The following is a 72,089-nucleotide window of genomic DNA, read 5'->3' as shown; positions in this document are numbered from 1 at the left end:
AATAAAACCTCTAGGGGACCGGATGCAAGTCTGATTGAAATAAGTTGATTCCAAAGGCCCACACTTGCAGCTTTCTTTTCCTTCTTCTTAGAGACTGTGAAGGTGAAGGGGGGGAAATGTTCTTCAAACGCTGTTGCTGAATATGTCAGCATTTGAGCGTCAGCACAGCGGTTCTCATTTGGAGAAGGAAATAATTGGCTGCACTGTGCAACGGCATAGATGTCAGTCTTCCTCGGTGCAGCCCTGGATGTGATAACGCCTATGAAACGTGCATCTCCCTTCAGATGTTGGGGTATATGCATTAAGTGTCTCTTAATGAAAAAACCACAAACCAAGAAGGACGTCTCACAACAACTCAACTTCTTTTCTGCTACATCGATGCCTGTCCTTGTTTGTGTGTGCGTGAGCCTTGTAATGATTGCTCATTGTTGTGATTTGCAGCGCTGCCATTAACATTTCTATCATGTTAATTATCCATGAGTTAATGCCTCTGAGAGGACTTCAAAAGACAATGCCAGGAGTGTGGCAGCGATGGCAAATGACAGGTTGCAGTATTTTGATCCCAGTTGGTGAATCAGCCTTTGCAGAGTTTTCCTCCCTCGCTGCCTCTGAAGTTGTTTGACGCCTCCACCGTGGAAAAGAAGGAGCTCGGCTGATGATATTTTTTTAATAAAAGCCAGCGAATAAGCGTATATGTGTGAGGGGATGTGTACATAGTGCATAAGCTCCGAGTTCTTTCTTTGCTTCATTCAGGATCCTTTTTTTCCTACTATATCACATTGAAAATGAATTTAACCAGCCTTCTTCTTCCTGGTGTCAGACTTTAATATCCACCTATACATTAATATTGCAAATTACAACAACCAGAGGTATTGAAGCATACACCAGGATGTAGCCCCACAGGCTTCACTAAGCGCAGAACTTATTATTTTCCAACATAGTTCCCGTTGGTCCTCGATGACACCTCCTCACCTGAATGTGCCCAGTGGCTTTTCCACATCCTGTCACATTGTCACATATGGAAAGTACCCACAGCAGTGCCAGGACAGGAAGACACTAATAAGGTGACAAAATACAGAGCCAAGCATTTTCTAGGGGGAAAATGCTGCCACCGTGATTTCATGTGGGAAAAAAAAAAAAAATCCTGAATCTTAACTGTCTCCTCAGAATTTTTCAACAGTTATTGGCACAGAAATTGTTTCTCAAGGCTTTTTAAAAAGAGGACAAAAAGAGTCCTCGGTGTGATGTGTTACCATTTGCAGCTAATGCATGATGATTGACAAAAATGCTGGCAAGGTAATAATCGCCTTCTCTTGACCGATGGCTTTGTCAGTAGTTTATTTCAGAGAGGAGATCCTCCGCTCTACAGAAAAACAAAGTGGTGAGGCTCATTAATATACATGTAAACACATATCCATTGCAAATGAAGATGAAATTCACATGTTTGAATGATTTCGACGTGTCTAAAATCAGCTATAAAGTCTTAACTCTCCCGGCTAATGTTAACCGTGAAGTTATAAATGGAAATTTTTAATTGCTGCATCTTGATCGTTGGTGTCAATTAAGAATCCCCCAGGGGAGACTGAGCTGATTTCAAACATGTTCATCAGAACAAAACTGATAGAAGCAGCAGATCCCTCATCCTGTCACCAACCGCTCCGTTGTGCTAATGAACCTGTTTTCACTCTCGGCGTCGCATCCACGTGAGAATTGTTTCTAAAATTGCACCCTCTCATCAGTACTTCATGGGCGTCAACACACAGCTGTCAGGTCGATTCACTTTCTTGGCATGGCAGGAAGAAAAAAAAATACAAACTCTGGCCGTAAATGTTTGATTTAGAGGAATCCAACACCAACACATGTGCTATACATAGGAAGCCTTTAGGGAGAACTTCTCTAAAGGCTTCTGTAAAATCTGAAACACCTGCACACCTACTGCATCATCCATTAGATAGAAGCTGTACGCGGGACTCAGACAGCCTATTCTCAATTGGATGAGATCATTACTTTTGCTTGAGCCCTTATCACTACATAGACTTAACTCTTATCTCATGAGGGACTTCCATCTGCAGCCCTGTGCATTGATTCCCTCTCCCGGTGCCTCCTCCGCTTTTCACATCCCTGCTCCCGATGATGCCCCATCATCCTTCACTTCCTCGCCGCAGTCATTCTCCTCATCTCCGTCATACATCCTCAGCCCCCCACAGTAGAAACCCAACTCTTTCCTGATTCTCAGCTTCGTTTTCCTTCATTTCCATCCTCTGTTCTCCTCCTCTCACCCTGCATTTACTCTGTCCATTTGTTCTCTTCTCCATCATCACTGCCTCTCCCTCCCCTCTGCTTCCTTTCTAACCCATCTGCTATTTTCTCCTGTCCTCTCTGCCTTACTAAACAGAGACCCACATTATCCCCCTCCTGCTTCTATCAGGGGTAGCTAGCCTGTCAGCCCCAAGCCTTAGTTAATCACTCAGGCAGCCAGGCAGTCGGGCAACTCGCTGCAAGCTCCCTGGACACTAATAGCAAGACAAGCAGAGAACCAGAGCAGGGAGGGAGGATGGGGTGGACTCATTAGGAATACAGGTATTTAAGGAAATGGTCCATTTCAAATCAAAAGATAATTTGTCTCCTGCTCAAGTGAAGGACAGGAGTTCTATTAGGTTAGCAACAAATGTGAAGTGGCTGGGTTTTGCTTTTGGCTGTTGACATTATCAATTTGAGGCTTGATAAATACTTCTTGGGTTTGGATGGCATATTTTATCCCCAACAGAGAGGTGGGGTTTGCTACCAGAAGGTGTTTTTTATGCTGACTCCATGTTGCAGCCACGCCGATGGGGCAGGACTCAATAAAGTTGAAATATGACCTCCATTTGCAAAATGACATTACTTCAGATATATAAAAAAAAAGGTTTCTGTCAGGCCTCTAAGGTGATCAATGCCTTTCAACAAATCCCTCATTGCCCATTATGTGTTTTCATGGCCAAATCAATACCGGTGCAAATAAAAAATTCATACCTAACAGGCAAATGAAACTAAGAGGTGAATGACAATACTTTTTATCCAGTTCGACATGGTCGACATGACAACTTCTGGCCCGACTTTTATTGGATTCTTTCTTTATGCTCAACGGGTGAGGACGGTAACTTGGATCTGGGATGTGCCTGAAAGTGTTAAGTGAGATTATGCACCTTATGAAAGAAGAAAGGTTCCTCTTACAAATAAAAAGTTAAATTCATGGGCTATAAAAGGCACCCTTGTTCAGTTTACTACACTCGAGGGTTTCGCTGCTACACTGTTACCTTGGCCGCGTACAGACCCACATCCTCGAATGAATAAACAGCCTCATTTATTTGAATGGAGTCAGTGTATTGACACAGTGCTGCGTCAATACAAAGGCCATCGGCAAAAAAAAAAACAAGTTGACTAGACAACTTTCGGCTACATTGACATTTTCAAATGCACAGAATACTGGGAAATACTGTGCAGCAGGGAGGCAATATTTAAACTGGTTGTTGAGACGATACGATTTTAGATATGATGCGATAATTCAGATTAAATACAAGGAAAATAGAGATGAAAAAATGTTATCATCATAAAATATATAAATCACTGTTTCCAATCTGAGGGCTGATGGCCACTAGTTTATCGTGGATGAGTTAAGATAAGTGCTTAAACAGAATAATACATAATACAAATATCTGCAGTGTGTCCAAACTCTGACTCAACACCAAGTTAAACTTCAGACAATGAAGACAAAGCCGTAGTAAGGTTGAAAATATTAAATTTACATGCAAAGGTATCATTGCAGATACCCTAGCTTCTAGCATTGCTGTTAGCTTGTACACAATTGTAAATAAACCGTTGATGAAATAAAATAAAATATTTTAAAATGTAATTCATATAAAAGAACAGATTTAATAAAAACATGTTACAATGACATTTAAAAGGAAGAGGAAATAAAAAAGAAATGAAAATATAGTGGCCACAGTAAGTGGACAATCCAACTAGCGACTAGCTTTAGCGAAATACGGACAAGTCAGCTTATCAAGCCCTAGTTTACACTTCTACCTGATGAGATCGCTGCATGCATGAACTATTATACTTATAATTATGTGTAATTTATGTTTTCCACAGAATTAAGAAGTAGCCATCACTTGCACATGAGCAAACTGTTTTCAAACCAGTGTACGTTCTCTTCCCGATCACCCTGGTCATTCTCCATGAGGCCAGGGAGACGGGATGTGTCTCAGAGCAGCTTTTATATCAGACATATTTATTCAATGGCCATATAACATAACAGCCAAGCCTTTTTATCCCGCTCAGCTTTTTAGTTATCATACTAATATCTTTTCCTTTTGTTCATCTAGGTGGAGGTTTCTCGAATTTGAGAAGCTGAGAGACAGAATATTGAGGCAGGAGAGTGGATTCTGCTTTGTCACTGGGGTGTGTCATTGTCAGTTAATGGTTTTGAAGATTACCAAAGAAGTGCTTTTATAGAATTTTTTTTCTTTTCCTCAATGCCGCACATTTGAAATATGATATACTGTCAGTTTCAAATGGATAATCAAAATACTTTCGCAGAGGGAGGAAGTGAAAGGTGAAGATGTGCAGGCAGAGAGCAGCAGGAGGCGGGAGAGAGACTTTCGGCACAGGGACGACAGGCAGCACAGAATCATGACACAGAACAAGACCTGAATTTAACAGAGACTTTCCACTAGTCCTGTCGCAAAGAGGTGTGTTTTTGTCTGGTCCATTTTTCCTGTTTTGCGGAAGGTGTGGTTGGTTATTCGGCTCCGCATGCCACCACACAACCCTTCTGTTCTGTTGTGAAACCTATATTACATGTTGTTCTTCATTTCCAATGTTTTTATTATTGAGTAAAATCATAGTACACATGCTCTACACGCGTTTGTGTGATGCAGTGGTGTGTTTAAAGCTGTCGCCACATTCAAATCTGTCCCAAATATATTAAATCAAAAAAACAAATACACGTTCAGAGAAACCCTCTGGAGCGACTCTGATGTCTTAATCCTACTTGAGTAAAGGAGCTCGAAACATGAAATAGATCATCATTAAAGAATCAGAGCCACAACTAGGTCAAAATAAAAAAAACTCACAAAGAGCATTGAGCAACTTTTCCAACATACAGGCTCAGCTACAGCTGTCACTGACAAAGATGGATTAGGTGACCTCATGGAAAAACATCAGGGGGAAGAAAGGGATGATTTCAATATGAGCAATAGCTGCCTGGTCCTTTAGGTGAGGCAGAGGGTAACGGACAAAGTAGAGACTAAGTAGTAGAAGGACGATACCTGCTTTCATTGCACCAGTGTGATTAACTCCTACCCCGCTGGATTAGCTACTGGCTTGACTGATTTTTAAATAAAAGTGATAATTAAAATAAAAATCTTTTGGATATTGAGTTTGGGTTGTTTGACAGTTTTTGTGCATGGTTTAAGAAACTACAGCAAAATGTTGTTATCCCGTGGTTTTTAATCTGTTCCTGCTATTCCTCAGTAATATATTAAAATTGCTCATCACATTGCTAATGACTGACAGTAGCTTCTGTTACCAGCCTTGTCTTATCATTGTCCTGAGCTTTAACAAAGATAAATCCTCCACCAGCCTCTCACTCTTCTTAAATTTGTCCCTCATGTTGTGACCTACAAATATCTCTGCTTCATAAATCTTATGAATAAAATAATTTTCTTACAGGACGTAATCTAATCGGGGTTTTTCTTCATTGTTTAACTTTGTTAATTCAACAATTTTAGTTGGCATTTTTATTTATACCATTGCTTTTACTGAAAAAGCAGCAAGGCTTTGCATCAGTATGCTTTACTGCAGTGACAGAGTCTTTGTTGTCGTTGATACACGAGCTCTGCCGGCTGCTGTGTGGAAGAAGAAAACATTTATACAGTGCTGGGGAGAATGAAGTTGCCAAACCAAAGTTGGAGTGCGGCCGTTATTTAAGAATACATCACTAACCCTGAGTGAGGATGAAGCACGGATAAAGACTCGCTGAATAAAATCAAAGATTCTTCTCGATAAACCTCATTATTGTGAGCTGGTGCGGGATGTTAAACTGGGGCCTCGTTATTGTCTCCTATGCTGTCTTAAAGTCTTGTCTATTATCAATTAACACACACAGAGTAGACAGGGTTGATGTGCAAAAAGAAGCACAAGTGCAGTAGCTGGTGCAGAGGAAGTGGACCTGTCACCATGTTGACATTCCTGCTATTAGAGGAACATTCTCAGGTGCAGTGGCTGGCAGTCTCCAGTGTTTACAGAGGAGCATCATTAGCCTGGCGTCTCACAGCCTTAAAATGTCATATATCCACAGTAATGAACTGTGAGAGCGCGCGCTATTCCCAAACTTCCTCACTGCAGCGCCCACATTAATCCAAATGTTCAAACTCTGCCACTCGAGTCCCTCCACTCATTAACAGTGGCAGATATCAAGATAGGAATAATGAGGAAGTGCCCGCAAGTCAGGACATATATTAAAGGAACAGAAAGAGTAGGAGAGAGGGAGAGAGGGGAAGAAGAGAGGGAGAGAATAATTCCTGTCATAAATGGGAAAATACCCCCGAGGAACGGCCTGGGCTTGGATGACAAACAGCATGCATTCGTATTGTTTGGAGACGGTGACAGCCTCCTCTGCTAGTGCCGAAAACATAATCATAAGAAAGCCTGACTCGCACAGTTCAACAGATTGTACAATAAAGTCTGTGTTTATAAGTGTTCATGAAGGATGTTTGTAACATTCAGCCACAGACGCTCACCGTGTCCCAGCACGAACTCCCCAAAAATTGACTTTAATGTGTTCAAACAAGGTGAACATATCTGTATTATATTAGCTGAAAGGTTTTATAAGGTAATATATATATATATTCAACATGGTGACGTCCACTGGGCTGAAGCAGGAAGTAGCGAGCCGATTGCGAAATTCACAGAAAGCAGCTGATCACCCAAGATGGCAACTTGGGGCTCGGTATGTTCTGGAGTTTTACAGCCATCCATCAGCTCTCGTTCATCTTCCTCTTTCTGTCTTGTCTTTGTCTTGATAATCCTACGACTGCTCAGATAATTCATTTTAATCCTCATTACACATTAACTTTCACTTACATGCTGTATGCATCTCTGTGTTTGCAGCAAACCTAATGTACCTTAATAACATTCTTCACTTTGACAAATGTTGTTATTTGTCATCGCTGATTTTTTTTTTTTTTTGGTTATAAATTGCATTGTTTCACCGCTGTTATTTTACCACGGGATATTTCTACTATAACACTGGGAAGTTTGGGAGGAGAAATCAGAGCTAGGTTATTAAAAATGTGCAGCTTGCATATCAATAATTTGGGCTTATTTCCTCACTGACTATAAATCTGCTTTATAATAAAATCCCACACAATCACTATACGGCCAGTTCCACAGCAGCTATACGAAGGCATTTAACTACTTTACATCATGAATAATCATCTCAGAATTTCTTGGCATCATCTGCTGCACAGACCGATTCTTATTGCACATCCATCCATCAACGGATGAGATTATATCAATATGAAATACTGCCAAAGCATTGCTGTGCATGTATTGACTGAATATTGTTTTCCATTTTGGAACATCAAAGTATATTGCAACTCATTACACTTCCACACCACTGTCAAGATAATATGCCAAGCTGTGCCCATTTTGATAAATATGAAAGTCAAATGGCCACGGTCCATCTGTGTCTCCGAGACTTATCACAAGTCCACCTTGTGCAACAACAGACTGTCTCCTTTCAGAGGATTTTCAAATCCTAGAGTGACCAAGCGTAACTGTATGAGCCATAGACGGAATATAAAGATGGACGTGTGTCTCAACTTTCTTATATTGTACCAAAATGGAGGCAAACTATCCAGGACAAGAGTTTTTATAGACATTTTAGCTAATCTCTATGAAGTGACCCAATGCATGTAGGTCAATGTGTTCCAAGACATGTACTGTTAACATGGAGGAGATTTATGAATGATGGATTTCCTTCACTTGTAGGGAGCTGTCATGTCGTCCATGTTTATATTCAGCATCTGATACCAACTCTGTTCAGCAGCAGTGGGGTGTTCTATCTTATTTCAGCCTTTTGCAAGTTCAACTCAGGAAATTCTTACATTTAGGTTCAGGAAGTTGAGATAACCACATTTCCAGCTCAATTTAACCTTCAGACACCGATCAGACATTTAAAGAAAATGCAAAAGGCCAATAACAAATTGATGCCATGCTTTACGAACCAGCTCACATCGTTCTGCAGGTTCAACCAAGCTCAATTTTCACCTCTTACATCTTTTGAACAAAGTTGACTGCCTTACCCCGACCTACAATTGAACTGTCTGTACAGACGTTAGCTGTAAGCTAGCTAAAGTACACACAGACTCTCTATCCTGATCTCAGAACTCACCGTTAACTCTGCCTCTTTCTGTTTTTTCTTTCCTCCGGTGCTCTAACCCTCTTTTATCCTCCTGACTTTTACATTTATGAAGCGGATTCAAAAAGCCCTGGGATGCGTACAGATTTTTTTGAGCTTAAAATTTTCTGAACTCGTACAGATGTGTGGTTTGTGTCAACTGACTTTGCTCTGGGTGAATTCACCTCTTTTTATTCACTTCATGTTTCTGCCCGTCCTCTATAGCTCCTGCGTTCCCTTCGACACATATCCAGCTACTTGAATGAATAAATTCAAAACTGATTTCCAACGAAACCACAGTAAAATTAAACTTGTTGGGAAAAATCTCCCAATGCATGATAATGTCATATTCTTGAATCCGTGCTCGGACACGTCTTCTATTACTTAAATGACAAATGACTCCGCCTTGTTTACAGGTAGTGAAGTCAGCTATGACTCAGCAGGACCTTGGCAAATGAATGTGCCTCAGTGAGATCTTTAATTCAGTGCATGAGTTGGCTGGAGTTTGCATGGGAGCACTTTCTAAAGGTGATTTATTTGGCAGTAGTTAGAGGATGATGAACATGTTTGAAGTACGACTTTAAACCTGAAAGCTAAAGTAGATTTGGCTCCATTAAAATTTAACGAATTGTTTTGGACATTTTACAAGGAGACGTACGACACTGTTTCAGTTTTTATTTCCTCTAATGTTCTGTATAGTGCAGCAACAATTCGTAATTTGTCCTTTGGTGTAATGTGACGTCACGTGACATCCCAACATTTGCATATTGAAATAGCAAAAAAAACAAGCTCATGGTTGAGATTTTAGTTAAAATAAATAAATAATTATCTCCATATAACAAGTCAGACCACAATCAGTGGTTTTCCATTAAAGCTGTAAGTCCTCTGTGGATGTCATCACAGAAGACTTTCTGTCACATCACATACAGAGACAACGATACGACAGGAGTATGGACACACAAAGTATATTTGGGATTCTTTTCATGCATTCAAAGTGATTGTGAATGACAGAACTACTTATGCAGACCATTTTCACAACCAATCTAAACTCCAATCAGTTTATCTCCCAGCTGTTCCTCACTCTGACAACTTGTTCCTCTTATCTCATCGACACTCAATCTCCCGTGTCTCATGTGGCTGTAGGAGAAAAAAGACTTACACTAATTTACATCCAGGACGGCGCTCATCAGTGAGCTTGTTTTGATCACCGCAGTGGTTTATTGTGATTTGCAGGAGAAATACATCACGGAAAAGAGGCTCCTTGTAAAAGAAAATGTGCTGCCGGCAGATTCATTTGCTTTACAGACATTTTATGAGATTCTGATATATACTAATATTTACTCGAGCCCTTGTTGCCCAGACACTACGTGAGTCAGGGGACATTTAGATTTCTGTGTTCTTTAAGGCTGCACTCAATTATTGAACACATATATCATACTAACTTTACCAATGAGTGAGCTGGAACTGCTCATCGTCTGATGTCAGGTGGTAATGATGATCACTGGCGGCTTGTTCTCCAGGTTTGCATCTGTCTTTGTAATACTCAGTGTAAAGAACTGCACGCAGACGTAGTTTGACCCAAATAAAGATGCTAGCTTCAGCTCAGTTCTCTACAGATTGAAAAAATCCTGCAGTTTACAGAACTCGAGCACAGGGAGGTTATTGTAGCTTTGAGCTCATCGTTGTGTTGCGGCTCCGTGATGCTGTGTTGCAGGTTGTCGGCTACATCAGCTGGTTCCACAATAAACAACACTGCAATAATGTTCTGTTCCTGTTGTTTCCGCTTCATGTCATGAAACGTCGCAGTAGAAGCCTGAAGTAGTTTTGCAAACTCACCAGCGTATTCAGATGTCACTGCAGGTTTCTGTTCTTGAGGAGCAGGAAAATGCAGCGTTCAGAATGCACTTACTGCAGCATGCATGACTTGCAGAGACAGCAATTCCTCCCTGTACCCAACTCAGCAGTAACACTATATACACAAGAATGGCTTGTTGGTTGTCGCTTGTCATCTGTTGTTTCATCGCAGACTGGAAGAAGGAAAATTAAAGTTGCTTTCAAAAAATGGTTTTGTTTACATCTTGAATTATACTACAGGTAGTATTCTTACATTATTCATTGTTCAGTGTATATTGACAGTGAGTGTTTATGTGGTTTTTATCTTGTGTGATGAGCAGCTTTTAGGAAAGTCAGTGTTCGGCCATGTTACTCTCCCTTAGCATCCCATTAGCATCCCATTAGCATCCCATTAGCAGCACTCAGATTGAAGGAAACATGGTTTTCCAAATGTCATCACCAAAACAACAGTAAATGGCAGAGATGGTGAGAGAGACGGAGAGAGTCGGGATGCTGAGAGGAAACAGGAAATGACAGTTTTGCGAGAAAGCCACTTACTGAATGTGACTAACAGAGCAGACGTAGCTCCTGCCACTTTCCTCTGCTCTAATTTTCTGTGAACTTTTTTGAGAAGCAACATTAAGCTGAAGCACTTTAAGCTGTTGACCACCCTCCAGCATGCTTGTACTGCAGCCTGAAATACTTTCCTCATTACACTACACCACAGCTCCGTTAGCCTCTTGACGCTGACCTGTAGCGTGGCATTAGCTGTGATTGCCCCACACGCAGAGCAGTAGTGGGCAGGTGCGGGAAAAAGACCCCGATTACAGGCAGGCTGGTGCGGGCCGGGCCTCCGGTGGGGCTGGACCACGACTCTGTGGCAGACACTGCATCAAAAATTGAGGTTGGCAACCTCCATGCACGTCTGGGTGATTTTTCAAATAAGCATCTATTGGCCCCAGAGGTAACCGAGGCGCTGCTGCTATCACAAGCAAATGGAATAGAGATGGACACGTTTTTTTTGTTTTTTTTTCCTGGCGTGCATAAGGAGGTCGGGCAAGAGGGCAAATTGTGATGTGCAGGAACAAAAAGAGACATTATTATTTCCTAAAGAAATGAGGTGAGCATATATTTGATACAGGAGTCTGGGTCTCATTTCCTTTGTGTGTTCTTTTAAGAATAAGAAAAAAAGCAAGTTCAGAGCAGTGAATAATAATAAGAACTGCAGCTGCTGCACGGTGTGTTCTGCTTCCATTGAAGGAGCTTTTGAAAGCTCATAGCAGAAATATCTCACCTCAGAGTTTCTCTTTTAAAAGTTTGATACATTACATTTTAGAAAAAAGTGTGTTATCAGTTTTTCCCCCCCCCCCCCAAAACCCAAAGCAGATATAGTAACACACGGGTCTGCATTGAAAGATAATTGACAGCTATCTGTGGCTCCATCAACACCTTTTGCATCAGTGCAGCTTTAAAAGCAACCGACAGGAACCGCAGGGATGTTTGCAATAGGTAATAACTAAAGTTATTTCCAAGTCTAAAAGTTAAATTGAGGAGTTCTAATCTTTCTCCTCCATTATCTCAAATATTTCATCCACTTCGGGGCTACACTCAAATCTGATGATTTGAGGAAAAAAGGCTCGACTTGGATCCAGTTTGTACGTCACGCCTGAGCAGAACTTGGCAGAGTTGATTGAGGGATACATTTGCATTTGGCCGACCAAATCACAATTTTTATAGACCCCTTTCGCAATTACATATTCTCCGTGTTAATGCTTCTTTCAGATGGAATTAGCTCTTTATGTGCTCCGATGCTTGTAGTCCATTAATTTAGTTTTATTGCCGCTAAATTAGATTCACTTACCCCCTCTGGCAAGGAAGCATAATGTGCATAAAAATAACTTATCCCCCTAAACATGTGTTCTCCCAAAAAAAAATAAAAAATACAGCTCGAGTGCACTGCAGGTAGCCCACATACATGTGAATAACCTTCAAACCTCCTTCCTGCCCCAGATGTTTATTTTGATATGAACTGATTTACTCCTCTTTTCACTCAGGTTCCTCTGGAAGTCACATGGGCGGCGGCTCCGTCAGCCTGCTTCAGGTTTCTGAGGGAATGTTTTCTCTGAGGATCTGGCATTGAGACGACGATGATGATGATAATATGGTCACCTTCACCCACCACATTCTCTGCAGACGGTGCTCTTTCACTTTCCTCCCTCAACATTACTTTTTAGTGCCGCTATTAAGGCATTATGAGTTTGCACGAGAGTTTTCCCTCTGCCGGAGAGAGAGAGAGAGGGAGAGGGGCTGCGACTCCCGGGGTCACTTTGGGAATTGTGTCTGATTGCAGCCTGTGTGGTGAAGTATGAAGTACGTTATCAAGGAGCCGTGCAGACTGCTCCGGAGGGGGCCGGAGCCAGGGCCGAGCCGCGGAGGAAACAACACAACGCTGAACAATAAAAAGCAAAGCAGCAAATGCTGATAGTGGAAATATTTTGACTCTCAAATAACTGAATGTCTGTCTCTGGAGGAGGGAAATGGTTCTGCTCTGAGTGTCGAAACCCATCGTATACGGAGCTGTTTAAGTTCTGATAAGATGTAGACACAAACACTCTCTTCTAGAAATACAGCATTTTAAAAACAGACAACGGTTCGATTCCCTGCGGCTGCTTGTACGAATAACGAATCATTTCAGTTGATGAATTCCGCTCTGTATCTCCAAATATTAAATCCTGCGTTTAACACATCGTCTCTTCATGACTGTGCATTAATTGACCATTTTTAAAAGGTAGAATTTAATACTCTGACTGAAAATACCGGCAAACATCAGAACAGGATGAGTCACCGCAGCTTAAAAGAAAGAAGAGTTTCTCATTAGATGCAGCCAAAGATTCATTAGCCTCTCAGCGCTGAGCTCTGCTGGGACATCAGCTGTGATTGCTCTGTGATGTGGAACACGAAAAAAAAAAAAACCCATATGAGAATTTCATGAGATCTTGGACTCAGGTTATTTTGAAATTGTAGAATTTTTCACTATTTTCCTTTTGAATGGTGTTTGTAATAATATTGTCAGTATTTCTTTATGTGCAGACCTTGTGTGTGTGTGTGTGTGTGTGTGTGTGTGTGGCATTTCTGTTTCTTGTAATGGACTTGCATCACAAAGCAATGAAACAGAAATGTTATAACCTTGCACTCTTTGTAATAAAAACCAGAACGGTCTATTGTTGAGACTCAGAGCTGCATTTCTCAGCTTCTGCTGGGAATTATTGTCATTTCAATTTGAATTCCAGGAGGACAGAAACACCACACAGTGTCCCAAACAGCAAAAATCTTAAAATTGAAAAGTCTTTGTGACACAAAACACATTTTCCTTTATAACAACCAGGTCTAATGCCTTTGCTTCATTCGGGCTCAATGTTCCCATTAAGCTGTGCTCAAATACCGACAGTCCCGTTTTAAATTCTGTCACATACCTCATCTTGCACTTTTGACCACTTTATTTTTACCTCTGCCAAGGAAGCTATTTTCGCCCTTGTCGGATGTTTTGTTTATCAGCGGGATTACGCTCGAACTACTCAACAGATTTCCTTGAAACTTGATGGAAGGATGGGACAAGGGCCAAGAAAGAAAAACATTAGGTTTTGGCACAGATCAGGAAAAAGGTGCGCACCCAGGATTTTATTTATTTATTTTCTAATCACATTCTTTGACATTGTGAGATGTGATAGGAATCTTTTGACATTTCCACCATATTCCCAGGGTATAATTCATCGATCTTGATTAGAAAAAAAAAAATCTGGCACATCTAGGGGACAGATATCTATGTGTGAAATTTGGTGCGGCTAGATTGAATTTAAGGGGACTGTCGGACCTTGGCGGTGAAATGAACCCGACCAAGTGCCATTCTAGTTTGGCTTTGTTTTGATGGATGGGTTATGATGGCTGCCTGAGCATGAAGAAATTCAATTCACGACTACCTCCCTGCTCCCACTTGGACGTGTGGTTTAATGAAAATATCCCTTATTTGGTGGGAATCCAAAACAAAAGCCTCGGCTCGCTCCGACTTCACGAGTCACAGAGTAGAACATTCCACGCAGATGTTGCCTTTGATTGCTGTGATGCATGGGTAATTTCAAACCAAATCACTATGCACAGAAATAATGACAAAGGAATAACACCAGACACTGCAGTGCATGATGGGGCTTGCGCTTTGTTCCATTAAATGTTGGAGGGGGCACACTCCCTGCTGGTCGGGTGTAATTACAGCATTAGTATGTTGCAGAGATTCGGCCCAGATATGACAGAAGAATCTGGTGAAACATTGCAGCGTGTCTGATTCGATTTAACCCCCAAAATGTCTGTTTTCCACAAAAACAGGAGCAAGTTTAACAGAGCAGTGTTTTCATTTCATGCATCTGCAGCTCATTCTGACATTATTGAGATAAAAAGTTCACTTTTATTCACCAAAAACTACGTAACATCACATTCATTAGATTTTAAGGTGAAACATAAGTCAAATGGAATTCTGTGCAGATTTATTTATTTTTTTAATTGTTCTTTTATGCCGACGCAAAGTCAGCTACCGGCTGAGAAGTCTTTGAAGTCCAACTTGTAATTTCAACTTGATCTGCCCTTTTATTCCACTGTTCTACTAGAAAGCAGCCATTTGCATTTCTCTGACATTCCTGGCAGATAGCATCACTGCTGACTGAATATGTGATGGGGAATACTCCGGGCGATTTGAGTCCCTGAATCCGCATCTCCGCGCGGTCCCGCTTTCATCATACACAATGGATGAACATCAGAGAGGAGAGAGAATAGCTACACGCTGTGCAGGACTGCACGTATAGCACAAATCACTGGGAGGGTGATGCTTTTTATTTCATGGCTCTGAATGAGACATAAACTCCTGCAAATTACAACAGTGAGAGAAGCGTGTGCGATAACGGGCTTTGATGCTGTGTCGTCCTCACTGCGGCTAACAGCCATCAATCAGCAAGAATCCAGAACACATCCAAGGCCCAGGCGTTATCTTCCCGATGCTTCAAAGCAACATATGCATGAACAATACGTCTTAGAATAAAATCAGTCAAACCAGACGCACGTAAAAATGCTGGAGGTGCATTAGTGCTCATTGGATTCCTGTTTCCACAATATAGAGGTCACATAGAGGTTTGATGTCCAGACGAAAAATTAAATTAAATTTAACGATGCAGATAAAACCAATATTAAAAATGTAAAATACCAGCTGCCATCTTTTTTCTACAAAAACATTTTCGCTCTCAGTTCTGAGCTCTCAAAGAAAATCACTGCAAGGTTTCACTCTTCTGGGTAATGCTCTTTCAGAAAGGTCTCGTTCAGAGATGTGAGTCTGCAGATGAGTGGAGTATTTCCAAATGATATTCACCACCCAGTGAATTTAACATTTTTCATAAATGAAAAAGCAGCTGTCTAAACTGTCGCAATCCACTTAAACTCTCTGATTCAACGCTTTTCTCATTAACATTTTAAATTTTATTTTGACTCGGTTAAGATGTCAGAACTACTAACTCAATATATAACATTAAAAAAAAAAAAAAAACCAGATCGTCTTATGTAGACGTAAAACTTACTGGCTTGATTTGTTAAAAAGAATTTGATGTGTTCAGAAATCCTGTCTCCTAAAACTTATATTTGTCCGAATAGTAAAATAATTGCTGCTGATTTAAACAGTCATGTGTCTTCAGTGTCACACTCATGAAACAAACAGCGTCTATAGACCACACATAAAAATGTATTTTATTTAGTGTATTAACAAACTGTATTATACATTTTATAGACAGTGTTTTTATAACTTTTGTTTCACAAACGACAGCATTATAAAAATAAAAGCACATGTAACATATACTGTTATGATAACGGTGTCGTGTTTTCTCTGCAAATCTGGAATAGTACAGCATCTATTTGTTCACGTTGTTTATTTCAGTTATTTCTTACAAAATGTTTACTAGAGTTTAAAAAAAGTTGTGAGTTTGTTGTTGAATGAAAAGCTAGAAACAATGAAGGTGTCCGTCATGTGCCGGCTTAAAAGAGAGGTCCCATGATGCACCTGGAAAATAAATGTGACAAAAAAACAAAAAAAAAATCAATCAGTCAAAAAGAGAAAATAAACATGCTGGTGTCGAGATGGTCGTGATTACATTGCTCGGATAATACGTCATCTGCAAAAAGCTATTGTGTTGTTTATGAGAGTGATTCAGATTTGTGCAATATACAAACGTCAGCGCGTTGGCAACATATCAATGATGGCAGAGCTTTAAATTTATACTGTCAACTGTCAAAGTTATTGTTTCATCAGGAGAGGGGAAAAAAAGAAGCTACGAGGCAAGTTTGGTGAAATCCTCCTTAATTCTACGATGTTGTACAAATTTATACCAAAAGCTGACATGAGAATCTCAAATGCACTCTTGAGATTCATGACAACAACAAAAATGTCACCCAGATGTCCCGTGTACGGCTCCAGAATTGCTCTTAGCCATCATCAGGCGTGTGTGATAACTGCTCTGCCATCTGTGCAGCTGGCCCCCTGCCCACTTATTAGCTACATAATTTGGTTGTTTCGTATTCCATGGAGTTGGGCTGCTTGGCAGCGAATGTCTGCAGTGCCGCCTGGATCCTGGCAACGTCCGTCGTGGACAGTTTGAGCCGGTGCCGGAGCAGACAGGAGAAGAGGTCCAGAGGCTGAGCTCCTGGTGGGGAAAGCCTGTTGACCCGATCCCGGATCTCCAGCAGCTGCAGCAGGGCCGAGTCCTGCGATCCCTGAGTATACGGGTAGTCCAGCTGTAAAATCAAGTCCTGGATCGCCGCCGGGTCAAAGTGCATACTGTAGCCATACACCTGGATGCTGTTGATCTTCATGTAGCCCAGATTCCGCCCTGGTTCCAGGTACTCCAAGGGTTCGTAATACACTGTCCCGTTTCCGCTCGGCGAGGGGCCCCTGATCCGGCTCCGTAGGTAAAAGTGGACAGTCTCAAAAAATGTTTTCCACTTGTTGCCCAAACTCAAAGTCCAATTGTAACAGTCATAGTCTAATTTAGTCCTCTCCCAGTCTGGGTAGTTGTTCTGGTCAATGGGCATGATCCAACTTTCCGAGTGGCTCCCCCCAAACGGGTTGATATAGACGGACAGCAAGGGGTCCAGAGTGCTGTTCTTGGTAAGGCAGATCTGTAGAGACATCCCCAAGAGCATGTGGACATGGTTTGACTTGTATTTATTACTTTTCAGCGTCAGCAGCATCCGCTTCCTCCATGACGGGTCGAACCAGTTGTTCAGCCTGACGTCGTTGCTGACGAAGATCCCGTGGATGCCGATGCGGTTGTCACGTTTCTGCAGCAGGTAGCGCAGCTCCAGGTCCTTCAGGTCCGTCTCGAAGCCGATGTAGTGGTCGGTGGAGTCGGGCACCTCGTTGCGGCACGCGCCCTGGCTCAGCATGTAACCCTGGTTGCAGGTGGCGCAGCGCGAGCGGTTCTCGTAGGAGCAGGACGCGCAGGAGGTGCCCTCGCCCACCGTGCAGGGGATCACACCCTGGCAGGGCGGGTGCTCGTAGGGACACGAGCAGCTGCGCGTCTCCTCCAGGTAGGAGCCGATGTGGTTGTTCTCGCTGCAGTACATGATGGAGAGGATGTAGTTCAGCCAGTAGGTGAAGGGCCTGCAACAGAGAGAATGTAGAATTTACTCTCACTATAAATACATTCAGAAGATTATCTCAAAAACATACATGTGGAAACTAAAGAGGATGTTTTAAGGCTGTGTTTGTGAGATTCAAGATCCGCGTGGACGGGAATAAAGAAAAAAAACACTGAAATTGGGTTCTGCTGCACCGTGGCGACTCGGGGGAAGTGAAAAAAAAAAAAAAGAAGTCACAACTCATTCGCTCCTAAAGTCAGAAAAGACTCATAAAACAGTCAAAGTTGAGCTCAGTTTAATCCTGAAGTTAAGAATGATGGCAGAGAGACACGTCTCAGTTCCCTCATCTGATCAGAGGAGAGCTGCAGTGCACACGTGGTGCTGCGGTTCCACCAGCGACCAAAACCAGACCAACAACAGAGTGTGTGTGTGTGTGTGTGTGTGTGTGTGTGTGTGTGTGTACTCGTGGGTCATGATTCAAAAAAGTCAACATATAAACAATCCCTGAACATTTCAATCAAATCCTTCAGCCTGAAAAACCAAGAACTTTCTCCGTCAGATGATTTAAAGTGTCTCATGACGACGTAACAGCAAAATAATTTAAGTGTGATTCTTATCCTCTCGTTAACATAACGATTAATTTAAACCACAAGCACAGAAACAAACATAAATCTTAACATTTTAAATAACTCTACTCATTTCTGTGTCGTTTTTAAAAAACATTACAATCTGCGTTTCTGATACACGATTCAACATTTGGAGTTCGTGACTGGGACTGTGAAAGCATAAACATTCTTTATTTATTCTGAGAAACGAGGAGTAAATCATAATTCCTGTTTGTGCAGAAAGGAGCAGATGGACTGGATGACAGGAATATAATGTCATAAATCAGCCTTTCACCTTCTTTGTTTCACATCTGTCACATCTCTGAATCCATTCCCTGGCAGAGTTAGCGGTGTTGCTATTACGGCCGTGTGCTATGGTGCATGTTGTTTAGTTTACATTCTGTCTAAAGGAGAAAGGAAAAACAGTTGTTCGACTAAATAACAGCTGCATAATATGTGCAGCATAGAGGGTTTTAACGTGAATAATGAAAATCTGATCAACATCATTTAAAGTCAGGTTTCTTTCCACTTCCACAGATTAAAATAGCAGGTTCAGAGCAAATCAAAATAAAGTGGCGACCTCAGTTCATCGTCTGGAGGACCGCGCCCCATTTTATACACAGCGACAAATACAGTTTCGGCAATCTTTGTTCCTAATGTCCCACACGTGACAAATGTTGAACACCAGCTTCTGAGCTTTGTCTCTGGAGCAGAATAGATGAGTTTATTCATTTAAAACAGAAACAACAAGAAAAAACACAAATAAAATCAAAACATTTCATACAACATCGTTTCCAGAGACGATGGAGACTCTGACACTGTGGATATGAAGCTAAATGGTAACTTAACTCCATTTCTATAGCGCTTTAGTCGTAACGAGCACTTTACAGTTGACATTCACCCACTTTCATTCACACAGCTCTTCTATGTCTGGTGCTTTGTCTCAGTCATGCATTCAGTGAAGAAGAAGCCATCCTCCAGTTCAGTAATGTACCAAGACATTTTTTTCAGCCAACCGGCGAAAGACAATTATATGAATAAGGAGACTTGCATTTAATTCTAATACTAGGATGAGCCAGGAATTGAACACCTGACCCTCAGATTAGTGGTCAATCCGCTCTGCTATCCACCGGCTCATATACAGTAGCTGTAAAGTCTCCGCTCCAAAATGTATTGGATCGGTTCTGTAGTTTTTTTTTTTTTTTGTATAAACAAATTTGGGCGCGTTAACAAGATACGTTTCTAGACTTTAAACGAAACGGGCACAGAAATGCCAACGCTGGTGTGATAACACGCTCTGAAGATGATGGTTCACTTGTCTACACGCTGCACAGGCAGGACACCTGCATCGAGTGACAACTTCCACACAGCTGCACTTTATATTTAAGCATTTGCTGCTTTAATGTTGGCACACATCACAAATAATTGGCAGTTTGTTATGCAGCGTGAAAACAGGAGAAAATGGAGAAGGAAGACGTTTCATTCCACCGAAGAATTGGCTAATTACACCTTTTAATGTGCAGAAGGAAAAAGACACACTGTCTAAAAAACTGTGTGGGGGGGGGGTTATTTCCACTCACATAAAAACACACACCTTCAGTTTTTGCACTCAGCCGCCCTAACGACATCGCAGTGAGCGTGTGAGTCAGATTCTGACGCGAAGGAAGAAGAGAAGGAAGAATAAGACAATAAGACATTTTCCTCAAATCACAATTTGTCAAAACGCAGTCGATGTATCGCGTTAACCGTTAGACTCAGAGTCGTCGGGTGGAGTCAGCTGTGCGTATCTCATCTGCAGAGCGGCGGCTGTGCACAGCGAGGGAGGGGAAGCTGCGGCGCCATCATGAAGCACGGCGTGTCAGCAGGAAGTGTTAACTGTCAGGGAGATGCAATGTGGAGTGCCGGCCAGAGAGAAGCTGGGTGTTCACGCTGCAATCTGTTCATCGTCTGTCAGCTCATTTCACACAGATCAATGACACAACTTCCTCTTTCCGACGCCGATACATTTATCACTCGTCGGCAAAACTTTTATTCCTCTGTGGGAAATGCACTTTTTTTTTTTTTTTTTTTCATTAAAAGTGTTTTTTTTGGATTCACTTGGTGAAGCGAAAAACAGCAGCAGATCTCCATCACTGATATTCTGACACCTCTTCTATTCTCCAACTGCAGCTTGAAAAAACATACTGTCCTCATCTCCATGTACGGGAAAGTTATAAAAAGAAACTCCGAAATGGATTTTGCAGTGTCAAGTGATAAAATATGATATTTTCTCAGTTTTCTCTTTTCTTCATCTGACAAAGACCATGACGCTTCAGTCAAATGAATAATGGAGCAAAGACTGCATCCAGAAGAACATCCTCTTTTATAAAGAGGAAAAACAACAACCTAGGTCATTACACATAAAGAAAACATGTTCTTTTTCTGTCTGGAACAAGAAAAGTTTGTGTTTTAATTTGAGAATTATATATTATATCCCTCAGTGAAGATTTGATGTAGAGGAAAAGTGCGATATTTCATTTGAGAGCTGTAATGTTCAGTCAGACTCTTCCCTCAGATCCTTAGAGAGCTGCAGGTTAAATCACAGCAGGATCCAAACCTCCTACTTTAAGTATTTACTTTCATCACTGCTACGATTTCTTATTACTGTGTTTACTACTCTCCCTAAATTTGCCCCAGATTCTGTTCAAGCTGAAGTGCTGAGGAAGATTAAATATTAGATTCAGCGCCTGCGGTTCTGTGTCTGTGGATCTGCCTTGTTTTACACTGAAGGACGTTGTTTTTGTTCTCTTACTTTCAAAATCATTTTTATTTGAAATTGCGACGTCTTCTGAAGCTGTGACAGATTAAGGTTGTGTCTTTTTTAACAGTTTCATTCATCTTTTTATTTGTTGATGTAAAATATTATTTTTTTTTAAATGGTTCAGGTCCTTTGCATGTTCTCCCTGTGTCTGAGTGGGTTTCCTCCCACAGTCTGAAGACATGCAGATTGGAGTTCAGATAATCGGGAACAATTAATTGCAGGTGGAAATGGTAATGTGACCTTTCCAGGGGGAACTCCACCTCTCGCCCAGTGTCAGCTGGGCTCCAGTCCCCCGTGACCCTCGGGATGACTGGTAAAAGGATGATTAGTGGTAGAAACAATGGACGCTCTTTTATAATATTGTGAATTTGCTTCTGATCTGGAAGGAGATTTCCTAAACCTCTTTAATCCACCTGCAAATTTTGTGCCACTACAATTTCTTTAGTTTAGGTGAGTATTTTCTAAGACTCCAGATCCCAGCCACAGTTCACTGGATTCATGAAGAGCCGCAAAAAAGCTGCTGCTTGACCCTGAGAACAAAAGTTGAAAAGGTGAGACTCAGACGGGTAAAGGGGTATTGATTTCATAAATGGCCTGGGAACGCCATGGCATCCCCTGGAAGAGCTGGAGCGACCTCCGGAATACTTGGTCGACTACTTCCTCAACACGAGCACGGATAAACCACAGCGGACGGATGAACTCTAGCTGCTGTTTTGTGGAGCTGAAGCTCTTCGACCTCCAGTGACCAACTCATTCTGTCTGAAATTTAAAAACACACGTCACCGGCACCAACCTACTTCAACTCCATCACGTTTTCAGTTCCTGGATGGTTGAGCGAGCAACTAAATCAGATCAGGGGGCGTCCGTCTCCACGTTCAAGAACCTGAACACTCATCTCTCTGTTTTCCAAACTATTCTCCAAACGCCCACAAACATGTCTCACTCCACTTAGAAGAACAGGCAAAGAGGTGCACACCAAGGTTTTCATCTGTTTGTGAGTTTGAAGGCAGGATAACGAGAGATAACGCAACATGACCCAGAAGAAGAACCAATTAAAATTTCAGTTCACATCTGGATCCAGGAATTCTTCAACATCGCAAGATTTCCAACATTTTCATAGATTTTTCAGAGAATGATTTATGGATCTTAATGAAAAAAAAGCAGATGTAGTGAATATAAATGTTCATGGAGGGGCTGTTGGCGGAGGATTGCATTATTCTGGGTTCCATTGAACAGATGTATCGTCTTACTTCGAGGTCTCACACTGTACTGACGCTATAGTGCTGTCCCCCGGTTGTGAGTCACTTTGGATAAAAGCGAGTTTGAATGTAAATGTATCGCAGCTAAATTAACTTCTTAATGGGTCTTTTAATTTGCATTTCTCTCTCTCTCTCTCCTGCTGTGTGCATCTGATGGAACAACGTTTTAGATTTGACACCAGACATTAAATTTCAGAAATTTTACCTCGTCCACCATTGAACAATCAAAATCTGTCTCTGAAGCCAGAAAATCGTCGCAGCTGGAATGTTAACAATACATATTGTACGGTCTAATAAGCTTTTTTTGCGGATGACTGATGGAAAAACTTGCATGAAGAATAGTAAGCTATACCTTTTGAATCACCGTGGATGATGTTCCCTCGTTTAATTAACAGGAAGTGAGGGTGGGCGGGAGACGAGGGGACCGAAGCTGCAGCTAAAAATCGCAGTGGACGAGCGCTCCTCACCTGAAACGCCTCCTAAAATAAATCTGGCTGCATCAGCTGCACCAGTGTAATCACATTCCTCCTTCAGAAGCTTTGAGTCTGTGTGCACAACACGAGACGTGAGGGTTTTTTGTGAGCGAAAGATAAAAATAGATTGAGTGAGCTAAGGAGAAGGAGGAGGAGGGAAAACTTTTTTCTTCCTCTATGGTTTTCATCACGGGCTCGTTAAACCACATTAAAAAGAACTCCCAAACTTAGCATATTCCTGTAAAACACTGCAAACTTTAATTTCACAGGCGGATAGCTTTGATTTCCTGGACGTAAAGGAGACTCGGGCTGGGAGTGCGGCCAAGTCATCAGGTGTGACACTAAAGCTCACTCCAGCTGAATATCAAAGCAGAGACATACTGTGTTATTAGTATAATGCCGAGTTCAGGGGGATAACAAACTCACAGACTGGGCATGAACACGCTCACAGATTTCCGCAGAAAGGTCAGCAGGAATACTTATCAGCTTCTCACCTCTCCCTCAGCATAACAATCCTGGGCTGCGTCCGACACCTCTTGCTGAGGGTGAAGAGCTTGTTGACGATGCGCCGCGCTTTGCTCAGGAGCTGCTGGGCGTTGATCTCCAGCTGTTTGTAGCGCTGGTGAACGCTCGGCTCCGTCGTCCAGAAGTACTGGATGGCCGACGTGTTCAGGGCGTAGAACGTGGGAAGCTTCCGAACAAAGGTCTGGAACTCATCTGGAAGTCGGGAGGAGGAGATGAAGGATGAGTGTGGGACAAACTTTCTCCTTCTCCAGTGCACGTCAAACTAACCCTTTCAGATTTTATTTTTACAGCACTACTTACCATCCAAGTTTATATAAGCATGCATAACTAGGCAGTTTCAGGGGTTTAGGAGCAACAACAATAAAAACTCTGTCATCTCTGGATTTTAAATCAGAGCAGGGAACCGATAACGAGCCACGAGCAGACGATCAGAGAGGCCGGTCACCTGAATAAACCTTAATCAGGGGCCAGGAGTCCAATATAGGGAGTGACCTCCTTAATGAAACAATCAGTTCCAAGTCAGATTTGCAATATAAGACTAATTTAGTCAGATCAAAAACAAGAGAATCGCTTTGCGCAGCAACAGGAAACACAGGAAGTGATGCAAATACAAAGATGTAAGTTTGTCTATAAGAAGCAAGATAGACACGTGTTATAATATATAATATATAAGTCCCTCTGAGCCGCTGCACACACACACACACACACTATACAGATTACATTTCCAAGGCATTCAATGACAATGTCATCATCATCGTCCTAATCATGATTGGTTGAATGGAAAATCGATGCATATGCAACGCTGATGAGAAAATGGCCGTGCCACTGTTTGTAATTAGTTGACGTTATCTTGATAATACAGCATCTGATTAGAAAACCAATTATGTGTCAATGGCTTCCCTGGTGATTATGCAAGGTGTATTACATGTTCCTGTGAAATTAATAAGTTGATTAAACAGCCTGTGTTAAAATATATTAAAGGGAATTTGGGGGTCTTTGCATGGCCTACTTTTTGAAATGAGAGATATTCTCCTGAGGAGACACAGCGCAGCCTCCGTGTTTATCCGTTTAATTCCACTTTACACCAAAGAGTTTTGCTTCTTGATAAATGCATTTGTTTTGTAATATAAGAATGTGAAACGACCAGGTCTGTTATTCTGCATTTTTTCCTCATGGCTGAAACATTAAACAAATATATTCAAAACTAATAAAGTGTGAGGCAACTTCCTTACCTGCCCAATGTGACTCATCTGTTCCTCAAGATGTAAATATTCAAGAGGAGAAGTCATGAATACACGATTTGTTTTAAAATAATGTATTTTGGATTTTCATTCGTCCAAAAAGCGTAAATATATATCGCAGCCATACAAATTCACACAAACATATTTTAACACAACGAAGAAGAGACATCTCACCCGAACGCTGTGGCTCAGTGATATATTATTATATATATTAGTACTTTGAGAACAAAGCTCTGTGGCAAGATGACGACCGAACTGTTGATTTTAAGGGAATTGTTGACGATGAGTATATAAAAGAACGTTGATGGATTAACTGTGTTTGTTCACAGCTTCTTTCATTCTTTGTCTGACGGCACAGGCGGACAATGGGCACGTCCATCAAAAGCATCGTTTTACATGTGATCCGTGTAGATTGCTGCTTTTGCTGATGTAACCAAACTCAACCCAAACGTTGCTCCCTGAGATTTTTGCTTGAACCCCTCGGCTGGCTGGGTCTCCACGCTCATCTACTGTATCTTTGTTTGCACAATAATCAAGCTCAGCAGACGTGTGCAGGGAATGAATTGAAAGGATGGGTTTATATAACGTCCTCCCCTCCTCTGCCCTATTTAACCAGACCTTCCCCAGTAAACAGACGTCGCATCTTTAGAGGCTTCTTGGTGAAATTCAGGCCAAATAAAAAAAAAAAATAAAAAAAAAAAGATATTGGTGATTCAAAACCAGCAGACAAAACAATAACTTAACTTTTTCCCCATCTGAGTTTCCTTGGGTAGGTGCAAACTGCAAGTTGCTGCTGAACCAGACCATTATTTTATCACCAAGACAACGATACCTCATCCCTGGACACCCACTCTCTACGCACCATTATTATCTTGTCAGCCACTGAATCCAGGAAGGAACCTGCACTTCCTCTTTATTTTGGTACGGTTTTAAAAATAGAAGGTATGGTCAGATTTGTGAGGAGGACAGTACAGTGCGGACATTATTAAAAATAAGTGGATTGGGGTTTGAAGGGTAATGAGGCGCACTGAAATGGGTATTTTGCAGAATCAGTGAAAACCGCAAAATTATTTAAGTTGTGATGAATGAATTTTTATCTTTCAATTGCTGCAGAAGACTAAAATATATTTTGAGTTAGACATCTTGGATCATGACTTATCCACATTGCAGCCATATCTTGGCTGAATGAGAATGGACACTTAATTATAACGAGCTATACTTAAAATTAAAGTCAAGGACTGTTCTAGATTATTAACCATTTTTTTCTGTTTCTAAATCTCAGGAAAAAAAAAAACCACAAGGATTTCAAATAACAATAAGTAAGATATAATTACGAATATGACCATTGTTAGCCCTGTAGAAACTAAATGAAGCAGAGCTGTTTTATAATCAAGACCCTGATGCAGGTTTCCTAACAGAAGCCTAAAGCACTCGTTGCCGGGTCGAAGCAAATCATGTCGGCCATCAGCCGACTGTGAAACCTCATTTAAAAACAGTCATGATTATTAAACTCTCTGCTGTTAGGTGTGACTTATTAAAATCAATTCTGCGAGTGGATTTTTTTTCTCAGAACTTACTTATTTTTCCTTATTTAATGCAACGCTGTGGTTCTCGGGGCACCTTGCTGCTTAAGTTATTGCCAGCTGCGAGCGCTAATCAAGTTGCCCTCGGTACAGACGCATGGAGCCAGTAATAAGAATCTCAGCCAGCGAGGTGCATGGAGAGCGGCTTCAGGCGGGGGAAGGCTGGAAATGACTGAAGCTGCGAGATGCCCTCAGAGCCGGCGGATGCAGCTCACGCTCTCAGTTAATGCGGAGGGATGTTCTAAAATACAATATTGCTAATGGTCGGCATGTGTGCCTGACATAATAAACCCCCTCGAACAGAATGGCTTGTTTAAAGGCTGGTGCGAACTCGTGTTTTTATCTTCGCACAGTGAGCACAATGGTCCGCTGATGTGCCCGTTTCTGCCACGTTACCCGGGCAGACATTAAATTAGGTCAGCTAATAAAAAAAAAAAAAAAAAAAAAAAAAAAACAGCTTACGAGTGGAGCTGCAGGAAAGTATTAAATTACAGGTTACATCACAGGCTGCAGCCACTGTAGCTGGTTCCTCCTCCTGCGATGGAGTGGGAAAAACCGTCCTTTGATTGAATCACTGCTGCTGACCCACACACATTAGAGTAAATACTGGCCTTTCATTTTGCGGACACTGAAATTTTGCACCGTGCAATTTCCCTCCCCCCCCACCCCCCCTGCACAGACGAGCTCAGATGGCAGGAAAAAGGTAGCTGTCTGATGCCGGAGACGACGGCTGCTTGTTCTTGACAACGCACGCTGTGAGATGACAGATGTTGAGAGATTTTTGCTCGGTGCTTTCTACAGAGTCAGCGCTGCCTTTACTATCTCTGGCTGCTTTTTAGGCCACCAAGGAGAAAATGCTGCCAATCAATAAGCGGGGGGCTGCTGCACGGCCGTATTGGATTCACAAGATTTCTGCATCAATGCCACTTGTATTTAAGTGCTCCAATTTGTCAAACTTTTAATTTAGCAAATTGTCCAACAAACGTTTTGAACGTCAGTTCATCAAGTGAATTTGCAGAAATGTTGCTGTTTCGCAATTTGTATAATGATACTGTAAAACAACAGTAGATTTATTCACTCCACTTACCGGTGCTGCTGCAGTTGGGTCTGGACTGTCTGGTCGGTTTTATAGGTTTAGGTTCGTGAGATGTTTTAATATTTTCTTTTCTATGTAGGAATTTATGCCATAACCACACCTAGCTGTGGGACTTTTGGGAAAGGAAACAAATCCATGTAATTTCAGTTAATAGGGGTGAGATGCTCTTCTGTTGTTTTTCTATAATTCTGCAAGATGCCTCTTTAAAAGTTGCTCCTCTGTGACCCGATGAATTCCCATTACATGGATTGGATGTAATTGTCCCTTGTTTTCGTGGCCACTCTGTCATTCTTTTCTTCGCCCATCGGCTCCTCTAACAACAGGGTGTAATTTGCCGTCGGTGGCGCGGTCACAGTCGTCAAATGGGCACAAAGAGAGAAACACTGACCTGACTCCTCAAAGTCTCGGTTGGCCATGTTCCAGGCATCTCGGATTTGCAGTAAACTGGCTTCCATGGCCCTCAGATCCACCTCGGGGCAGTTACACTGTGGGTAGTCCGCGGCACACTGGCACCAGCAGTCATTGTCCCGGCACACAAACTGGCCCTCCTCATTACAGCCGATGTAGCTGAGAGCCGCCTGCACGAACCTGGCCCTCAGATACTGTGGCAGCACGGCCTGCAGGCCTGCAGCGGGGACAGAACATGGAGACGCCACATGGAGGAATGAGAAGGGAGCTCGGAGTACTTCAGGTTTTTGCAGAAAATGTGTTTAGATGTGCTGTTTTATGCTAGATCTGTTTTTTTTTTGTTGCCACACTTGACATATGCTCTGCGTCACATGCAATAAGCTGAGATTCACTTAAGTTTTATTTTTACAGCACAGTTCTGCGTCTTTTGTTCTCAATCATTACTGTCTGGCATTCACTTCACAACTCCGCAAGCATGCATGGCAAGGAAAAAAGAAAAGCGGAAGAGTGATTGAAGCTAAATTCGTTCTGACACTCTTGCGCTGCAGTTATAAGCTTGCCAGAGAACAGACACTGTGACAATTCCATCAGAAATTGGGGGGAGTTCAATTATGGATGGCCAACCTTGCAAATGAATCTTGTTTTCAGGGCTCTGAACCAAAACGGAGCTGACAGAGTCGAGGTTGTCATAGTTACTGCATCCAAGAGGGCCCGTCCTTGTTTCGGTCACCTGACGGGAGGAAAACAGAGGCACACAACAATAATCCATACTGAGAAAGATGCAGCTGATGTCATTAAACAAACAGACAGAGAGATGAAACAGAGAAGAAAGAGCACGTGGAGAAACGTCGCGCAGAATAAGATGAACAACACCCGTTCCTGTTCATAATGTGCTCTCCTGAGAAACAAAATACATCACACATTATTTAGACTTCTCCATGGTGCAAATCATATTTAGGATAATGACTCTGTGAGCTAGTGGGCTGGAAATTGAGTTGCGATAAGGATCCCGGGAGAAAAGCATAATGAGTAAGTTGTGGTGTCATCTGTCAAATTCATCTCTGCCTTGTGTTTACCCATTACGATGCCCACCGACGCACACGAACACGTAAACTCCATTGTGACGCCGGTGTAAGTGTGTCCTATTTAATTATAAACGTACCTGGGGTTTCATGTAATTGTCTGATGCAAACTTTTACATGGAGGTGATATTGTAAACAGGACTTCAAAAGGCTGGAATGTGATCAGAGAGTTGGCGACAAAATCATCTCTCGATATCGGCTCGTTCTACAAATGAAGCCTTATACAAGAATCACCACTGTCTGCTTCTAACCAGTGCAGATTCAGAGTCTTTTTCATAGGCTACTGAAATCGGATCTGTTAATCTCTGAGTCCCGTTAAAGAGGCCAAAGTCCTGTTTGGAGAGGTCACCCTGTGACCTCGACCTCAGACCACTCCAATCTAAATCAGTTCATCCGTGTGTCTACCTGAGCATTTGTGGCAAATTTGGAAGGATTCTCTCAAGATGAGATAAATAAAGATTTGCTCGTCCATCAAGATGAAATCAGTTCATCTTTTTAACCAGTTTGAAGAAATCCCCTCAAACTTGTGCAAGTGTCAACACAACTGTGGACTCTAGTTTTGAAAATGATCCACGCAACCTTTTTGTATTTACAAAATATCTCCGTCCAGACTGAAACACCAAAAAATATTACTTATGCACAAACAAGCATGTTGGGCCAGTAGGTGGCGATATTCCCCTTTGTCTAAGTAACTTCAAAACAATATTAGCTCATAGTTACTTTTCTTCTGTTTTGTCACATTATCTCTGGAGCATTCCGCAGTGCTACGATATTCACAAAACAGCGATGGACAAAGTTTGTTTTGCAAAACGGACGGGTCAGTGGATTCAGAGATGAGGAAGAGGCCACACGTGTCGTACACTCCCTCTCCTCTCAGACTCCTGCACCACCAGGATCTTTCTACTTTAAACTTCAGCCCGTGTGTCAACACTGACTCAAGCTTGAGGCGTTTCAGGTTTTGCACAGTTTTCCCTGGAGCCATAAACATCAACTTTTCTCAGAGATGCAGCTACACTGTCAAAAAACCTGCGAGCCGGCGTTCCTGAAAACTAACCAACATTTAGCTGGCCAGATAAATAAACCTGTTAATTCTCATTGATTGTCATGGATCTTTGCATTTAACGTGTTATCGTCTTGTAAAAAGAACTTGAACTGCATTTTTATTGATTCGCTGTTATACAACCAAACATTAACTTCGAAAGCAATTGGAGGATTGATTTTTTTTTGACTCCTGGATAAAGTTACCTTAAATAAAAGCGCTCTGTTATTTTAACAAGACCAAGAGTCTATGAGCGGAGGATGTGTGGGACTGAGCAGTGGAGCTTTGAGCTAAATGCACACATCAGCATGGATTTATTAACTGTTGTACCCTCTGGCAGCCACATGGGGTAACAGCACTCCACCACTGACCCTCAGAAAACAACACAAACCATGGGGAGGATTAACATGACGACACAGTCAGAACACAACAGCAACACACACTAAACTCCCGGCTGAGCAGCGGCAGCACGACCCCACACGAGAAACTCTCCCTCTTCTGCTGCCGGCACAGAAGCTTTTAAACACTTTCCAGCAGCTGCACCTCGTTGAGGGCCGATCAGGTAACAAGTGGGTGGAGCTACAGAGGAGACACCTGCGGCACAAATGAGTATATAAACTCGTGTGTATTTAAAAAAGGCAGTACAATGGATACTTTAGCTGCCTGGTGTTCGCATTAAGTGAGTTTTACTCACTACTGGTATGAGACAGATATTCAAACCCATGACATCTACATCCAAGATTCAACAGCCAGCAAGAACAATTCTTCACTGTGGAAAAAACCTGTTAAACATTTACCGTCACACTACAGTAAAAACATTTCGGGAGATTTTTTTCAAATGCAGTTCTGCAAATACATGTATTTTTTTTTTACATTGAATTCAATGTAATTTAATATTCAAGACCAGGAAGCAATTAAATAATCCTACAAGTTTCCATTGTATTACTTTTAAGGTTAATATTTTCAGTATATTTACTGTATTTTTTATAACAATTACAATTAATTTAGTCCAAGAAAACATTCAGTACATTTCTATCACATTTCCTGCAACTATATTTACATTTTCTCGACCCTAACAACCATCACTAGGGTTCAGTCTCCAGCAGAAGTAGCAGAATAATTTCTATCACATCATTTCATCGGTTATTGTGCACGGACATGAATCTTGTTCATCCTCCAACAGATGTCTCTCCTCCTATATTTGGGTTTTCAATGCACCGCTTTTTACGTTTGAATAAATTAAATTAAAGACAAACAGAGAACATACAGTAACATAATGGTTATTTTCTAATCAGTGGAACACAAATCTCTACGAATATATGTGATGTGAGCTCACACTGATTTCTTCAATCATGTCCAATCAAGCCTCCCTCTTCTCCTGCTCTCCTGCAGTTCTCAAAATGGCTGTTTGACAATTTAGCGAAGGAGCGAACGCCGCGGAGCCGCAAAAAGTCCCAGAGGAGGCTGATGTGGCTGCGTGTGTGGGAGGGGTAACATCTCCACGAGAGAATAATTGACACTCCGAGTCAGTAACCGAGCGTTGGAGGACTGCAGCTCGAGGACAGAACACATTTGGTTAGCTTCAGTTTCTTGCGTCCCAGGAGAACTCTTGAACAAATCTAGGAAACGGTTCACTGACATAAATTGGAGGCGCCAAACAAATTGGCAGAAGCTGTTGGTTTAGCTGCGAGGGGGGGGGGGGGGTCATCAACCAGCAAGTCTTCAGAGGATATGCCCAACTTTTTTAGTCCATTAGCCTGGATCACTATTCCATTTTTGTACATCTGAAGATCTGTCACAGAAAAGCTACGTGCTCGTGATTAGCAATGAAAACTGGACGGTTTACACCAAATCCGACAGCTATGATCCACAAACGCACTGGAGACGACATGAGCGGTCGTGTTTGGCTCGAGACGACACTTCTACTCACACGACTTTCTGATTCAGTCTAATTCACCTACGTAGGAGTCGGAGAAAATCACATCGGTTCACGCCACGGACTCGTATTTAAGATGGACGACATGACAGCTCCACAAAAATGAAGCCAAAACATCCTAGTGGCTGCGGTCATGAACTTTGCCTCCTCCATGTTTGCAAATGGGACACAGGCCAAAATAAAAACTCAAAGTACTCATCATTTCTTCCAAATAGATTGTTTCTGTCATTTTAGCTATTTGATGATCACAGATGACACAGACTCTGTATCCAGACGGAGGAAGTGGAGATGTTGGCGTCCATCTTTGTGGAACTGGGACGATCTGGTCACTTACAGACACACATGTGTTTTTACTCTTCTTTTATTTGTGATTCGTACTTTTCAGTTTGAGCAAATCACCTTAAAAGTCATTATTAACATTTTCCATGTTATGTAAAAGGTAGATTTTTATGTAGAGTCTGATTTAAATAGTTTTGCTTGATAACAGCAAACGTAACAGACTGTAGAAAATGAGATAACACATTTTGTATAATCAGTTTTTTGATTGGATTTATTTACGGTACAAAGGAAGAAGTGTGTTTTTAATCAGATCTCCCGCCGAGTGCCCGGACGACACGGTGCTCTGGGACAAATGAAGCTTTTGAAGCTGCTCAGGCAAATGATCCAAAACTCCACTCGAGCCAAATGCGTTGACTCCTATTATCAGTCGGGTGATGATTTTAAAAGTCCTCACCTGCAAAATACATTCAGAACTTTCTTTTATTATAAATAAAAGTTAACAACACAACTTTTTCTTTGGAGACTGCTTCTATTTGCTGAGGCCATTAAGCTGCTGTAAATCACAGATGCATTAAGGCAAAGTCTCGGAAAGTGATTGCACTGACTGTATCTCTGTGTACAATGAATAATGTGACCTTCTTCTTCAGCCTGTGTACTTTTGTACAACACAGTCGTCACTGTACGTATTTCGGATATTTGGATATGAAAGACCTTGTGTTCCGGGCTGCTGCTGTGCTTTGGGAAAATTGTTCCGGGCTGAGACTGAAAGTGAGTTTCTGGGCTTCGCTTCATGCAAATTCAGGAGATTTGCTCTTAAGTTTCCGGGGGTTTATTTCTCACTGTTGTCTGCACTCGAGAGAAAGTGTGAGGTGATTCAGAATCCAGTGGCTCGACAACTTCCATTAAGAAAACAGTAAAACCTTGGAAGTTAACTTTCGTTGAATCTCCTGGTTTGATCACAACCATCAGGTTTTTCATTAAAAATAGTGACAGCGATCAAAAAAAGAAAAAAACAGAACACAGAGCAGCAAACAAAATAAACGCTGAGAGCACGAGCAACATTTACATTTATTTCATCTCATATTAAAAAGGCTTTTTACACCAATGTCCTTCAGAAAAAACACTAAAAATGGTCATAACAGCGATGTGTGAATTGCACATGTTCACTCCCTCTGTCACATTGTGAAATGTTTATTGAATAAATAACTTCAAACCTGGCCTCCTGCTTTGCACTGGGATTTATTTAAAATTATTTTTCTTATCGTGTTTGATACTGCATCAGCCGGCACCCAGGAGAAGCTCTGCTGTGCACGGGGGATCTTCAACTTTTAAGAAAACTTAAATCTAACCACACACATCATGCGATTACCATCTCACGCCGGTCATACGTGTGGGGCTGAAAACAGGCAGCAGATTCATTGGCAAGGAAGCGATTAAGAAGTCAGCGTCTGCATTGTTTTCAAAAGTTTCTACCTGTCCCTGAAAACACAACCTCCAGAGCACCGTGGACGTCAGAACGTTACGACTTCTAAAACTAAACCTTCGCAGCCACAGGCCAAGGAGCAGACGAGCAAAACCAAGCCTAGTGAGAGAGGGAGACATTCCCCAAAAACAGTCGTGCATGGAAACCAATCGTTGCCTCAAGTGCGGGACGTCATCTGAATTACGAGATCAAAGACTCGGCGGTGAAACACAGACACGCACATGAAAAGAAAAACACACGAGAATCTCTCATCTCCGCTTTTAGCTCGTGTTGGATTGTTCTCGATCGCAGCTCTGTCATCTCTGACAAAAGCCTGATTAAGAGCACACACACACACACACACACACACATCCAGGCTTCACGGGCAGCAAAGATGAACTGCCCACCTGAAGGGACATCCATCTCCTCCCTCCCTGTTACCGGCAAATCATCGCCCAACAGTACAGCAGTGTCTCCTTTTAATATTTTCCCACAGGTTCAATAACAGTAACCACATCTCCTTGCCAGATTAATGACAGCAGCGGTGGTGTCCGGCCGGGAGGAAAAGGAAAGGGAAGACTTCTGCAGCCGAGGGCAGAAACTTCTTGTCTTGTTTTTTGACATCTACTCTTGACGACTCCAAGGTCAACGAGGAAACGAAGCACAGAGGAAATAAAAGGCTGGGAGCTCTGTCATGTCCACGTCCGTCCACTTTCCTTCTCCTGCTGGAAAATGTTTTATAAACTCATCTTTTCAGTTTAAAACCATTAAAATAGGTTCTCATGAATACAAAGACATCATTGTGTGCAGAGCCGGCAGATGGAGCGAGAAACCGACTTCCATTTTTTTTCTTTTAATATTGATGCGCTAACAAAATTAATTAAAATCCGAGGAGCCTCCATAGGGAGCCGGGGATTAGTCCCTAACACAGACAGATGTCTAACTTAAAGGGGAAAAAAATTGACCAAATGCAAATCTAAAGATGGCTTTTCTATGCATAGCAATGAGACCATCTGCAAAAAGAACCCAGTGGAGCAGAGCATGTGTGCTCAGTCAGCTTCTCCATTAGAAATCAACCCCAAAAAGAAAAAAATCTTTTTTTTGGTGTCTCTACTTTCAAGACCTCGTGGGACTTTTTTTTTTTTATCTAAAAGGGAGAAAAACACACAAGTTATTCTATAAAAAAAAAATCCTGATATGTAAATGACACAGAGCGGCTGGTGGGGGAATTATTAATGGGCCATAATTGACTACAAGATAATTGTGCTGACTGTGTTGGAATAACTAACAGCTGCATTTAATGGAACATTTAATTGCACTTAAAGGCTTTTCTGGAATAAGCAGTTTTTGGTGCTTACACACGCTGTGGATGTGACTTGTTTATCTTATTGTTATGAATTAAATTTTGCCCTCCAGGCTTTAAATATCATCTTATGGACTAAAAGAGCGTTTTAGTCCTGAAATGACTACAGTCAGAAGATCTGTTACTCTTCATCTCTTTATGGTTGACTGATATTAACATATATCCATCCATGCATCCATCCATGAGGTTTGTGGGGGGAGATGGAGACCATCCCAGCTGACATTGAGTGAGAAGCGAGGCTGACAAACATCCTTTCAATCTCCCACAGTCGCACTAATGGTTAATTTCGAGCCTCCAATTAACCCTGAAAAACGTTCCAAATTTGCATTCTTGAAACGATACAGTAATTAAACAGAAAGACAAACTTCTTATATTATGATTATGATGGGTAATAATTCTACTTTAAAATGATCATGTGTGACCAGTGTATCCATTATATCATAATAATATTACATTAAAAACTATGATTTAATACAGAATAATATGGATTTGATGCCAGAGGGACGTGTGAAATCGTAGTTGTGAATCTGGAGTTCGAGGCTGAAACACCAAAATAAATGTGTTGTGTTGAAAACACCAACATTAAACATTGATAGAATAAGTCAAGAAATGAGAGAAAATCTTACACTAGTGACGTCGAGTGCAACAGAGCAGACAAATAGTTATTTATATATCTGATATAAATAAGATAAATAAATAAGGGATGGATGGATGTTGTGCAATTCAACAAACTCGTTCTTTGCCAATAATGAAATATTCACTCTTGTTGATCAGACGCACGTCTTCAATCAGATCAGGATCATGTCACTGCTGGTGCCAAAGTGTTCTCTCTGCCTTTCTGATCCATTTAATCGAATCAAATCATTCACTCATCTCTCTGGACCCACAAGAAAAAAAACATATACATAAGTTCCTTTCCTCCATTTGTTTTACAGCCTGTGTTTGCAAGAATCAAGCAAATATTCCCAAACTGGCCCCTGTAGCTTCCCTTCTCTCGGCTCCATCTTGCAGCCTGTCCGTGAAAACAGCTCTGCCTGCTGCCAAACATGTTATTTAGGGAAACACTGCTGCTTGGAGAAGTTCCACTTTCAGACAACACAGCAGCACAGCGCACATTCACAACGGCTCAGAGCGTCGTGTTGTTTCAACTCCTGGAGCAGGTGAGAGAGCCAGCGTTTGGCATCGGAACCGGATCGAGCTCGGCACAGCTGCTCCTTTTACTTGTTGTGGGGTCCCGTGGTCCCACCAGAGACATTTTGCAAACACAAAGAACGAAGAATGAAGATTTCTTATTCTACTCAAACTTGACTTTCATCCCACGCTGTATGTGTCTGGTTTCTGCAGAAGCTGGAACTAAATTCTCTCAGCTCATAAATTCAATAAAATGACCATGTTAAAATTCCCGTATTATCTAAATCAGATTAAGTTTTGCACGGTGCATAGATGGATGATAGCCTCTTGTGTTATTGTGTGTGGCCTCTGCGGGGCATTGCAGCACTTAGCCTGTTACCATGGTCCATCAGCGCAGATCGCTCCGAGGCACATGCATTATTTAAAAATGCAAGCTTTAATAGTATTATCAGAGCAGTTAGGCGGGAGCGTCCTACTGATGAAGATTCATCGCCGCTGTGAATCTCTCATATGAATAATTCCACAAAAAATAAAATGTCACTAAGTGAGACGCTGACTTTCAGATATCTGAGCAACAATGGACTTTAAATGGCTGCCCTTTCTGATCGTTGCAAAACTACGAGATAGCATTAACGGAAATCATCGCTCATTTCAAAATTGTCTGATTTTGCCGCACCTTCCGGAGCAGTCGTTTGCTTAATCACCGCGGCGCGGTATGTGAAAATCCACATTTGCATCAGAGATGTGTTTCCGCCTGTTTATTCGGTCTTTGAGGATTTCAATGCCTGTTTTAAGACCACTTTGTGGCGCTGGCTTACACTCTAATGTCAACCGGCGAGGGATAAGCTTATCAACTATGAGCAAGAAAAAAAGGGGAAGGGGAAATAGCATCAGAATGAGATTATTGTGTGCCCTGAAAGAAAAAACGAAAACGCCACTCAAAGCCACAGGGGAGCAGAGGGGAACCTTCGCTGGGGGAGAGCGGAGTTTAATACTGTACGTTGTGTCATATTCACTGAGTTTCTTTAAGGGGGAACTAAGCTCTGCGACTTCACAGGAAGCACCAGTCACTTGAAAAGAGGCCAGGAGAGAAATTTTGATCCTGCGTATTTATTTCTCTCTCTCCGGGCTTCACATCTTTTACTCGGCTGCAGATTAGAGGAGAAAGAGCTGGAAGTGAAATTCTTAAAAAAAATCGGAACATCGACAGTCGGATATCTACAGAGGACGACTGGGGCTAATTAGCATCTCAAGAAAAGATGGAAATGACGAGAAAATTATTTTCCAGTACAGACAATAAAATTAAACTTTGAATTTCAAGTGTAAAGTTGAACTTTTAGGAATATTTCAAAATACTGCTCACTCGAGCAAATTCTACTGCCTCAACAAAATGCTGCAAATGTTCCAAATATCGAAACCAGAATTGTAAATACCTCCAGTACTGCAGGAATGCTCGGTGTGGCATCGGCAAGTACGTAAATCTATTTACCGATCTGATACCATCCAGAAGAAAAAGATTTTTAGAGTAGTGAAGAAAACTTAATTTTTCCGATGCACTGGTTTCAGATCGATACTTCACAAAGTCCAGGAATCGTTCTTGGTATCCGGAAGTTAAAACTTATATTTTAACATCTTCACAAAAAACTAAAAGTGCATCTCTGTCAGCCCAACATCTGGATTTGATCAACCAGACTTTAATCTTGGCTTCTCATTTTATTTACGAAATAGAACAAAAATCCTCAGATTGGGTTTTATTACGTTCTCTACTTTTAGAAATCTGTTCTTGAAATGGAAAAAAAGGGAAGAATAAATACTATGATAGAATAATTTTGCACCCCTGGTACTTCTCTCCAGCCAGAGGCTGCCATCGACCCGCCAGCTTCTGAGAACGTGTCCACTACGAAAACCTGTAGCTGGTGTGGAAGGTTGAAAAGTTGAACTTTGCGAAAAAGTTTATCTTCCTTTGCGAGTAATGACGATTTGTGCCGTGTTCTCTGCAACTGTTCCTCAGCTTTTATCAGATGGTCTAACTTGTGTTTTTTATTTCTGCTCCGATAAATGAAGCACAACGCTGCGTGACTGACTGAACGCTCAGGGCCTCGCACGGCGAATTGGGTCAAACGTTCCTTATCGCTTCTCCTCCCCGTCAATGACATTCTCCTCCCAACTTTGCTTTAATGAATCTTCAATATAAGCTGCGAACCAAAGGTCAGCCCACAGAGCTTGACGCTGGCCGTCCTCGTCCCGTTTCCTCTGCTCAGCTGCACGACGCCTTAAAGGTTCAGTGTGTAGAATGTAGTGACATCTAGAGGTGAAGTTTCATGTTGCAGCTGAATACCCCTCATCTCACCCTCCCCCTCCCAACATGAAGGAGAACCTGTGGTGAACTTCAGCTGTCATGAAAATTCAAAAAGTTTTAGTTTGGCCAGTTTGGACGACAGTAAAAAAACATGGCTGCCTCCACAGAGAGAGGACCCCCCCCCCTCTTTAAATATAAAGATCCATTCTATGGTAAAGAAAACAACAATTCATACAATTTAGATGAAACACACCAGTGAAAGCTTTCACCTGAATCCTACACGCTGAACCTTTAACACACGGCGCAACATGTTTGAGAAATGACGAAGGCTCTCGAAGCAAATTACCGAAATGAAAGAGCTGATTCATCACAGTGTCTAACAGCCTTCCCACTTTCTTCCCTCCCTCCCACTCTGCTATCTCATTTTTCCCGTCTTTCATTATTTTCCAGTGCTAATGTGCTCCGTCCTGCAGGTCTCCGGGCCAGACATCTCCGCCATTTAAAATGTGTTATCTCTTAAAACCAGGGGGACCAGTGCTGCTCTTAAAGGCGGCTTTGTTTTGGCATCCGTCTTCATCGCGGTGAGGTAACAACCCCATGTTCGGAATTAAAGGCTGCTGACGCTGTGAATATTTTACATCAGTCACCTGAAAATGCCTCACAAACAAATGTACCGCAGAGGGCTTTTTCTCTATTCATCTCAATCAGAGGGGTTTTTAGCAGGACCTTGGTTCAGTGGCGGCTGCCAAATCAGAGATGTCCTCTTGCCAATTCACTTTAGAGAATGTACAGTTTTATCTCTGATGGACTGTATAGTGAGGCATCAATAAGGACAAGTGCATGAAAAATGGGCTGCAGCTCAGGAAGAGGAAAGCTATTTGGTTTTTTAGCTGCAGCTACAGAGTCCGAGTCAGATGTTTTGACTTTTCCGCTGGTGTTCAGTATTCATTTGGCTCCATGTTCACCCACTGACCTTTTTTCACATTTTACAATGTAAAAAGTAGAACGGTACTTTTAACCGCACCAATATCTGTTTTCTCAGAGATCTATTAATCACCCAGTCGTGCACCCGCCCCCTGATCTGGATCCACACTAAAACTTTACTGCTTCTTTCCTGACCGTACTCCATCCAGTAGGTTTTGAATAGTTCTTCTTAATAAAAAAGACACAAGCAGATTAAACTAGAGCGGTGCTCTGAGAGCGCATACCTCCACGCTATATCTCTTCATGTCCAAGCAATGACGTTAGAGATCTCCACCTTGGAGTTTCGCTCCATTGCTGAGTTGTACAGCTGTGTGTAGTGCTTTTAGTCACACTTTTTGCGGTGTGATTGCTGCCACACTCCTACTATCAATCAATAAAGTTATTACCGTCCACGCAGACAGTCAGACCTCAGTTTCCTCCTTGTCTGTGTCCCTGTCACTCTGGAGTGCTGGAGCGACTATCGAGCGATTCACTGGGTTCTTCCCTGACCTTTACCGCGTCTGTCTACCGAGTTTGGTGCTAATCCGCCCAGTTGTTTTTGCTTCACACTGTGTTGTATAGTCAGATCAGATACGGTTCTGCAGAGACAGCAAAGCATAGAGAGTAATAAATGACATAATAAACAGGAACGTGCGGCGTCTCCGATGGGCGTTTCTGATTTTACCTACGCTCCTGACGTTAATTTGTTATTTATCGCAGGCAAATATAAACACCGCAAAACCATGTGAGGAAAGCGATTCCTCAGAAAGCAGAGGAATTAAGTCTGCGGCACGAAGGGCAAACTCAGTAGATTCAATTCATTCCGCTTGATAACCACTGACAGCGTGATGAATGAACACACCCTGAAGGTATTAAGCAGTAAAAGATGCAGGGTGATATTTACATCATAAGCATATTTTGATATGCACAGTGTGCTGTTCCATATACAAGGAGGTGAATGCACACATGAAAGAGTTGGGAGGGAAGTAAACAATACCGCTCGCTTCATCTGTTCTCTCAGTCGACCTCCCTCTCGCTCATTGAACGTGCAAATGTGCACGTTACCTCCAAAGTCACATCAAAGCGTCGTAAAGTGAAGACAACGGGAGGCCAGGAAGGACAGATTGATATTTTTAATCATGCAGCTAAATAAGGATTTCAAAGTCAATAAGTACGTTCACTAATACGATATGATGATTCCAAAAAGGACGTGCACTTCAGTTTAGCTCACATCGACTCAGCTACGTCAAATCGTTAAATCCAAGTGATTTTTCATAACGGCACACGAGCTGCAGGATGAGAAGCATCATGTGACTCCTCATGGTGCTTTAAGGACAATAGCTAATGGTGCTGCAAGACTCAGTTAAATAAAGCTTAACCACATCATAAAAGAGAGCGAGTAAGAAGAAACATGCAGGTGCACAGCAGTCAGGAAAAAGCCACATTAAAGCACAATGCGATTAGAAAAGTTTGAGAACCACTGCTGCGCGACACACTCCGCCGCCTGCGAGTTCTTTGGTTTAATGTGGAGTAAATGTATTTATTCATATGAGGTTTTCCGCAACTCGCTGAATATCTTTCTCCTAGAACTCGGTGAAAATATTTATCTGGAGTTCTGCTCCTCAAGAGAATGTGGGTAACACATGAAAAGTTTACCACTGTGTTTTTATCCGTCCTTATGGAGGGTGGAGTATGTAAATGAAGGCGTAATGTCACCATTCGAACCGAGATTTCCTTTAACGTTTCCTTTAAAGCGTGTTTTAATAATCTGCAGCATATTCAGCTTTTGAAACGGGCCACAGTCGTCCACTAAGAGCCGATTGATGGGTCGTAAACCGCGCGCAGTAATTGGTAGCAAGTGGTAAGTACTTGGCAAGTACGGACCACTGTGCAGTGTAATTTTCTTAATTTGTTCCAATACTCATTCCCAGAGGGAAGCACAAGCATCATTATTGTCTCCAAAACATAAGCACGTCATCAGCTGTTTGTCTGAGTCAATGACTCACAGTCTATTAATCAGAAAGTAGAAATTTAGGGATTACAACAAGAAACATTTGGTAATAAAAAAAAGCAAGAGGGCTGCAGGATTCCATGGACTGTCAATGGGTTCAAGACAACACTGTGAATCTATTATATGTTTTATATGAACACTTCATCTAATGTTTTTTTGTTCGCAAGTACAAATAAAATGTTTGAAACAGTAAATAAAGATAAAGAACACGTCTTCATTTGCTTCCACTATCCAGAAATGAAGCCAGAACATCCCAGGACGATCGTCCAGGTCCCATCCACTGACATGGAGGTGGGGTTTATGGCCTATACTGCAGCCAGCCACCAGGGGGCAATCAAAACACTTTGGTTACACCTTTGGGAGCTGTCCTGAAGTTCGTCTTTTTGGTGAACTAAGTTAATTTGGAGACTGAATCCACACTTGCCCTGATTGGACGGAAACAACTAGTTCTTCTTCTTCTCATTAAAAGAAAATAAACCTGCTGAGAGTGCAGCTTCTTTTCAAACTCTCCAAAACCAGCCACGATTTCATTAATTCTTCAGCGAGAGCTAATCTACACCACTTGCCATGTTTTGTAAAAAATACAATAATTATGTTTATCCACCGAGACAAAATCTAATTTGAACAACGTCTTTCTCTGAAAAAAACCCCCCAAACAATGGAGGCAATTTAAAGCTGAAATAAATTAGTTTCTGATTTTTCTAATTTTTAAAAAAATCTCTATTGTGTCGGAGTGTTTAACAAAGAGCAGCAGGTTTTTACCTTGATGGCAGTGGAGGCGATCTGGATGTGGTGCAGCTTGTGCAGGGTGCTCTCCCGGTCGATGAAGTAGGAGGCGGCCAGCTGATGCAGAGCCTCCAGAGTCACGGCCGTGCCGTTGGATTCGCTCACCTCAGTCGTCCGACTCAACTTCCGCTTGTCCACAAAGATCATTAATGACTCTTCCCCTATGAATACACACATACGGGTGAACAGTTACATCCATAAACTTCATTTATGACTCATCCCCTGCAACATAAAAGCAGAAAAAAATGCTCTCAGTGGAAAGAGCTGTGAATATTAACCACCGACAGGTGCTCAGCTGTATATTCGCTCACACACGCAGAAAATACAGGACGTCTGAAAATGCAAAAGCTGCAGAGAGAAAATTTCGAAATCCCAAATTTAGTTATAATCCCTCTCCAGCGATGGTGCACAAATGGAGACGCTGTCGTTCGATACAAACACAGCCGAGGCTTTCAGACGACGGCGTATTGACAGACGCTAGAAGGAGTGAAGGATCAATAGAGACGGGCTTTCTAACAACATTAGGTTTTATGGGCGACGTGGTTTTAATTTGGAGAGACACTCGAGCTGACATACAGTACATTAACACTGGGAATAGAGAAAGGTTACACTTGCTTAACAGTTCATTCTCTCCGTCACTGAAACCTTTAAAGAGCAAGAACATCACCGCTGCTGTGAGATACATGTGCAATACAATTTACAGGTATTGGACAGCGACGTGTTAATTACAGAGGTGGTGGTAGATGAAGTGATTTAACCTGTGGTCAAAGCCAGGCCCCTACTTTCATTTTTTTTCTTCTAGCTATTTATCTCCTGGTTCTGTCTTTAATATTTAGCCTCAACACATGAGAGTGGTGTCCATCTTCTGATCTGACAGCAAGAGAGCAGATGAACATATTTTCAGAAATGTTCAAGGAGACATATGATCTACTTCAGTTTTTCCCTTCCCTGTAGTGTGTTAGAGGTTTTGAACTCAGAGGTAATGCTTTCATTGCCGTTTTTTTGTTACCAGGATTACAAAAAAAAATCTTTTCAAACATGGTGGAAGAGTGGGAACCGGGGTTCGATTCCAGGGTCAGATCCAGGAATTTCTTTTCATCATTTCTTTAACACGCTTGGTGGAGGGATGCACTCCCCGAGTCTGCAAAATCAAATTCGCCCAAAGTCTGAGGGAGCTCCTCTCTCTTACAGAAAACACCGCTCCTAAAGCTCCTGAAACGCTTCATCGGTAGTGCGGCCAAAACTCCCACCACTGTGATGCCCAACATTTGCATTATGCATGTGACGCGGCTCGTCTGGCTCGACCGAAAAGTGTAGGGCGTCATTTCCTATTTACGAAGTAAAGTCTGAGGAATGTTGTGTTTTCTGAACACTGTAAACCTTTTAAAGTCACAACACAAACACGAGAGGTGATATATGAATATTTGATATCCTGTATTTATTACCTGTAGGTGGTATCAATAATAATCCCAGTAATATCCGTATAAAATACGTCCCCAAGCAAAGGATGAATGCAGTAGGTTATATCAGGCCACACTGAGGCTGTTGTTCTCCTCTCATAATGCAGAGAATTGTGTTTGTTATCTATTTTAAATACTGTTGGTTTCCAGCGTGGCTCTGAGAGTTTGTGCACAAGAGACAAAAGATGAAAAGAGCCAGCAGAGGAGCTGGGAGGAGATCGTGCAGCAGATAACCACGGGAGCTTTGCTCAGCATTACAGCTCTTTGGCTAACTTGCATCTATTGTTGTGGAAGCAGACATTTTAGTCAAACAAGCCTAAACACAGATTTTACTCATTGAATCAGAATATGAGCTTAAACAACCATTTATCATCTCATATTCACAGCTGGGCCAATATCTAGTGAAAGACTCGGTTGTTATAGCACAATGTACAAAGCGTTAGAGCTTAAAACATGTTTCACAGCGAGCCGTTGCCAAAGATTACTCCTTTTTTTGCTTTAATTTGAGAGTCAATGCTCGACAATAGCAGCGATGTGAGAGCAAGGTAAAAAAAAAAGGTTCCTGGAACATTTCCTGTGGTTTCAAAGAGCCACATGTCCGTCCTTGGTCTGCACCACCTGGAGGCCACAGAGGTCACCTTTTAACACCGGCTTTTCTCCCTCAGGTTGGAAAAGGTAGGTCAAAGAGAAGACACAAAGCTCATCTCACCTCCTAGCGTAGCGGAGAGCAGGAAGTGGGTTCCGTATTTCCTGATAATGTTGTCAGTGATGGCGCTGAGACTGGGCCTCCTGCCCAGCTGCCTAATGGTCTGGAGGAACTCAGGGTCCAGCGGTAAGGTAAAGCCATTGTTCTCCTGCCTCTCCAGGGCCAAGCTGTTCACCTTCCAGCGGCCAAACTCCCTGCAATGTCACACAAACACAGTGTAAGCAAAAGACACACAACACGAGAACGCTGCATGCAGACATTGGAGAGAGGACAAGGGTCAATCAGACACCAAGCACCGTTTGAAGTTAGACACCACGAGCTTCGTGTTTGGAGAGCGTCTCCATCATTGTCAGAAAGTGACGGCAATCTGGAAACGGTTTTGAGACGCTCCCATTGGACACAGAATGAAAAGTCTGAATCCACGAGTTGTTTTCTGTCTCGTGAAAAGGAGGAAAATGTTGTTGGGATTTCAAAGTGGACAGGACACAGCTTGCCTCTCAGGAGGAGGCTCACATTCAGATCTGTTCCTTGCCGGGCGTAAAATATCAAGTCCATATGACCTCTGAGTGAATCTTCTGTGCCACCCTTTTAAAGATGAATGGTGTCATGCTGCTTCTACCTCCGGCTCAGTGAATTGCTTTTGCGCCGCGGTGAAAAACATTGTGCTTTTCCACCGATTTTAAATAATAGCGCAATCTTTTCTCATCTCAAGTCACTTTTTAGAGGCGCTGCTGTTCGACGGGCTATAATCATGGTTGGAGTCTTGCTGCTTTCAGGGCCTCTTCTGCAGGGAACAGGCCTCATCTGAAGCCGTTTGATATTCAGCCTGGCCTGGGAGCATGCCAGCTGCCTTTATCTACCAAGTGCAGACTGTGAGCTGCTGCTTGATGCATAGATTAGCTCTATTCAAATACAGCCGGTAATAAACATGCTTCTGTCCCAACCTAGTAGGGAAGAAATTGAAGACCTTTCAATCTCTGCTGGGTAGAAGGTTGACTTATCTCTCAGGAAGAAGGACCTATAAATAAAATGGAATATTTTCTACGAGTAGGGACGTGTTTTTTGGTTAATGGGGCTGAAATAACAAAGATTTACATTCAAAAATAACCAGTGATATGTCAAAGATTGGTTGCAAAACAAAGTATTACCACATTTTTCCATATATTTATGTAGATAGTACACAAAATAATAGACTATGCATATAGTCAATATTTACAAACAGATATCAGCTTCTAGTCTCGTTGCAGATTCACCATGCACCATGCACCATGCACCATGCATGACCTTTCTCAATGACACAAAAGCAGATTTTTCACTTTGAAAAATTAAATGCGGTAAAAAATGTTTGTGGCACCTGATCGCAAAATCAAAAACACCTAAGACACGAATATTCAGTTCTGTCTGTTCAGCTACTTCGCAGAAGAATAAATAAAGTCATTATAAACTGCAACAGTGCAATATTCTATTCAACCACTTCTCAGTGTTTTTGTTACGCAATGAAACCGACAACACAGACTCCAATGTCAGCTCCACAATGGCTCCTGAATTCAGAGGATAAAAGTTGTTTAACTGGCCACTGTGTCCACATCCCCATCATCAACACACAACGTCCTGCCACACGTTCTCTTGAAAATAGGGCAGGGATGATGTTTCTGCTCAGTGAGACAATAATCTGTGAACCATGACTCGAATACAGTCTGTGCATATTTTACTCCACCAATTCAAACAAAGTCAACGAAACTACATTTATTGATTTTTGTAAATTCATTAGAGAATGAAGTCACAGAAATCCTGAAGACATCAGACAGCATAAGCATTTAGTTTTATATTTCCTGTTTATAGGAAATAAATATATCCTGTATTCTTTTTGTGGTCTCCACCAGTTGTTCTCTCCTCTCCATCTTCCTTTCTTGACCTCATCTGCAGGTTGTTTTGCTCCAGAGCTGCAGGATCCAGATCTGCCTCAACACTAGTTGTTATTATCATAATTTCTTCTTTTCAATATGATTTCATTTTCCATACACTCATTATCAATAACACCATAATTCCTACAGGTATCTTTCTCTCTCCTCTTCTATCTCTATCCTCCTCTCCTTTAAACCTGGCCGAGCCCCATTCTGCTCGAGGATTTTTCCCTCTCTCCACTATCTCTGTGTTTGCTCATTGTGGCTCTCTATAATATTGTGAGGTCTCGCCCTTCCTGTGTAAAGCGCCTTGAGATAATGTACATCGTGAAGTGGCGCTATACAAATAAAACTGAATTGGGTTGAACTTTGCACGTCTTGTGTTTGGCACTGGGCGGGTCACAAACGATGGGTTTGTGATGAAGGTTTGCAGCTGCCTGCTCGCTGCAGGAAAACAGGGTTGAAGAGGTCGCTGAGACTGAGGAAAACAATAGAAGCTCCGCGGGGCTGCAGCAGAGTTATAATTCTCTGAGGATTGATTAATTATTGAAGGTTAAGCAGTTGTATCTCTGCCCTAATGTGAAGAACATTGATTTTTCAGACATTTCTTCCACTGGATTAGCAAAATTAAAAAAAAACTCCCAGTGGGCTTTTTGAACTCTAAGAAGTCTAAAGTGATTTTTACATAAATCTGCATTATGAGAAGCTTAATTTAAAAAATACATTCTGTGAATTCTAGTGAGTTTTGTCTATACCATGAGCTACTTGTAGCATCTGCACTTGTGAATCCCTTCCCGTCCAAATATTTGCTGTAGTGTGATGCAGACAGACACAATCTGCAGGTTGCACAGGACTACACAACGTGACACTATAGCTTCTTCACTGTTTGACATCAACAAACACAGCATCTGGAAAAACTGCCAGCTTATGTGGAAGTCCCTCAAGCTGTCAACGATTTAAACAGTTCTCTCCAAAAAAGGGCTTGATAAAGAATCGTCTTCACAATGACGCAAATAGATGCGTACAAACCTGCAGCCCTCCAACAGCCGGCAGATGCCGAGCGAGGACACATGCCCACACACATGCAACAACACACCCTGAAGCTGCAAACATCCAAACAAAGCTGCCCTCGCTGCGACAACTTCTATCGCCCAGAATATCGCGGAGAGTCTCGCGGCGCGGGGCCCGCTGCCAATCAATCCCTCCAATAACAATGATCCCCTCCGAGAAAAATACAAAACAGAAAACAGCTCATTAAGGCCTATTTCATGTCTGCGCTTCTATGTAACGATCGGCCATTAGTGTTTCTCTCCGTCCGCTGGGGCCGGCTGAAGCGGGGAGCAGCAGAGAGCGAGTGGGGAGAGCTTAAACCTGATAGACACACCGACTTGCTGTGGCGCTCGCTTGATGGACATTTATGAATGGGGCCACAGTCAAGCTGCAGAACACAGACACACACACACAGATTTGTTGTGGAAGACTTCTCAATACAACCGCACCTTTCCCACAACACGCACTTAGACATACATCTGACGTTTCATGGAGAACTGCAGGTTTATTTCACCCTGAACTCGTCTCAGTTGGAGGCAAAACATAAACATAAACACACACGCACACACACAGGCGGCAGGTTTATTTCACTCGTAGCTCTGTGCAGCAGGGGGCTCGATGCAGAGCTACCTGTCAGCCCCCCCTCCGAGCACCGCAGCCCCCTGCACTCGGAGGTGAGGGGCTGCAGGAGTCACGGGGTGCAGGGGGCAGAGCTGACGGAGTCGTGCCCTGCAACCTGTCCATCACTGCCCCGGTGTCTCACTTCCATCACAACGTACAGACGCCCTGAGGCGCCGCTCGGTGCCCGACATAACAAATCAGGGAGGCAGCCCAGCGAATGAGCTGCTGATGCAGTTGAAACGCGCAGCAGAGCGTGAGGATGCAGATTGTGTTCGGTCAGTTCAGTGTGTCACTGAGCAGGCGAGGGGGGAGCGCATGTGGGGATCAGGGTGAGACAATCTTCGGATGGAAACAAAAACATCTGAATTCGAACAGCAGTTATCTGGAAAACTGAAACTGCCTTTCACCTCTATAAAGTTTCTTCTGTAAGTTAGATCAGTTCAGTATCCTGATAAAAATGTCTTTACCTCTGTTTTCTTTGAATTTCCCAGTTTTTTCTCAATTGCTTTAACTTCATGTTTCCAAATAATTTAACCACCGAGCAGAGTTTGATTCAGACTCTGACTGTTTTCATGGGGCCTCGTATATCATATAAACACTCGCTGGCACTGGCCCACATCCACTATTGTTTGGATCAGCCTCAATGTCATTATTCTTTGTGAGAAACACCTTGGGGAGCGTCTATATAAAGACCCTCTTCAGGGTGAAATCCTGACCCCTGGTTAATAAAAAGCCCACAAGCTGTGTTGTGACCGCTTCATCATTCTGTTAAATGATTGAAAACCAGAAGCAACTCTCACGCTTTGGTTGGAAACCGTTTTAAATTAGCGTAGGAATTGAGCACGGTTGATTTGAAACCATTTCAGAAGAATATGAGCATGAGTTCTGTTATTTGTTGTCATTAGCCTGACTTCATCGGTGGCCTGTGAACTGCACGCAGGAAATAATCACAGAGCAGCAACGTGTGATTACATGAAGGACTCTGAAACTGACCCATTTGGAGACGACTTTCCTCAAACTTGTGCACATCTGCACACACGTTGTCCAAAGAGCGCAACATTTTCGGCAAAACATAATTCAAAGGTTTACTGTTTTCAACCCATCACAAGACAAAACATAAATGAAAGGAAGGAAAGGAAAGTGAAATTGACTCGACTTTGCAGGTGTTCTGAACATTTGCATTTATACAGTTTCCGACAGCGAGCTGATTACCACTAAATACAGTTTCCTTCCGTCTCCTCGCTGTTTTACTCCGACACGGTGAAATGACTTTTACAGCAGTTAAGTCCACGTCGTTGCCCTGCACATCAAAACGCTGGATTCAGACGTGATTTATGAAAACAAACGCATAAATATTTCCTCTCTGGAGAAACAGAGGAACAAAACACAGACTCTATATTCTTCTGTAATCCATGAACATTACACAACCGTGTATCGATGGTATAAACTCCCCCTTATTTTAAGGATTGACTCAGAAAAGTCTAATTTGACTTCATAAACTCTGACTTCATAAAGTAGTGAGTCACACGTATGCATTTCATCCTATGTTGCACAGTTGGTGATCTAAATGCTGTTTAGCTGCTAGTTATTATGATTCAGGTTTATGTTCACTTGCATTTTTTTTTTCCTGCAAAGAAAGTTTGTACAAACCATATTTTAGTAACATGCACAAAAAAACGTCTTCTTTCACTTTTTGAGACTGAAGATTTCCTGCTTCTCATCATTCTTAATTTCTTCATATAATAGGAGGAGACACTGTCAACATCTCTTCTTTTATAATCTGACAGATACGTTAAGAATTAACTTTCTATGACTTGGCAGATGATTAAATGAACAGATTTTGAATTTAAAACAAAACAAAGTATTAAAATCTTTGAAAAACATTTGATGTTCAATCAGTGATATTGAAAAGTTATTTTCAGAGGCTGAGTTTGACCTGGAAAACGGCCATGACAAGATTACTTTGACGTTCTTTCCATTTACTTAATAATAAAAAGCTAGAATCAATCAAATGAAAGTAAACGGGCAGGAAACACAAAGAAAAAAATGGCACCACTTGAAAATCATTATAACTGTCGCCTGGTTATGGATTTTGTATTTTTCTAATCCGATCCCAAAAAAAAAAAAAGAACAAAAAGGCAACATTTACCATGATGGACAAACATTTGCTTTTCATTATAAAGTCCTGAGTGAGAACAAATAGTTGTGTTGTTGTAGCTGGGTTACCCCAGATACCAAAATAACTGCAGCGCAAAACAGTCGGTTGATGTGGACTCAAAGTTATTTCAAGGATCTCCCCAAAGAGAATTGTGCAAAATGAGAGAAAAGTCCTTCACGCTTGATTCAGTAAGATGCACCAAATTACATTTATTTGGACGACCCAACAAGCGAAGCACAACCGCTCTGCTGTTTCCCATGTTCCCCATTTTGCCGCAGTTTCCCTTTTTTTCCCCACTTGGTTTCATTTCATGTGACATTGATCCTCTCAACGTGTTTGGACCATTAGCTACGGAGAAGTGATTTTTTTTTTGAAATTATGAATTACACACAAAGCGTTTCTTTTCATTTGAGCGACATCAAAAGGACTTCTGCTCATGCTGGCTGCATTGCGAGCGTTTCCTCTCATGTATGTAGACATCAACTTTGTTAGCGGAGCCACCGACGAGCCAGTCCTCAGCGAACGAAATCGATGAAGGGACTCGTGTCTTTTATTCATCCCCACACCGTGGAGACGAACGAGATCAAGACGGAGGGAGCGGGTGTAATGACGTAGTTAATAGCTGCTGGTTGTGAACGCTTCACAAAATTGTCACCAACTGTTTTGTTTTTCATCATCAAACAAACATCAGGCCAATAAATTGTGAAAATCCCATCAAACCCGCTGAGAGGTCCAATAAACAAGACGACATACTGTTTCCTGCTCATTTCACTGCGTCACGTCTTTGAAGCCACCGAGCGTTCCTCAAGTTCCGCTGCCACTTGGTCCTGCAGAGGATTCCGACGCCAAATGGCACAAAATAAGTGGACTTCACACAGACGCTGCAAGACACAGATCTGACGGACTCCGTCTTTCTTCTCTTTCCTGCTTTGGCATCAAAGAAAAACTTTTGGGAGTTGGTTTTAACTTGACTAAAAAATAAAAGCTCCTCACGTGGCCTGAAGAGGCCTGAAGTCAAACCACAGAGTGAGTCACCATCACTCATCGTTCAAGAGTCTCCCCAGAGTCCCGGAAACCTCACAGAGACCAACTGACGAGGAAACAAGTTCCCTGGTCTTCGTCAAGAAGTTTTGGTTTGTGGTAAATCAAGGTAAGAATCTAGTCATGCTCATTATGTTTGTATTCCAAATGTCCATCTATGATTTTAAAGAGTTGGTTTGAACGTAGCACTGAGCTCCTCCCATAGATGGCGCTGTCTCCATTCTTAGTTAATATTCGCACTCAGACAATAATTTTAACTTTACCATAAGTAACTTGTACGTAGGTGTGAATGTGAATATGTTGGCCCTGTGACACACTGGAGACCTGCTCATGCTGTGAACCGTCTGTCGCCCACTGACGACTGGGATTCACTCCAGCTAACCTCCCTCGAAGGATATAGATAATGAACAGAGCGCTCAATTGTCGGGATCAAATAACAGAATCGTGATCGCAGAGGCATTTAGAAAAATGAGTGAAACTTGGCAAGTAAAGTGATGTGAGGTTACAAAGGCTCAAATTTTGAAAAACCCAGGTTTATAATTTTAGCAAGAAAATAAACCAGGAAAAACGATAATTTCTCTATTTTTCTATAACCAATGTGGTGGAACTCAGTAGTTTCCACAATACACTGTAAAGTAAAGTGTACAACCGACGTTTACACCAACGGTGCATCCATCATGCATTGCGGTCACAGCAGAGAGACGAGAGGGCAAATGTAAAAACGTGTACAAACTGAGGGTCACAAGGTTATTTCTACATTGAAAGACGGAAAGTCAACGTGCTTTTCATCTCAAAGTATTATGTGTAAAATAAACATTTAAAAACGATTTCTCTTGCTCTATCGCTCTGCGCTCTTTGAGGAAGAGGAAAAACTAATTTAACCTTATTTTAGTCTGTTGAGGTGAATCAACCTCAAAGCCCACTTTGTGAAAATGTGAAGCACGAAAATGTTTTCAGAGGAAAGGCTTCGTTAGAAAAAAAAAAAAAAAGAAGGTAATTGTATTATTGATTTCTGGAGTCCCTGAATATTACTAACACCTCTGATAATAGAATGCAATGGGGAAGGAGAGAGCGGATAATGTGCAGCAGGGTTTGCTGACATCGAGACCGCTGTTTCCTTTTGTGCAGCAATTTGTCATAACATTGTTGACAAGACACTTTCCTCCAAACACAAAACAAGGAATGCCAGGAGTCACACCGTGCTCACAATTGGGCGTGAACATACTGTTAATGCACACTGCAGCCAAAGCAGCACAGCGTATGTGCAGAAGAACAACACACGCTTCTGCGTTTAAACACTGAAACAGCCGTCAACGCCATTACGAACATTACGAACTCGGGCTTCATCCACAAGAATACGTTTTCATTTTTAAAAGCGAGGTGTAAACAGGAGGAGGATTATCTACTACTGTCTAATAAGAATGAGAAACAACCAACTCAGAGCAGGGACCTGTTTCTGACAGAGGCTGTTTGTATTCACCACCGAGGAATGAGTCACGTGAGGTCGGCATCAGTTCAGCAGACGAGCCGAGTCAAATAAACCAAAGTTCAACCAAACAAAAGACACGCTGAGTTCAACTTCACGTTGTTTTGTTGAAAGTTTATCGAACTTTGTGTCTGAGACATGGAGAAACATCTCTAATGTGATATTTGCTATAATTTTGTGTATATTTATATTTATAGATCAGGTTATTCATCTTGATCCCCCCCCCCCGGTGGCAGGCTGCAGTATAGATCATAACTGTATCCTCCTCCTCCATGTTACCAGATGGGACATGGACCAAAATAAGTCATCAGATGGTTTCTTTTATTTCAGCTGGTTCTTATCTGGTATATGTTGCGGGGTTTTTTTTTTTTATTTGACGCTATGAAGACACATGGAAATGTCCTGATTAACAGCTGAGACTGACCCGTGATTGGTCGAGTGCACGTAAACAGCTGAACCTTAACACCACGGCTCCGCTCCACGATAACCACAGCGCAGACTCGAAATGACGTCAGCAGAGAGATGCAAGATGGCAGCGCCCCGTGTTTGAGATATATACTAACTTCATTCTTGTGCCGTTCACTCAGTTTCACAAACTGGTTTTATTTGAGAGTTTTAGAAAGAAGTAATTCTTTAACAATCTATAATATATATTAACATTGCAGATGCACTTTGATGCAAAGCTGTTCTTTAAATATAAGATGACGATCAAAGGGATGAAACAATATCTCTTGAAACTGGTATAAAAGCTCTTTAATTGCAGTTATCCTGGCTGAAGCGATCCAAACAGAACCCCCTCATGCAGAGTCTCTCTTTCATGAAAGCTTATTCCGTGGACCTCTGGCCCTGATAACTCCCCCATCACACACTTGTCAGAAGACATAAGCTCTGTGCTGGGTGAAGTCCTCGTCACTGCCTTTGCTGGTGGTGATGGGGACGAGGAGGACGCCGCTCTGCTTCTGTCCCGAAGACACGTTCAACCTCTGGCTGGAGGACGCCACAGAGACTCGTTTCACACACGAGAGAAAACGTCCAGCTCCTCTGCTCCCTCTCGGCCTGATCTGCCCAGAAAATATTTACCATAATAATTCCCAGGCTCTAACATATTGACTGTAAACAGACAAGACCACTGCAACAAGGATGAACGGCCCTCACCTGCAACTGCAGTTCACACTGTGAACCACCAGGTCACGTTTCACTGGGTTACGTATGTCGGCAGAGTGGAGGGGCAGAGGGGAAGTGCAGGATTGTGGAGGTAAATGAAGCATGACATGAACCTGCTGCATATAATCGTCTGTTTTATTGTAATTATACCAAAGTGGAATCATCAGTTTTATTCTATTCACCTTTTTAGGCTTTGTTTTGCTCGTACAGATTACAGAGGCAAAGATCCCAAAGCCACTTGGATTTAGCAACTGTACGAGTTTGTTTTTGTGAAATCTGACAAATAGATTCTCTTGCACACTCCTGACTTTTTTTGATACCATTTTAATAAAATCCGGCTAAAGTTTTATTTTTCATCTCCTTGGTGTTTTCTCTCTGAAACAGATTTACAACATATCAAATAAACTATTTACCACAACTTGTTGTTTGTCTATTAACATTATGACAATAAACAAAAAGTCTGATTACCGCATGACTGCAGCCATTTCACCAAATTTCAGTGTCTGTAAATTATCGCGAGCTACAGTCTCAGGAATCTGGTGGAGGAGGTTTTGAAGGAGGCTCTGTAACGTCAGGCAGACTTGAATACTGAGAGCAGCTGAGGTTCTTGCATTGAAACACAAATCAAGTTTGTGTTCTCAAATTTATTCCAGGCACGTTGAAGTGTTTCATCAAATTCATTGCCAGCAATGTCCTTTCTGCATATGTTGCATCGTGTGCTATTGGCAAGCCTGATTGGCTGGACAGTGTCCTTCCAGCATGTCTCTATGACACGTGTGTGTAATGTTACATCATCAGCGTGATTAGATCCTGATATACACAGGCCTGATGTCAATTTGCTCATCGATGCTGTACTTTACTCCTGAGGAACCTTTTGGTACAGAATGAGCAGGTGGCCTTATTTCTACGTATCTGTTCTTCTACATAAAGATGAAGAACACGTCTCCAGTTCCTCCGACCGTACATTTACGGAGCAAAATATGCTGCGGCCATCTTGCACTAATGGTGTCTGCAGAGTAGTGATCATGGAGTGAAGACGAGGTAACGAGTTCCCACCGAGAGTCTCACCTGGATTTTAAATCACCAAATAACTCATTAAACCAAACTTATTATTAAATGAACATTGCTAAAATGAAGGAGGCTAGGTTTATGATCTATACCACAGCAAGCCTCTAGGGGGTGATCAAGATAACAGGGCTTTTTTGTGGAGCTGTCACGTCGTCCATCTTATATGAGGTCAGAGGTCAGTGTCATATACACCAAAATTCAAGTCTCGTGTGAAATGGTTTTACATTTAAACTCAATGTCTCGCAAACCTGTTGAAAGTAATTTGTATTTGATGTAGGGGCAGTGGTCGTCCACTCCTTCAACCGTAGTGTATTCAGGAACCCCTAAAAATGATGGGGGAGACGGAAATTCCCAAATGCTTTACAAACGGACGAAGCGAGTCGAGATGGCAACCGCTGCGGATAAAATGCGCACAAATGTAAGAATGAAATCTTACAAACTAACCATGAAAAAATCTAATCCAGCAGAAACACTGGTTTGGTGGGACAGGCGATGGTTTAGGTATTCCACATATTTAACGGGATGTTCCCGACTTGACTTTTAGAATTTTTCACCTTTTTGCAAGGACAAGCTCGTATTGGTTCACCTGTCCAGTCTGTTATTGACAAAACAAACTTCTTCTTTGTCTTAGCATATTTGTAAAACTTTGAATCCTGCGTTCTTTACATCTTTATTTACCAGCCTGTCTTTGTTCCTGCGGCACTTTGCTGTGCGTCTTTGTACGTTGCTGCTGCCACCGACTGCCAATCACCTTTCAGCATACCTTCACACTGCCTGCAAAGGTATCCAAAAATACAAGCTGTCCGCAGTGAAGGAAACGCTCCTAATGCAGCGAGCAGAGGAGACGCGTTTGAAGCCTTTTCTCAAAGCAACTCGGTTCATGTGGCTGCCAGGTTCTGACCTCACTGGGTCGTTGTTCGTGCAAAGCCCTGAAAAGAAAACCAAGCAGTGCCTTGAATTTGTTAAATGAAAAATGCAATATGCTTCAGAGTCTTTAAGAGTTTGGCGTTTTACTTTGCTGTGCATGTTCAGTAAGGTGTGGTCTGTGAAAGCATTTTGTTTCCTTGCACTGCATTATGACGTATTCCTTACAGCCCTCTTCTTCCCTCTTCTTCTCTTTGCTTCGTGCAGCAGTCTACACATTTACTCCATCCCCGTTTAATAATCTATTCTAAATGTGCTCCTCCACCTGAAGCGTTTCAAAAACACAACGCCACGGTCACGCACACGACAGAGATAAAGCACAATAGGCTCTGCCTTCTCTCAAATTAAAACGGCATGATTACACAGTGCAGCGCAGGTATTGTGATGTCGTGCCTCTGCACCCTATCTCCTCCACAAACATGTTTGTAATATAATTGAAACACTAATCACTCCATAATTACGAGACGACTCCTTATATCAAGTGAAGTCGATAGAATAGCCAGAGAGCGGAGTGAGGAGAAAACATGGGAGATGAGGCGTGATATAAAAGTTATGGTCCATGAAGAAGAAGAAAGGAGGAGCATTTGAATAATATGTCTGTGGATATGGCTCCACGACACAAAAGGAGACACGGAGCAGGAGATTCTCTCGTACGCTTTCGAAACATCTCAGGCATCTGAATTATTAAAGGAAACTTATTTTTTCCATTTCAGGTGCACGTGGTGGAAAAGCAAACGTGCAACCAGTCGACTCTCGACGTGAATCAAAAGCCAGAAAACTGTTGTTAGATGTGTGACCTTCGTTTGCAGAGGAATGAATACATGAATGAAAGATTAAGAGTTTTTAAATCTGCTGAACCCATTATCACCATTATGATATTTGATCAGACCTTGAGAAGAGAAAACCTCTTTCACTCAAAAGCTTTGCAGTTTGAAAATCACAATTACTTAATAAAAGATGAAATAAAACCTCACATTATGCATTTGTGGCAGGAAGCTGTGATTCTCCAAGTTGTTTTTGATCTGGTCTTTGAAACGGTACGAAAGATACTTGAAAACACTTTATTGCCTCTAGTCTAAATAAAACCTTCTGTATTTTTCTTATTAACTCATTTATAATATTAGGAAATGGTGACAAGGGGTTCCAGTGCACTGACCAACCAGCAGGGGGGGATAAATCTCTGGTTCCTCTGATGTCCCTTCCTCTGTACTCCAATTCCTCCCGCTGCTCCCCCGCTCCTCTCATCCCCGACTCCCCCTCCTGCCCCCTGACGGGAAAGGCCAACTGAGCTCTGGAGAATATTTATGAGCGCGGGAGAGCAATTGGTTTGAGATCATTCCACGAGGGAGGAAGGGAAGGAGCGAGGGATGGGTGAGTGGGAGCGAGAGAAAAGAGAGATAGACGTGGGGATAAGGCGAGAGGGAGAGGTGAGATTTTAATGTTCCTATTTAACCTTCTTTTAAACCCTGTGGTTAATTAAAAATGATTTCTTATTGCTACTCCACTTTCTCTGCACGTGCTTGCACAGCAGTCTCTCTATTCATGCGAGGACCAGAAGCGTCGAGGGAAAAATGTCCAGACTCCTCAGAGGCCACTTTGGGCTTTGGTCTCGGATCTAGGATTTACAATGAAGCTGTGACGATTCAAGGAGGCGATAACAACCCTGCTACTGACCCATAACAGAGGGGAATGTGTCTTCGAGAAGCAGAATCGAGTTTCTTACCGATACAAATGACTTTGTCTGGATTTTTGTGGATTCCAAAATTCATGAGTCAGTTTTGGAGCAGAATAAAAGAAAAAAAAAGAGAAAGTGTGCATCCCATTCCAGTTTGAAGGCACTTCTGATCTCTTCAGTCCTCGACTGCTCAGCGAGGGATGACACTGCTGCGGGTGCACGATATTTATTTATTTATTTAAAGCCTTAAAAAAAAAAGCAATGACAACACAGGAATAGCACTTGCACTTTTTAACAGGATGATATTTTACTTCTTCACTCAAGTTCCTATTGGATTTTTGCTCTAATTAGCCGGCGTACTTTCATCCTTCAGGGGAAACTGAAAAGGCCACAGCCCCTCCAGGGGGAAAGAAGATTACGCGTCAAGTTTGCATTTCTAGATATTTGCTGATAGAGGTGAATGCAAGTCATAGTATAGGTTACCTAATGCTAAAAAGTCAGGGCCGCAGCTTTGGACACAAAAGTGGTCAGTGAATGTTGTGTATGGAAATAGCCAGTGAATTTGCATGCAAGTAGGGCGGGGCGGACTGGGGAGAAAAGGGAGGTACGGAGGCAGAGAGAAGAAGCCAACAGAGAGAAAGTGAAGGAGGAAGTGATGGATGAGTGCAGGCCAATAGCGCTACATTCTCTATCTCTGCCTGGCATTGTCACCCCTGTCAGCTGCTAAATGCCAGTGTCAGTCAAACCTCTGTTCAGCTGGCATCAGCTCCTCCACTGCACAGCTGCGGACGCTCCGACGGCAACGCTCCCGTCACCGAGCATCAAAACACTTACCTGGCACACGCACGCACGGCGTCAGACACATCACACACCCTCAAGAATGCCAACACCGTCACACTGAGACATACGCTGTCCTGTGTGGAAGCATGTTGTCTGAAATCATCACACCGAGCTTTATTTCAGGAACTGTGAAAAATGCATGATGAAAAAAAAAAAAAAAAAAGGTTTTGTTGGGATTATAAAAAGAACACAAAGTGCGTACTTTGGCAATAACTAAAAAAAAAATGTGTTTAAAAGATGATATATCGCTCACACGAACACACACACACCAACATGTTCAGCTGACATACTGTGTGTGACTGAACATACAGTTTACTGAACCACCACATAAAAGAATTTTATCAGTCTGTGTAAATGCTTCGGAGGCGTTTCAATACTGAACACACTAAAAACCAGCACACACACACACACACACACACACACACACACACACACATGCATGCACACAGACTAACAAATGAAGAAAAGCAGCCACGTACAGCCGAGGTTTGCCTGTGTGCATAATTCATTATATCTACACGTCGAGTGAACTTCAGAGTGGAACGTGAGAAATGATGAAACTGTCATCCTCTATTTTGAGATGCAGGATTCACAATTGCCAATTTATGTCAACAAAATATATTTCCATTTGAAACAGTGCTCAACTACCATTTTTCCCTCTGATATACACAGACAGCTTAATATTGTTATTACGTGCATTCCTATGTGGGAGTTCACATCTTGATATATGACTTTAATTCCACTTTCTTGTCTCTGGGGGGAAAAGGAATCTGAATAATGTCACCGTAGTGAGGCTTTCAAACAATACCCTGCTGCCTGTGAGCACAAACCACGACACATCTCACCACACACTTCTGAAACCGTCCTGTCTACCCACTGTCACACATCAACTGGCTCAGTCAGATGTCTGCTACATCCCGCTGCTTTGCCCAAACCCTCCTGCGGTATCTTCACTTTGAGTTTCCACTGATATTCAGCAAGCCGTGGGTTTGTATCATACTCAGACCATATGTCTCTGCTGCCCACAAAGAGAGAAAGCAGGCAGACGACAGCGGATGCACGCAGAGCTTCCATTTGTATGCAAAACTCCACTAAGTAATCTTCTCAACGCTCATCCCACAGTTTGCCTCCCACTAAATCTGCATCTTCAATGGTCTACAGAAACGTATTATGTGATCTGTTGCCTATACTTTTCTGAAGATCCTGCAAAATGCCTCTTTCCCCTCGACTCAAGGCCGCAGGAATCTGAAACCAAAGGATCTCAGGCATCACATCTCTGCATCTGGGTCATTTTTGGATTTCACAAACAACCATCCCTGACCCTGCTGTCCCGTCGTCTCTCACCTGTATATCTTGTACTTGGTGGTGAATCCTTGCTGGTAGCGCTCTGTGAAATCAACAAACTCCTGCGAGCGCTGAAAAGGACCCTTGTCCGACAGGAGCCAGCCGAGGGGCCCGGTGGAGCCACTGAAGCCGGCCCCGGCATGGTCGGCCGCCCCGGCCCCTACTGACACCCAGCTCTGGAGCAGGCTTAGTGTTAACCACCTCCATAGAAACATGAGGGCCGTCAGTCTAATGGAGATGCACGGGCCACTCATGCTGCTTCCCCCGGCCCCGGTGACTCCTCATTCTCCTGCACTCTGGATGAGTCCTGCTGAGAGGAGGAAGGAGTGGAAGAGGGAGAGGAGTTGAACACTGTCATTTTTGCTTTTGGATGTAAGTGAGATGAAGATGAACTGAGGAGGCTGCTTATGTTCAGTGTTTCTAGGTCACAAATTATGGCAGAGGGGAATTTATAGAGCTGAGAATATCTACAATTAATTTATCCCACATAATTAAACAAAGAAACACGTTTATATCTTTAAATTCTACGTTGGATTTTATATTAGAGTATAACATGTCTGAAGATTATTTTTCGGGGCTTTAATGATTTTAATTTTACCTTATTCTGTAAGTATTGTGATCTGGTCAGAATCGGTCTCCTCAGAATCCCCCGGTAGGACCGTGAAGTTGGGCTCGGCTCGGCGCAGACACGGGGCGGCATTGGAAAACGACTTTTCCCCTGAAGGACTTTCACCACAAATGCAAAAAAAAAGAGACGCACAATCAGGGTGAACGCAAAAGACAAGATGACATCCAAAGGTCCTCTGAGCGCACTCCTGTCCTCTGTCTTCACAGTGCCATATTTCCAGCCTCCGAAGATGCGCAATCGGTCCTGTAAGTCCAATCCACCGGAACGAGGCGCAGCCGCCCGGATACTTCAAGAGTCACACATTCCAGACAGACGAGTGATTTACACACATGACTCTTGTCGTGCATGCGGGGAATGCACAGGGGCCAGAAGACCACCTTGTAAAAAGAGGAGCATCATGGCTCTGCTCTGGATTGGAGAGACGCGCTCGGAGCGCAGGCAGAGCGCACTGGACTCCCGGCGCACGGAATGTGTGAATGGCTTTCGATGCGCTCGCTCCCTCCCTCCTGTGCCACACCGCCGCAATTTAATTTATTCCAGTAGCGAGCGCACTCCCGGTTGGCTGGGACGTAACTGGAGGAAGTGAGAGTAGGAGGTGTTCAGATGGAGGAGGAGGAGGAGGAGGAGGAGGAGGAGGAGGAACAGGCTGGATGTGGAGATGGTCATAGGATAATGATGAGCTGGAGTCAGATGCCTCGTTTTAGAAAAACCAATACAAGTCACCTGTGGTGAAGATTAATGCGCATCACTGAGGAGAAGGTGGAAACAGAAGGGAAATGAGAATACAAAGCAAGATGGCGCTTTTCATAAATCTTCTTTCTGCCAATTAAATTAACAAAGAAAAAAAATACAAAAATGTCTACTTAGAAAAACGGTGAGAGATTTGATAAAAGAAATGCTCCTTAGAATGAAATAATGAATTCACATTCTAACAATCTACGATCTATAACATGCAGTTTGTTCAAATGGATTTTTATCTCCAGGAAAATGTGAATCTGAACACTGACTGTAATGATGGTCGTAGGTTGAAGTGATGCTAGTGAAGATGATGAGAAGGAAGAGAGTGCATCCAGGCCCCCTGCAGTTCCTCTCGCTCGCTCCCTTGCCCTCTTCCCCTCTCTTCCTTTCTTCCCGCAGAATAATCATCACTTTCTCCATCAGCAAACTTAATTAGATCTGCACTATCCCCACTCTATCGTGCCGCTTGTGTGTCGGACACTGAGCGTGGATCAGAGAGAGGCAGAGAGCGGGCGAATCGCAGGGAGGGATGTGTGCGTGCTGCCTTTCAGCTTTTTTCTGTGGATGTTCAAAGGGAGGTTTTATACAGGGATTGGATTAGAGAAATGAACACTATTGAGTCATGAGATTCTCTGGCTCCCAAACTCAAAAAGAAGCTGAAATCCCGTGGCACGGCGACTCGCAGGAATCCGCAGTGAGAGAACGAGTTGATTTGTCACGGTTTCATCATCACGTCTTGGGATTGGGTGCCTTTTCTTCTGACCCTGCCTTGCGGCCATGATGACTTATGAAGGACAACTTCCTGATCGCAGCTGACACTCTTTTGTCCGTTCTGCAGTTCCCGGATCAGGGATTTCTCTACCTGCCTGTTTTCGAGCTGCATTTTAAACTTTGTCTGCAAGCACAGGTAATTTTTGTGTTTTGAATAAAAGATGATTTTTAGTGGAGAGTGTCATGGCTCATTACCTCCATGGATTCCCTTTGCATTTTAGGCAGCTTTTAGACCCTTGTTCTCATGTTCCACGGCCCCGAAACCCACATGAACCGAGCACAAGCAAATCCCCACAGCTTATATTTCCTGCTTCAAATAAATCATTCATCGATTTGTACGTGTTTATGGGAACAAGAGCAGATAGGTTTAAGTGTTTGCCGCGATGTGCACAAAACAAATGTGCCTGTTTATTTCTCTTTGAGGCAAGATGGCTGCAGCAGGATTGACTGCCAGTTGATGGAATGTAAGGATGTCCGCGAGGAGCTCGACACACATGAAGGAATAAAAGAAAAACTCAAAGACAGTGTCTCAGAAAAGGGCTCATTATAGCTCCAGAGAGGTGCAGGAGGGTGTAGGTCACAGTGGCTGAGCAGTGACCTATAACAAGCAGTCATCCACATGCTCTTGGAGGCTGCGGTCACCAAAGATTGCACAAGCGGAACCTTGGCAACTGCATCCAGCCAGACGTCCTCCTGCAGAGGGTTTGAATTTTATAAACGACGAAGAAATGCTTTCTGGAATTCTGTGGCATTACAACCAATATTATCCGGGAACACCAACAAAAATTAATTCAAATCGAGTTTTGTAAATCATTTATTCATTTATTCTTACCATAATGCTGTATTCATATTCAGGGTTATGTTCGGCTTCCGCTTTAATTTGATCGTCCCTTGATGGACGTTTTTATATTTTTTACGCTGAGGAACAGTGCAGGTAGAAATGCACATAAGCCAAGGCCATAAATGACATAATGAAAAACCTTAAACATGCAGTAAAATTCTATAAAACACACTGGGTGCTGCAAACAGCCACATAAATTACTGTCTAAAATACTTATAGCTGCTTTTATTAAATGTTTATATGAACACTGGGTTAAATGACGTAATGTGGGAGGGGTCACTCACTAATAAACTCAAAAAGGTTTATCACCCAACTCGTCAGTTCTCCTCAGCTCTACTGAGCTTTAAGTTGACGATCGGCTCATTTTAACTTTTAAAGATCATAAGTTCTTTTATCAGTTGGACTTAAAACTGCAAAAGTGGTACGAATGTGTAGATTTCTGACTTAGGATATAAAATAAACACGTTTGTAGACATGGCCTTTAATGGTATGTGTTGCATCTTTCATTGAAAACCAATATTTGTGAAATGATGAATGATACTAAGGAAATAACAATGTTTGCATCTGAATAAGGCTTCAGGATTGTTAATTAAACAAACACTGTTACGTTGATTATATTATTATCAATATAACAATTGAATGTAACTATGAACACTTTTTTATCTTCAAATTTCTTTAGCAAAATGACATTATTAACACTTAAAATGTGTTAAACAAGTTTATACGTACGGACATTAGCATACATTAGCATTTATACTCACTTCCTGAGGCGCACAATGCACAGTCTGGTCTAAATCTACTCTAAAAGTCTAAAAGTCCTCAAGCACCACCTCTTCACTAAGGCCTTTGGCCTCAGTTAATCCTCCACCCTGCTGCTTCACTCAATCCTGTTTTGTATTATTACTTTTTTCTTTTCTCTTCTGTCTTGTCCTCACAAACATACGGGTGCTACATAAATTCAAGCCATTATTATTATTATCAAATCGTTTTCAGAGCATATAAAGACAAATACCAAAATGTACAATAGCAGAGTTGAGGACACATCTGAGATCACGGTTGTTACTTTAAGAACAAACACACGTCCGGTTGACTCGCATACGGACACAGAGGGTTTCAAGGCGTTTGAATTAATTAAAGGATGTGAATACTTCTTCAGAGTAAAACACAGTGTGCATAAAAAATTGACAATAAAATCAAATCTGGGCTGCATCCAGCCTTCACTATCATCAAAGGCTTTTTTGATTCTATTATTTTTGTTTGTTTTGGGTCTGTATAGCCAATCCCAGCATGCAATCGGGCGGCATGATGAGGACGCTGTTGGGAGAAGTTTCCCTCCAGGGCTCTCGAGCAGAAAGCCTCTCTGACAGAAACTTCCAGCTGCAGTTTGGTTCAAGCTACGAAACTAACTGGGCTGAGGAGCAGATCACGGTTTGGGTTAAAATAGACTCTTTCACAACATTAACCACTCGCTGGCAGAAAGTCTTGAAGGCAGTCGTCTCCCATGTGCCAAGAAAAGACCCAGAGCACATTCATATTAACATTCACACATGCCAACAGTTCAGACTCCATCATCCACCTACTTGAATTTTATTTTTAAAGAAGCAAACAGAACTGGCAAGCACCTCCGAGCACAGAGCAGAGGTTTGGATCCAAACTAGCATCTTTCTCCTGCACCACTGCGCCGCCGTGCTGTCAAACAATCATCGCAGCAAAATAACAACAACCGGCAAATGGTCTTGTGTCGACAAACAGCCGGCACGCGGACCCCAGGCAGAGGTCTCGTATCAGCGTGAGTGAGTATAAGCTCAACGAGTGGTGGAGAAGACCCAGGCAGTCGCATTTACTCAGCACCAGACAGATAGTCATTAGGGGAGGTAAACATTCACTTAAGCCGGAGCGTGCTCATTGATGCCACTCAAGGGTCTCTGTGAGGAGTGATCAGGGAACAGAGTGAAGCTGAGGTTTTAATTAGCCTGAAAACCTGACAGCCTTTGTCAGTGCTTTGTCACAGCAGTGCTGGCTTTTAGTTGTTTTCTCCGAATGCGCTACACGAGATGGAAAATTGGCGTTTCCTTGACACTCCCAGGTGCAAGATGAAACACATCAGGCTCGTTGTGCTATATGCAGATGTGTTTACGCTGGAAAATAAATCTTCTGAGTTCTCTTTCGCCTTTGAGCTTTGATGGAGAAGACGTTGCGTCGTCTTTGTTTGGATAAGGAGCGCTAAGTGGTACAGGATGACAGTTAACCGCCTCTGTGTGTCTATGAATTATAAATTGCAACCAGTCGATTGTATAAAAAGAGAATCCTCCCGACTTAATGTTGTCCACGGCACATATCTCAGCAGGGTCAGAGGCGTACGTAATGTGGTGATTAAAAAGCCAATAGCCTGACGGTCCATAATGTGTGTCTGCGTTACTTATTGCTCATCTGGGTCACAAAACTCACCATTAATCAATTTAAGAAAATGCAGAGGCTTTTGTCCATTCCTCCGGCTGCATCATCATCATCTTCTTGTTTTTCTCTTTTCCCTGTCGCTACACAGGCAGGATTGTATTAGTGTTCAAGACCTTTTTCAATAAAGACCCAGTTTCTAATTAACTGCCTGCTTCACTGGGCGACTGTACCGAGTCAGAGATGGATCAGGCTGGTTCTTAACAATAGAGGTCGGCAATGCCTCAGTGCAATATTTCATTTTTTTTTTTTAAATATCATCCCCGTTCTTTCCTTTTGTTGAATTCTTTTAAATTCAGTTTGACTCAGTTAAGAAAAAATATCTAGATAAAAACCAGATGAAAATAAGCTGTATAAGTTACAGCCACAGCATGTATGGAGCAACGCCTCACAGTACTCACTGGGTCATTATTATTGATTATATACTTACAACATAGAGGTGGAACGAGCAGGAAAAGAGAGCATAGAAGGTACAGCATGGATTTAAAGTACAAAGACCGAACGACACTTCTCTCCGTTTATATGCTCGCTTCTCTTGTAGGTAATTTTTATTCTAAGGTTGGACATGTGTGAGAACTCAAAGCGTCGGGTGTTGAAAAGAAAGTGTGAAAAAACATAAACAACACAATTTTCCGCAAGAACAATCTCACCTGCCATCACGTCGAACACAACAGCCGTTAGTAGAGACCCTGTAAAGTACGTGCTCAGTGTATATTCACACATTGCACGGGATAGAAATATTGTCTGTATGATACATTTCTGTCGGTACTTTACAAAAGTAAAACTAATGCAATACTCTACGTATTTGTTGCTTGTATACGGTCATTCTGACGCAACATACTCTACTATTCTGTCACATTATTGCCACTTAACATAATTAACACAGCACGAATCCGGATCCTAACTTGGAGCACAAACACAAGATCAGCGAGAACAATATAAAAAAGATTTACGACGGAGCCGCCAGCAAAGTTGGAGAGAAGCAGCCAGAAGTGGAGCACTTCACAGAAAGATGTTCTAGTGGGAACAAAGCCTTGTTCTTCAATCGCATTGTGGAGAATCAAGACTGCACTGACAGTCAACTGTACCTCCCTCCAAATAAAACTTCATCATATAAAAGAGCCTGGCCTTCATGAAATACACCAAATACAAATGTGAGTTGCCAAAAAGTGATAAATCAGTAAAAGAGGCGATTTAAGAGTCTGTGATTTCGAACGTCATCGGACGCTGACAGAGGTAAAAAGATAAAAACAAGTTTAAATGTCATACAAACTGACTTGAATGGGTAAAACACTGAAAGTAGCTCATCTGAGTCACGCGCTCATTGTCGTGACTTGACTCCAAAACCACAAAATATGTTTAAATAGTATAATATTTAAAAGAAAATAAATTAGATGGCCCAGAAGTTTCCAAACCAAGCTCCTCAAGAGAATTCCCCCCTCAAAGATCTGCGCAAACAGAATAAAATAAGAATGGATGGACGAAGAACCGGGTCCTAAATGGAACCCCGGCCCCAACAAATCAAAAACTTGGCTACAACCCAAATAACTTTATCATTTACCCACAAAACAAAACTTGGTTAATCCCCAAAACCCATATTCAGTATGTTTCCACACTGTCTGACAAGCACAACTTATCAGAGGCTCCAGGTCCAACTCCTTCCACGTGTGGTTTACTGAAGCGTGAGTAAAACTCTTTTAAATTGTCTGTAGAGAAGCTGTTCCTCCTTTAAGTCAAGGCAGGGCTGCCCCGGTTGAGGAGCTTCACAATGAACATCACTTAATGAAGGTAAATGGTTCAAATTCTCCAGCTCTGACCCCAATGTTAAACATCCGATGACGTCAGTGTCAGTTGAGGGAAGCTGTATCCTCCTCGTCCACGCAGAGAAGTCAGCGTCACTGCTGCTGGGGTTTGTTGCGTCCTGCTCATCGCTGCGGGGGAACGCGTCACTCGGTAGTCAGCGCTGTCCCCGGGGCTCCTCCACTCTCTTGTTTCGGCCATCACACTTTAAGCTGTGTCAATGTGACAGGAGAGCAACTTTGCTGTCTAACACAGATGCACATCGCAAGTCCAGATGGCCTGAGACACAGAGATTAGACACAGACACTGTTACTGATATGTACGTTTTTACATGTAAATCCAAGATACTTTCATATCACAGTGATGTGGGGAGTCGTTTTTAATGGGAGGGAGTAGTTTTTTTATTTAGATTTCGGATCACGCTACAGTCTTACCTCGACTATGGAATCAGGCAGATCTGCTGTCATACCAGTGACGTTGGATGTTTCCAACATTGGCGGCAGGAAACTCCAGAAGCATCAGTTTTCCTTATCTTGCAATATTTCCAAAGTCGTAATGAGAAGTTTCCTGACTGTGCAGTGTTCATTCAGGGGCTGATACTCCCATTCAGTGATGGCCTCAGTCAACCGCAGCGTACGACTCCTTAAACGTCGGTCACATGGGATACGGCATCGTGGAAGAAGTTCCATCTTGTTGATGTCAGTGTGATTAGTTATTCGTTATCTTTATCCTCAACAGACTCAGAGGCCAATGTACAACAGCTGCTGTAAGTCCAACATGTAGAACGATTCCCAGCAGCATTTCTGCAGACCTGTGTGTACGTTCTCAGCCATTTGCCAACATCACTACATGAACCCAAGTTTAGTTCGTGTGATGGACATCTGAAGTGATAGAGAGAGAACTGTTCTTCTGGGCCAGAGCCAGAAGAGAGCACCTCTCCAGCGTCTGTGAATGTCACTTCTTGATCTTCCCCCTCCTCGTCAGAATCGACTAACCACAGCCTCATATATCTTGAAAGCCTTAAACAAATTGAACCTATTGTCTGTAACAGCTGAGGTGACTTTGTGTGACAGTCCATAAGTTTAATGAACCTGTTTGATTTCACTACCTGCAACATAGAAAATGCATCATCCTTCAGTTCTCCTGCTCTCTCACGATGGGAATTGCTCAGGTTCATCTTGGAGGTAGTAATTCCAGGGAAGCTTTTACTGTGGCTCGTCCAAATGTTTTCTTTCGCTCAGTTTCCATCTTGGCATAACATTGGTGCAGATAAATCTCAAAGCTCTTCCTGTCTGTTCCCTGTTAACTGAATCTCGGTGAATATATTCCTGAACTACTGAAACATTTACTGTTGACACATGCGACACTTCCTCTGCTGTGTATGAAGCTACAAGCCTGTTTATCTCTACTTTCATTTACCATTTGAAAATAAAGCCGTGGCTGCTTGGTTAGGGTCGGCATACGTTTAGGTACCAGGTGGCTCCGCTACAGGTTTGACACGTTGCCTTCGCAGACATCTGATGTGTTGACAGTTTCACAATTTGCACTTACCCTTAACCCTTATGCCCTGTTTCTCATCTCCAGCTCAAATTGAGGTGAGGGGATTATTGCAAAAGGACACATGTGAGGATTTTGTTTCTATCCGCCCGTTACATGATCATTTGAGTCCCTATGTAACGACATACATGTTTTATCAGTGACTTTGGTGATAACTGAATTTAGATCAGTAATGTGTTATTACTGCATTTCAGACAAATATAATGGAATTCCAGTAATACATGTATTTGTTATATGCTACCTCCAACACTGTGTACAAGTTTCATGTACAGTATCTTATTACTATTTATGGCCGGTTGTTTATACACTGTCTCCTATTGACATATGCTCACTTTACAATGGCCATTACCCATTCATGCAAATGGAGCATATTTGAAACGAGAGGGAGGGTGAGAAAGAAAGAGAGAAATAATAAAATGTGTCAGCCTATCCACACAGGGAGACACTCCTACCTCTCCTCGCTGCCTCCCCAGATGCTCAGCCTTCCTCTGTTGTTGCCTCTCCCGCTGAACGATTCTGACATTCACACAGTCAAGAATTCAGTGACAGCTGGTGGGTTTGTGTGTGCTTGTGCATGCGTGCACATCAGATGATATGATATGATAAGGAGCCCGTGTGAAATCATTCTCGGGCTGCAGACTTTTCACCTCATCAGGGAGTTGAGTTCATTTGCAGGAGCAAAATTGGTATGTGCAAATGTGGTCACTCCAGTTGAAAAACCATTAACTTGAGAGATTGAAATATACACTGTGTTGCATAGTAAGGAGTAAACATTATTGCATTTTTATTGAGTGGAAAAACACTGGGCTAACAAGCAGAAGGCGACCTCCAGCATGCCTTTCCTTCAGTAAGTTGTGCTTTATAGTAGTTATACCATATTCTTGCATTGTTGTCAGTGACTGTTAGTATAATACGTTGGCAGGTATTGACTCAGTCCTCTGCATTGTTGAAATGATGTTGCTTCATCCACTAACAATGTGTGTAGAGAAGGTGTAGGGAGCTGGGATTTCTAATGCTGCTTATATGCAGACCAAGACCATGATGCAATAAAACCAAATCATTAAAAAATACTGTATATACACCATACATGTCTTAAATCACCAAAATAAGGTACCAGAATTGTTTAGAGGATGAATGTGCAGCTCATGCCTGCTGCCTTTACTGTAGCAGCATGGACTGAAGCATTATTCGGTTCAGATTTATTTGCTGAGTCATTGCGCCGTCTTATATAATCTTGCTTGTTGTTAATTCTGATGCATTGAATTGATTTTTTAAAGTGGGAGTTGCAGCTCAGAGTTTTTGTTTTTCATGATGGGACCTCCTGACCTTTTTGTTTTAATTTTTATTTAGTAATCATGCAATTATCATCATGTAAATTGCCATTTGAATATTTAGCATCAGTCCATCCATTATATTTACCGCGTATGATTTGAGGGTGGGTGGTGGGTGGGTGGAGACAACACCGCTAGAAACAGAAACAAACACTCATGCTCACATTCACACCTACAGTCAAGTTGGAGTCGGTACTAGCATATTAACAAATAAACAAAGTAATTCCTGAAAAGCAAAGACGTCTGTCATCACATCACCACAATGACATGTTAGAGATGTATTTATTCACTGAATGATTCCCTGGAAGTGAATATATAATCTGAAAAATCATGTTCAAACTGTAACTTCCCCATGAATATAACAATAGCTGCTTGTTTTGAGCTTAGCAACCAGTTTCATTTTGTCCAACCAGGCTGAATGTGGTTAAAGGTCTCATAAAACATGTTGGGAATGCTTATCTGACCAAACAGATTGCTTGGCTGGCACTACCCATTGTACAAACCTTGTTAGTGATATGTTTTCCTCCTTCTTGTGTTTGTTACCTCTACAGAGTCCTTCCCCCTTGATGCTGGTCTGCATTTGCCGTGGGGGCCAAGGACGATTCTTTCCCTGCGGGGGAACAAAAGCGAGCAATCCACCACAGACAGAGCGACTTTTTTCCCCGAATAAAACCCAGTGTTAGTAGGACATTGTCTTGGTTTATAGAGAACAGAGGTCAGGGATAGAAAGTGCCCAGCCTCTGCCTGTGGCGACTGGCTGCTGATAAATGACCTCAGCCAACAGCCTCCAGTCTTGTGCAGTGTCCAGCTGAAATACCCCGAGAGCTCTGATCCAATCCTGTCCATGCGGCACACATATTTTGCACAAGCCTGACTGGACAGCTATTGCTCATCCATTGTAAGTGTCATCAGAGTATGAAAATGACCCAAATGGCTTAGTCGTATCAGTCGACTGGCACGATCTGAACAAGTGACTCACACTGCGAGGAAAGACACGCATCTGTCCAGATATAGATCTATGCAGCAGAAACATCAAACCCCACAACAACCTTCTCCTGTCTGAAACGACTACTTCCATCATAATAATCACCTGTCAAATAACTACCCTAGGGGAAACTTGCACCTATGCACAGCTGTGCTTTGGGCTAAATGCTAATGTAAGCATGCTAACAGCATAACTGCAAGCATGTTTGCAAGTTTAGCAAGTAGTTTATCAGATGTTTACAATGTTCCATATTCACCCTCTTCATATTATTAACTTAAAATTATATTATTTGTCTCTTGATCTTCCACAAAATAGCCAAATGAATCATCCTATGAATGTCATGTTTTTAAGTTTCATCTTCTGTCCCATTAGCAGAATTCAACAACCACACAGAATTCAGAATGGAAGGAGCAGAGCAGTAAAGCCTCACAGAAACCTCGATAGCAGACTGAAATATCTGTTGGGTGGATTTCCAAGAAGTTTGCTCCAGATATTGGTGCCCAGAGATTTGAATAATGACTTAATAATGACTTCTGAGATGCCCTGGAATGAGGTTTTGAAATATCTTCATACAAAGTTTTTATCCCCATAATAAAAGCCAACAATTCAGTTTGTCCAACACGACCAGGTTTCATTAAAACTAAAGTATGTTGTTGTGTTTATTCTCTAAACGATGGATGTAACTAACCACTTTATCATGTTGTAAAACAGTCAATATATTTATTTAGCGTGACGGTTTGATTATTGTGGGATTTGTACAAAATATTTATTTGATTTGAGGATTTGGGAGTTCCAACATTTTCATGCCTCCCATAAATCCAGTTACAAAACGTAAACAACATATTTTTGTCTTAATTCTACCGATGCAGCATAAAGTAGTTCTGCTTGCTGGTGACTAAAATAAAGACTTAAACAGAGCTGCTTTAGACTCAGGGTTTCATTTCTGATTTATACACATGATGATTCATGGGTCTAATATTTGGGAGCATGAAGAAAAAAAGAGCATGAATTGAACAGCAGCGCTCCTGCATGTGCCGCAGGGCCGCAAGAGCGTCGTGTGTGAGGGAAATCTAAGAGATAATGAGGTAAATATTGGACTTTTGAATAGTTGGAATGTGCTGCACAAGATGTTTGCAGTGATTTCGTGGTCACTGTTTGCTCACATTAGATCTCAAATGACCTCATTATGGGTCAGCACTGAAGAAGAAGCCACGCGAGCTGACTCGTGACGTTATAATGGCGTGCAAACCTTTTTTTTTTT

The 72,089-nt window shown here is 42.2% G+C and overlaps 1 protein-coding gene across 2 annotated transcripts; it reads right to left on the bottom strand.

The window, feature by feature from the left end:
• Window positions 1-16,029: 16,029 nt before the first annotated feature.
• Window positions 16,030-60,925, bottom strand: brinp3a.1 (bone morphogenetic protein/retinoic acid inducible neural-specific 3a, tandem duplicate 1). 2 transcript variants are annotated; one of them, XM_020102526.2, is made up of 8 exons: window positions 60,322-60,925; window positions 59,724-60,033; window positions 44,452-44,642; window positions 42,259-42,443; window positions 28,556-28,661; window positions 27,912-28,148; window positions 23,573-23,795; window positions 16,030-17,963 (listed from the first exon to the last, which is right to left on the bottom strand). In XM_020102526.2, the coding sequence occupies exons 2-8, from the start codon at window positions 59,975-59,977 to the stop codon at window positions 16,853-16,855; spliced, it is 2,307 nt and encodes a 768-aa protein (XP_019958085.1). In that variant the 5' UTR covers window positions 59,978-60,033; window positions 60,322-60,925; the 3' UTR covers window positions 16,030-16,852. The 2 variants fall into 2 exon arrangements, with proteins under 2 accessions (XP_019958085.1, XP_019958086.1); XM_020102527.2 differs by having other exon boundaries at window positions 59,724-60,030.
• Window positions 60,926-72,089: the final 11,164 nt, after the last annotated feature.

The sequence above is a fragment of the Paralichthys olivaceus genome, chromosome 3, assembly GCF_024713975.1.
Source record: "Paralichthys olivaceus isolate ysfri-2021 chromosome 3, ASM2471397v2, whole genome shotgun sequence".
Taxonomy (NCBI): Eukaryota; Metazoa; Chordata; class Actinopteri; order Pleuronectiformes; family Paralichthyidae; genus Paralichthys; species Paralichthys olivaceus.
The sequence above is the reverse complement of the archived record's forward strand: the minus strand, read 5'-3'. Positions and strand labels throughout refer to the sequence as shown.

What these genes read in the sequence shown, in the direction of transcription:
- brinp3a.1 (XM_020102526.2), bottom strand. Translation starts at nt 59,977, where the DNA reads ATGAGTGGCCCGTGCATCTCCATTAGACTGACGGCCCTCATGTTTCTA. An exon ending in AAACAAGATTCATTTGCAAG is followed by an intron (nt 28,149 to 28,555) that starts GTTGGCCATCCA and finishes TCCCCGCTGCAG; the next exon opens with GCCTGCAGGCCGTGCTGCCA. An exon ending in CCGAGACTTTGAGGAGTCAG is followed by an intron (nt 23,796 to 27,911) that starts GTCAGTGTTTCT and finishes CCCGACTTCCAG; the next exon opens with ATGAGTTCCAGACCTTTGTT.